Source organism: Thermobia domestica, chromosome 7 (assembly GCF_964235325.1).
Source record: "Thermobia domestica chromosome 7, izTheDome1.hap1.1, whole genome shotgun sequence".
NCBI classification, from domain to species: Eukaryota; Metazoa; Arthropoda; class Insecta; order Zygentoma; family Lepismatidae; genus Thermobia; species Thermobia domestica.
In genome coordinates this window covers 296,450,125-296,522,213 of record NC_137460.1, presented here as the reverse complement: position 1 = coordinate 296,522,213, position 72,089 = coordinate 296,450,125, and the positions used below count along the sequence as shown (strand labels likewise).

At 35.5% G+C, this 72,089-nt stretch overlaps 1 protein-coding gene across 1 annotated transcript; it reads right to left on the bottom strand.

Moving 5' to 3' along the window:
- Positions 1–63,283: 63,283 nt before the first annotated feature.
- On the bottom strand, positions 63,284–66,121 carry LOC145689804 (uncharacterized). The gene is made up of 2 exons (XM_081764010.1): positions 65,852–66,121; positions 63,284–64,915 (listed from the first exon to the last, which is right to left on the bottom strand). Exons 1-2 carry the CDS (start codon positions 66,119–66,121, stop codon positions 63,284–63,286), a joined length of 1,902 nt encoding a protein of 633 aa, XP_081620136.1.
- Between the last annotated feature and the right edge of the window lie 5,968 nt (positions 66,122–72,089).

Genomic DNA, 72,089 nt, shown 5'->3' with positions numbered 1-72,089 from the left:
GGATGGTTTACTGTTGTGTTGTGACACAAGAGAATATCGCATCTGGATTTGAAAAAACTGGAACCTAACCTTTCAACAGTGCTCATTTTACAGAGGACGAACACCTTATATCTTCAGCGAATTACCGTTGAAACCTCCCGCTGAACAGAAACGCACCGTTTCCCCAGCAAAGATTATAAATAAACTTACCACACAGAATATTGCTGGCATATCTCAGGATATGGACCATGGTTCATTAGAGCTTCTTCCTCAAGGCTGCGGTACGTCATCAGCTAAACAAGAAACTATATCTGTTATATTCTGCAGCAATATCTTCCACAACGTTACTAATCCCTGAGAATATCTGTCCTTATCCGAAAGCTGCCTGCCCCTCTTAATGAACTCAACCGTTGAAGAAAAAGAGTTGTGGTCGAACAAGAATACTAACAGCAACTCCACAAAAGATGAAACCAAAAAGAAAAAGTCTGTCGGTATAGAAATTCATTTCCAACAAGTAATAGAGAGGTTCATACAAACTGAGAGTCCTCAATCAAAGACATAGTACTTTCTCTCTAGGAGAGTGTATTGATGTATCCTTTAGTAGTATGCTAGTTATGTTGGTCTATCCATGAACGAAAAAACACTGTTGTTACTGTTGAAAACGATGATATTATACTTCTTAAATTTTACATCAAAAAGTGTGATGTGTATTATATAGGAATTGTCCAAAATGTGTAGAGCAATGGATGCAAAGTCAATTTTACGCGTAAGAGTGCGGGATGTTCTAAGTGTGTTTGTCCTGTACAAAAAGATACTAGCTTTGTTGGGTTGCAAGATATGGTACTGAAATTACCTCCTCCTGTCATGGGTGCGGTAACAGCACGTATGTAGTCTTCGTATTAGTGTATCGGATGACTGTTTGGGTACCATTTACTTGTAATCGCCTGGTCGTGGTCTGTCCTCCGTTGTTCTGCCAATGAGTACTTCCCTGATACCTGGACTTACCTGAGTAGGACGATGAGGGGCCTCTCCAAGAAGGGATTACAAAATTGTTCCCAAATTACTCGTGGGTCACAATGATAAGATGAGCATTAGGTGCCGAGAGGTTCGGACGTCTCGCCTCAAAAACCTCACGGACGATCAGATGGTCATCCAGACCAAAACGCATACAAACATTACTCAGAAACACAACGAAAACACACTGGGTTAAATGACATTATACTTATTTATTAGAATACAATTAGAAAGAAAATAACGAAAAGAATAAATCATTCACTTAACACTATGTATAATCATTTCCGCTATCAAAATCGCACTTTAGTTTCCATTATACTGTAGCCCTCTATCACTTTGATTTATATATAGAAGGTTATAATTGAGATTTCAGTATAAATGCATTTCTCACACCATTAACGCACTTGGGGGAAGCGTCGCCGTGATAATCCCTGGTAATAATCTAGTTGCTATTAGAAACTGTCCTGAATATTCGACACGAGTCTTCATTGAAATTACATAGTTTCCAAACTAGATTGCTAATAATGGAGGGCGCGTTTATAATTTTATCGCACTACGTCAATGAACCTTGAAATTATTGATTGAAGCTAGCCGTAAGAAAATGTCCTTCACCGGCTAATAGCTTATGCTCCTTAGCAGAATATGATACTTGATGCTTGACGCAACGTGCGCGGTCTCTGTCTCGAAACATGGAGTAACACTCCCCGAACCAAGAAGTTCGTGATACGAACTGCATTGTTCCATAATCAATGTTAGCAGTACATTCTTAAAAGCACTCAGATTAAATCGCCTGTATGTATATACAAATAGAACGTAAAAAAGATTTGACGTTAATATTAGTCCACTGGCTACGACGCACGAGACATTGCAATAACTCGGGTGTGTCAAAGTACAGATAACGAACTGGTAAACCGACGTGGCTTGCGTCATTCTGGTGTACGAACATCTGGTCTATTCTGATCTGCTCTAATGTACTGCAATATTTCCATAAACAATTAAAGAAAGCCCTTAATTTAGTTCCAAATAACTGTAGAATATATACGGTGCTTATTAATAAGTCGGGGGAAACACTGAGAAGGTTCGTCGCTTACTGAAATGTTCGCATCACAAAGTAATGATTCAAATAATATATATATATATATATATATATATATATATATATATATATATGAAAAACAATAGAAGACTTCTTCAATTGCGTGGGAAAGCAATTCACACCGAAGAAAGAACTTATTTGCGTCCCAGAATAAAGTATACATAAAAAACTCTTTACGAAATATACAGAGCGTCCGCAAAAATACTTCTAAAACCTGGTGGCGGTTATAGATTGGCGTTCGTAAGAGCAACTACCTGTCAAGTGTCTGCGTAGACAGGTTGAGAACTGGCAGTTTAATGAGATTTGAATAAAATTAGGTTTTTCACCAAAAATTTTAAATTAGTTAGTTGGAAACACTGTGATATGCCGTGAGATTTACTTGCATAAACGTTCAATGGTTTTTCACCTGAAACAGGACATTTAAAATAGTTAAACGACTTGTTCACTCATTACAACATGGTGAGGTTCCTACATGAGCAGTGTCCAGTCGAAATGATCCATGAAGTAGTAATATCCACTTATATATCTGCTGTAGTTGAGTTTTCTTATCAACCTGACTTTTCGTAAATTGAAGTCTATCCTATTTTCCTGTGGAGAACGTCCCACATTGTTTTCCAACATTGAGTTGGTAAGGAACGGAGGGAAGATTTTTTCTGTTTTCTTTTTTTTCTTTTTTTTAATACACTGGTCTGAGGAACGAGGTATGGTCAAAACACCTGTATGATAACTTCGTTGAAAACGAGCAGAAAGCGTTCAGAGGACTATTTAAATTCTTACCTTAAAAAACACTTATAAATACTTTTCGTAAAATGTTTTAAATGTTCCGTTTCGATCACCTTATATTATATATTATGAAGTAAATATACTCGCTCAATAACTATTCATGAAAATATTGACTTAAAGTTATCAAACATCTCAATAAAAATTAATAAATCTCTTCTTTTAAAATATACTGATATCTGCATTTAAAACATTAAAATGCAAATAGGCAAATAGGAAGAATCTAGAACATGTTGAAATATGAACATTATTATCAAAATTTCTACATGACTGAAATATATTCGAAAAAATATGAAGATAGTTAAAAGAAAGTAAAATAAATAAGAATGTAAACACATTGTAAACTGACTATATAAAAAATAGTGCGTTGTGTTGTTCAAAAAAAGAACGAAAAATCGTCTTTCCAAGAATAAAAAAAATAAACTTAAGTGTGAGAACTGACGTTCATAGTGATTCCAACAAACAAGCATGATCCTGTATATCAAGAAAAGGGTTCTGATTTGGTCGATATATATGAAGAAAATTCGGTACTTCATAAGATCGAAGTGATATCTGCTCGGCATGTGAAAATCGAGACTTTAATTCAATAATACTCAATATAACAAATGATTCATTCTGAAGCAGTTGTTATGAGCTTAGGCCTAGAATAATAATTGTTATTCACTTCCAAAAGACATAAATATTTTAGGGTTACCAGAACATGGTATTGTCTGCAAAAAAATATTAGGCCTAATAAAGCGTTGAAAACTATGCAGTGTTGATCCAAGTTTTTCGATGGTCTGAATCAAGGAAGTTGACACACTACTCCAAACATTCCTGAAAATAAACTGCCCTTACGCCATATATTGATCAAAACCATAGGTGGGAAAATGTGTAATACTAAACGTACTTACACACAAAATTTGCGCTCGTTTCCTACGATGCGAAACTAGAAACGTAAATGGCCTTCAACCATAAGCACTTACAACATAAGCAAAAAATATAAATGTGAGTTTGCAACCCTTGTGAGTATGTGACTGTAAATGTGCTCCAGTTTAAGTGATGTGATTCAGTGCTTTTGTGCATGTGAGAGGAAACCAGGGCCTAAAATTCAACGAAGTCACAGATCCAAGCTAAAAATTTTATATATTATAGGAAAACTAGTTTAGTCAGCATTTGTTTTGACATATAATCAGTGTTCTGTCCAGTATATTATGTTTACCTGAGGCCAATTTCGGTATCCACAAAAAACAAAATTAAAAACACATTAGGTGACATATTTAATTGAATTGTATTAAACCATAAAATACGGGAAACAAACCGGTAAGAAAAATAGTCACACTGAAAGAATCTTTTCCCATGAAACTTACGAACGGATAATATTTCCTGGGTTATGATTGGTTGCTGAGAGTCTACGGTGCTTCGGCTAAACTTTTGGCGGTTATTGGTGTGTTATCTCTGGTAGTACATATTTCTATAACGGATTCAAAGGATCGTGTAATTTGTATCTACAAAACAACACATTTCATTATATCGGAAAAGTGTAATGTCCTATTGAAACAACAGATAAACGTTCAGTTAGTTGCATATTTTAAAACTATATGAATGCAACCGAAAACTTTTGAAAACTATATAGTTAAAAAGTTCCTTCACCTGAAAATTGGCGATGGTTTTCTCTGCCATCTAGGAGACACCTATACGTATTAACTCTGGCTTAATATCATATACTGGCAGTTATATGAAATTGAGTAACCCATTCTATAATGAGTGTATTGAATCAGTAAGACTTAGTTTGACACACTAAACGCGATTAAATGCATAATCCAAGAAATGTAAGGTACTCACATTAATACCATTCCACACTTTAAGAATTATAGTTCCACACTCCTTTCCTACAGTTCCACAAAGTGTGGAGTACTCCACTCAATTTTAGGCCCTGGAGGAAACTGATGTATCTGCATTGGCAAGTAAGTATCAGTCTCATCGACAAATATGGTATACAGTAATTTTATTTCACTGGTCATTATAAAATCCACTTTTCAGTTTGCGTGATAATCTTGCATCGAATGTAAACAAACTGTTCAGCATTGCTAACTCACTCTTGGTAATTTTTACCAGTGCGTAGTACCAGGTCATATGCAAGCAAAATCTTTGAATTCAAGTAGTCACAATAGAAACTGGAGAAAAAAACGTATTACATAATTTGCATATTTACAAATATTTTTAAAAAAAACTAGTTTCTTACTCCCTGTCAGAAAACCAATTATTTAAATAAAAGAAGAATTTTAGAGCATATTGTTCGGGTTTACATAGGTTCTTTTCTTCTTTTTTCTCTTGAGTGGTACATCATGTGAATCTGCTGTAAATGTTCGAAATCAGTTTCTAGACTAGATGTAAATTCAAAACTTCAGTGTAAGGAGTGCAGCAATATTTATCACGATGCTTGTGTTGACTTGAAGAAAGATGATGTGAAATTTCTTAAATCCTCAGATAATGTATGGCGATATAAAGATTGTGAGAAGGCCCGACGGAAATCCGTGCCTGGTGACAGTTCTGTGGATAAGGCTGAAAAATTCCCCACTTTGTCTGAATTACATAATTTGTTGCTATCAATAAAAAGGGAAGTCGATGAAATTAAAGGCTCTAATAAAAGACTGGGGGATGAATTAGGCACTTCCTTAAACACCATCCATGAAAATCTTGATGATTGATTGTAACCTCTTCAAATATCAAACAGAGGAGTTGAATAAATGCAAGAATACAATTGACGAATTAAAGAAACAAAATCTATCGTTAAAAAACAAATTTACAAATGAAAAGTTCAAGTAGATGAATTGGACCGATATAGTAGAAGGAACACAATTGAAATACCAGGTATTTGTCTTACCAAATGAAAATGTTAATTTAATTAAGAGAGTAGGTACAGTATTGGAGATGTGTTACTAATGATATGATAGATGTATGTCATAGGTTCAAGAAATCTCCCAGCTAACCAGAACCATATATTATTGTTAGATTTGTTAGGAGATCAGATAAGGATAAATTTATTGTAAAAAGAAAGGTGAAAATAAATCTCAGTTGTAAAGATCTGGGTCTGTCAGTGTTTGGGACTATTTATGTCAACCAGAGTTTAACATTATACCGTAGAATAATCTTTGGTGAGGCCAGGAAGGTTAAGAGAGAGAAAAACTTCGCTTTACTCTGGGTTGACTAAGCGGGTAATTTCAAATTTTAAAAGAGGCTGATGACTCCTTTGTATATACTCTCACTACTATTGATGAAATCAGAAGTTTAATGTAAAATATGAACAGCAATGATCAGACGTTATTTTTAAATTATCAAAATGTTAGGGGTATTCGAACCAAATTACATAAACTGTACACATGTATTGCAGACACTAATTTAGACATAATACTTTTGACCGAAACTTGGCTGTGTGACGGTATATATAATAATGAATTTATTGATGAAATGTATAATGTATTTAGATATAATAGAATTCACAAAGATGGAGGAGGTGCACTTATAGCAATTTTAAAGAACTATAGTGTTACTGAAATTCCAATTCCTATAAATTATGTTGAAGCATTATGTATAAAAGTTAAAATAGCAACTAAATATATTTATGTCATTGTTGTATACTTTCCACCGAATACTAAAGTGAAAAGATATCTTAAATTCTTTGAAAAAATTGAAGAAATAGATGATATACGATTTCATAATATTGTTCTAGTTAGTGAATTTAGAATTCCTTCAGTTGTAGACTGCTCGTTTGATTTGTTAAATGGTGACGTTATCTGTAAGTCCGTGGGAAACTTTATCTCATTTCATAAATTATGATCAATGAACTCAGTAAAGAATACGTATGATAAAACTCTTAACTTAGTTCTCTCTAGTGTTGAGTTGGAAGTTAAAGTATCTAGAAATATGTATCCCTTATTAGAAGATAACCATCATCCTTCATTAGATTGTCAGCAGTACCTTAATAACGATATTTCGCGTATAAAGCATACCACTAGTATTGTATATAATTTTAGTAAAGAAAATTTCCTTAATTTATATAATTTTTAAGGCAACAAAACTGGTCAGTTATTTGCTATAAAATATGTTAATCTAGCAGTGAATTACTTTTATAATATTTTAAATCTTATTATCCATATTAATGTGCCCAAGAAGAAAATATTCAAAAGCACCGTCATCCCTGCTGCTTTACGCAGGAATTTGTTAGTGTAGAATAAATTTAAGGAGCTACGAAAACGAGATAATACTCTTATTAATAAGGCTTACGAACTTTATATAAGGAAATCAAAAAACAACTTAAGGAGAAACCCTAAATGCCAAATCATTTAGAAGTCAGTCATATGGTATATAACAATCAAATACTTACTTCTGATTCTGCCATTGCCAATATTTTGCTCAATATTTTAAAAGTGTTTACTCTTCACGTCGTCCAAATAATAATGGGTATTATTCTCCCGTCTTAAATCTTCCTGTCTTGTGATAAAATCCATTACTGAACGAGATTATGTAAATGCCATTAGAAAGTTAAAATCGTCTAAATCCTCTGGTCCTCACTTAACTCCTTCGTACATTGCTAAGGGATGTGGGGAAGTTCTGAAGATACCTCTATGTCGCATATATAATATACTAAAAACTTCTCTCTGTCATGGTATTTGCAAAAGTAGCAAAGTCCCTTCTGTATTAAAGAAGGGAAATCCTACAGCAATAAAACATTATAGACCAATCTCACTATTTTCTAAAATAGGTAAAATTTTTGAGCACGCCCATTATAATAAATCTTTTAATCATGTTAAACCATATATCAATTTATCAATATGATTTTTATCCAGGAGATCAACAGTTACAATTCTTGTCAGTTTCGTTCAGTATATATCAGATTCAATAATAATCATTCAGTTGATACAATTTATACAGATTTTTCAAAAGCTTTTGAGAAATTGGATCATTAATTGTGAATTTGTCTAGTTTTGGATTTTCAGAAAAGAATGGGTTAATCATGTTGTTTTTTCTAACCAAGCTTATGATAAAATTAGAAATTCTTGTAGTAATAAAAAGGAAATGAAAGTGCTAAATTTAGAAATTGCTAATGAAGATAAATTTTTGTTTGATTACTATTCACAACAGATTTCAGAGATAGATTGTGAGATCGAAAAATCGCATTGTAAGTCGTTAAATAGAGTTGCAGTTTGTAATATATTTGATAGTAAAACAGAAAGTGAATTTGTTTCAATTTCAGAAATACGGGAAAAGGTTAAGGAAGCACAATTGTCAGATTTTGAGAAAGAAAAGTTGTTCACATTGTTGTTGAAACATAGGAAAATCTTTAAAAATATTCCCGGACGTTGTACCAAATTTGAGTATGAAATTGAGGTAGACGCTGACCAACCTTTAGTTAAAAGGCAATATACGTTACCATATAAATTCAAAGAACATATTGATTCACAAATTGATGAGTGGTTACAATGTGGTGTAATGGAATCTTGCGTATCAATCCATTCACACCCAATTTCCTGCGTGCCAAAGAAAAATACTAGTAAAATGCGTGTAGTAGTGGATTTGACAGTTTTGAACAAGCATGTAAAAATAAAACAATTAAAAGTGAACAAAATTGATGGCTTGTTGTTAAAGTTTCAGGGTGCAAAGTACGTATCAAATATTGATTTAGTAGGAAGTTATACACAAGTTCCAATTTCTGAAAATTGTAGAGATTACACAACATTCTCGTGGAATGGTAAAATGTATAGATTTACTTCCATCCCTTTTGGATACGCAAATGGAGGCTTAGGATTAATGGCTTGTCTTTTAGTGGCTTAGGATTTAGGTCATGCATTATTCGATAAATTAGTTACGTATATTGATGATATTTCTGTACCAACTTTTTCTTTTGATGAACAGTTAGAAATTTTGAATTTGTTGTTTACGAAATTAGAAGAAGCCAACATGACTGTAAATTTAAAGAAATCCTCACTTTGCAATACGAGTTTTCAATTTCTTGGTTTCGTAGTCACACCTGAAGGCGTGAAAAAGGATCCATCATATGTAGAAACAATTCGAACATTGCCTCGTCCCAAAAACGTTAAGGAACTTAAGCGAGTGTTAGGTCTGTTCGAGTGGTGTTCTAAATTCGTATATCATTTCGCTCATCTAGCCAATCCATTGTTTGAACTTTTGAAAAAGAATAAAAAGTGGATTTGGACTGACGAATGCGAGCAAAGTTTTGTTAAGTTGAAAGAATCTTTAGCTGAAGTGTTGTTAAATCATCCGCTGTTAGATCATGATTTTTGTTTAGTGACAGGTAGTTCCTTGGTAGCAGTTGGAAGTATATTATTCCATGAAGTTAATGGTGAAAAACACATACTTGTTTTTTACAGTAAAACTCTGAATAGTGCAGAACGAAATTTCACTATCACGGAATTAGAGGCGTATGCAATTGTTACAGCTATACGTAAATGGGGACATTTATTATATGGCCATCACGTGAAAGTTTACACAGACCATAACTCTAGTATTTTTAAATAAAATCCGCCATTTGAACTTTCGTTTTGCTCGGTGGAGTCTCGAACGGCAGGGATTTAATCTAGAAATAAAGCACATTTCGGGGAGTGAGAACGTTGCCAGTGATGCATTGTCAAGAATAGTTTTGGCCCCTCCCAGTGAAATTTTGGACATAAATAATCTAGAAGTCCTCCCATCATTTTTCAGAAACCTCACACCAGGAGAGTTAACCGAAAAACAAAAAGAACATCCTGAGTACGGGAAAATTATTAATTTTTTTGAGAAACCGGACGATCCTTACAGTAAGATGCAAAATAAAAATGTAGAGAAATTCTACAAATTGGAAAACGGTATTTTGTTGTATAAGAACTTTCATTTCCCTAACAGTTGGAGAATTTGCATCCCACCATCTTTAGTAAATCTGGTAATTGAAGAAATGCATAACAACCGTGGACATTTCGGATGTGAAAAAACTGTAAGCTTCATCAGCGAGATCTGTTATTGGAAATCTATGCGGCGAGACGTGATGAACTATATTAACGATTTTCTCGAGTGTAAACGAACTAAAGTTGATACTCGACCCCCAGCTAAACCTCTAGAAACCATACAGGTGAAAGGCCCTAGGAAACTGATTTCATTTGATATCATCGGACCTCTTGTGCCATCTCCTTCAAAATGTAAATTTATACTCTCAGTTTTGGACGTTTATACTCGCTACCTTGTTCTTTATCCCATCCGGAACGCTACTACGAAGTGTGTAGTTAAATGTTTGGAATCATTGTACTTTGTGCACTTAGGAATACCTTCAGCTATATTAGCGAACAATGGTAGTTGTTTTATTTCTAAAAACTTCAAACAAAAAATGGAAGAATATTGTGTTAAAATATTTTACTCCACGCCGTACCATCCAGCCTCGAACGCGGTCGAGAGAATCCATTGGGAGACAAACAGATTGTTCAGACTATTTTGTAAAGATAATCATGGTTCCTGGGAAAAATTTATACCGCAAGTTGTTGTGTTATTGAATTATTCGATATCAAGTAGTCTTGGTGCGAGTCCAGCTAGTTTACATTTGAACATTCAGGCTGAAAAACCTATTTTCAAACATTTTGGTATCTTTACAAATGATACAAGTGAAAATGATAATGAAAGTTGGGGGGACAAATTGGTAATGGCAGATTTTAAAAGAAAAGAAGTGATCCAAAAGGGAAATGAGAGGTATAATCCACAACAGGAGAGTAAACACAAAATACAGGTGAATGATCTGGTTTTCTTGAAAAGAAAAACTTGAGTTCCGCAACAGACAAGAAAATCTCAAAATTCTTTAATGTGTTCAAGGGATCTTATCTTCGTGTTAATAAACCATCAAATTCAAAAGAAGGTGTTCGAATTGTTAGATCCTTTAACTGGTAAATCAATTGGATCGCATTCAGTAGACTGACTTAAGGTGTAAAAACCTACGAAACAAACTCGTAAGATTTGGTTAAATTTAGCTGTGAAACATAGTTCTGAGAAATACCATGACGTGATTTCAAGCAAATTTAAAAATTCAGATTTAGAAAGTAGTGTTAAAACAGTTCTTTGCAACGCATTAACCACAATACCAGTATGTTTATCTGAAAAGGTTCAATCAAAAAGTAATAACCAACGAATATACAAAATTTTGGAAAAATTGTTGGAAGTTGACAAATATTTAAATTTTCTGTATTGTAAAAATCTATGCTCATCTGATGTGTTGGAATTTGCGTTGGTAAACCTACAAAATCCTTACGTGTTATTAAATGAAAAAGTTCAAGGAATGTAAAAAAAGTTGTTTCATACGATATATGCAGGCATCTGTGATCAGCTATTCGAGTTCCAGATGGCCGTTGATGTTTTCTTTTCCAAAGTAATGGAAAAAACTAGCAAAGATATATGCCAAGTCATTAAAATGAGGTTCCCTATATATTTTGGGTAATGTAATATTTCTTTAACGCTCGGAGTAAGCAATTTTGGTAAGTCCCATTCTTTATTATTTTAAATTTTTAACCTTGTATTCTATATTCTGGCCTCATCTCGGGGTGGAAATCAAATAATTCATTGTTGGTAGGTATCTTCAAAACTTAGCCAGGCAGATCCTGTCGAGTGGACAGAAAGAATCATAACTGAATTATTACGTTGTGAAAATTTAGCTGTGAATCTTAAAGGCGCCGATAAATTTTATTAAATCTCAACAAAAACGTATATTATTCGATATTGTGTGAAAATGAAGTTTTTAATATATAATATGTTTTGAAAATTTATTTACTAATGAAAAAATTCATTTTATATATTGTGTTATTGTATTATTGCATTATGTTTGAAAATGAACTCGTAAGTTGATTACTGTTGTTTAAATGTCGTATTTTAAACGTTTGAATAATGAAAATAATACATTATTAAAAGTTATTATAAAAATTAGTTATAAGTAAGTATATACGTATCAAAAAAGTTATTGTTGCATTTTATGTGTCATCCTTTTCAAAATATTGAAAATTTGGTATATCCAGTGTAGTATAACAAGGATGTTTAGTGTAAGATGTAATAACACGCGTCAGATACTTACAAAGAAAAAAAAGGTTGAAATTTTACGATTTATGTAATGGTGTAAGAAATATATTAGTTATTTGATGTGAATAAATAGAATATGAAACTACATATATATGATATAAAATGAAAATATAATAGATAATCAACATGTTATTCCATTTGTTTTAAAACATTGTGCTATGAGCAAAAATATAATCTTATACTTACACAAAAAAGCCCATTTAAAATGAATAGCCCATAAAAATAAAATAGCCCATCCACGTTTGTGTAAAATATTAATAAACCATCGTAAATCAAATATTAATAGTGCAAAAAAAAACAAGTAACAACAGGGAAAATACATTTAAGAAGAGGAAAATTCCAGGATTCTGATAATCTTCAAAGAAGATCATTGTTCCTTCCGCGCGCCATATGTAAGCGTGTGGCCCCCCCTCACTCTCATTTCATTTTAATTTTCCCAGTTACTCTTGGCTGAAGTGGAATAAGGCTCCATGGATTATACGTCGACGCAAACTTTGTTAGTTTTATCTTTTTCAATGAGTTGCCAGTACTGCGAATGGTGACTTGTATCACTTGTTCATCGCACAAAGGAATGAGACGTGGTTGTGACTTTAAAAAAATAGTCCCTTGAAATCTAGTTTAATCGAAGAATATGTTTACTATTTTTAATACTTTAAATATATAATTCTAATGGTAAATACTTATAACACATTTTGATATATATATTCCATGTAAAGAACATTTCGTATAAATATTATTAAAATTTCTCTCTGTCATCGCAAGCGTAAGCATACAGACGGTAAAAAAGGCGCGAGAACTATTGCGCAAATGGACGCCATCGAAAAGAAGAAATGTAAACAACTTACCAAGGAAATCCATCGATAATTTGGTCATCATTTACATTATTGTGCTAAACTATGTATCAGTAAATTGTTGAACTTATGTTATTTCGTTACCTACGTAAGTTAAAGTAAATTTCAACGAAAATGCATTAAAACAACTCATCTAAAATTTAAAAAAACACGTTGTCTCAGTTCCTTGCAAATGTTGCTATTCAAGAACAAATACCAAGTCTATTATTGAATTTTACTTATATTCGTGATAAAGTAATGTAGGTAAGACAAGGGATAAATTTACTTCTTAGATTGTTAATCAGTGGCACTATAAGTAAGTTCACGGTCGACTACCCAGCCGGACAATAAAAATTGGAGCTAATCAAAAAAGTCTAAAATCCATTCAAAAATGGAAAAAAATCTGAAAGGATTGCCCTCTAAAAAATCCGCTGATCCCCCTTCTTCTAAAATCTCCAAAATCGAATTGTTGTGTAAATTAATGTTCAGTGAGCAATATGTACAAAGTAATCATGTCTTTTGTTACACAATGAGCCAGCTTCGTCGACATAGCATATAATTTTAAATTAATTTTACAAAATTCTTTTTTTTATTTTTTTTATTCTCCAATAAAAATTCATGGGCTTAAATTTAATATGTTAAAATAATAAAGGAAAAAATCTAAAATACAAAACTTCAAAAGGTATCAATAATATTCATATTAATCAAAATACAAAAGTAAGTATGTATACTACATATATTATGTTTGTGCTTAAGTAAATCAGTTTCATATGTGTATTTTGTTTCAGTTGTTTCAAACAGTTTCATACGCAAATCACTACTGAAACGGTAAAAATATTTTACTTGGTGTTGTAAAAATTGTATAAATGCAAAGTAGGCGTGTCACCAAGGGTCGATACGCGCATATATCAGCTTAAATCAAACCCATCTTCACTTGTAATCTGATGCAATTCGTCCCACAATTCCTAACCACTACTATACAAAAAAGAGTTTCTCATTCAGTTCCATCCGTCAAACCCACTATAAATAAAAATCTTTAGTGTCCAAATAAAAAAATCATACCCAGTTGGGTCACCAAATAGGCGTACCAGACAAAACACAAACCCTAACGGTCATAAGAATGGCTTTCCCAAATAGGAACAAGATCCAACCGTGTCATACTATGTTCCCTGCTTGTATATTTTGATCCTCTATGCCTCCACTAAAAACCATGAACTTGCTTTTTTTCTTCTCCTTTCCTAACTACTGTTTCTAACATTTCCTTAATATCTTCAGTATTAGTACTCATCAATGCTACATCGTCTGTAATAGAGTGCCAGGGATGTTTCTTAATTTTCCTTTCCTTGCAATCATAAATCTAACCCTCTTTCTTTTGATCAATGCTTCTTCCAGTTCATGTATGTATACCAGGAATAGAACTGGTGATAGAGGACATTCTTGTTTCAAACCTTTATTACTGTCTATCCATTTTGATTTTATGTTTCCCATTCCATATCTGTATTTGTTATCCTTATATAGTTCCTGAAGAAGCATAATAAATTTCTTTGATATTCCTGTTTTCCATTACTTTCCAGTAAACTGGTGAAGAAGTTCTACTACTACTACTCCTTTTGGATAGGTAAATTCTCGAGAATATATTTTTCGGGAGTACTCCCTGGGAATATTCTCGGGAAGATTCCCAAAATGGGAATTTTTCGGGGAGATTCCTCAAAATGGGAATTTTTGGGGAATTTATGCACAATCAAAAACAAAATTGCATTCTATTACTGTATTATGAATTCAAAGTTAAATTCGATTTTTTAACACGGTGTATCATTACTGTTGTCTCCAGAGGACTCTTAAAATGTGTAATTCTGAACGGTATTATATTATTTTATTATATTTAGAGAGTACAATATGTTCTTTGCAAGTAAATATGTGGAAAAGAGGTATAGTAAATCCACATACTTATATATGGATAAACAGTTTAAATTTATATGTAAGTGTATATTCTAAATTTGACTCTATTGCTGATATTATAAACATGTTAGACCTTATGCAGAGTCGTTCTGACGCGTCATTAGTGCTATACTAAAGAGTTCGACTAACATATATTTCCTGTAGTAGTCAACCTTTAAGTATGGCGCAAAACATACGTCAAAACGACTCTGCATGATACGGATTAAATTTTTAAATATTTTAAACAAATTAGGTTGGGTAACTGCCAGAAGAAACATATCTCAACATTTTGTCAACATTTGCACATACACATTCCTCTTCACAATATTTGAAAGATACTGACATCTTCAGAATATTGCACTAACATTGCCACACACGAACTTTCTCCCTACCCATTTCTCAAAATGTCATGGACTAATTCACATTTAAAAGAAATCCAAGTACCTCTTTAGAAATTCGAATCAGAGACAGAGGCAGACCGACGTCTATTACTAACTGTAGTTCGGAGTGCATTAATAATACATAATATCTATTTGTACGTAGTTTCAACATTACTTTATTAACTCGTTTCTTTTCATCATTTGCAACTTAATTCATTTTAAAAGTTATATAAAGTACAGTCAAGGAATTTTAACTTTTTCAACTTCCAAATTATTTAAAACTTGCAAGTAAATCATTATAAATGAAAATAAAGTAATTAGCGACATGGTTCTTATAATTTCGACGATAAATTAAAGAAATGGAAATAAATTCCTTCCCGGAAATTTATATACCAGGGTAAAACCCGGGAATATTGCCATTTTTTATTTTCCTTCTCACCAGGAATATTACCACTGCCCATCAGTAGATGCGTATAGAAAAACTGAATAGAGATTTGTAAAATACGGGATATTAGTATATATAAAACTTTATCTATAGCCGGATAAAATTTGTATTATCTATCTATCTACCTACAAACTTTGACAATGTCTATTGCAACAAATGTTAGGAAGTGACAATATATATATTTTGAATATTTTTTAATACTAAACGCTAACTATCTGTTTCCAACCCTGCTTTGTACCAATATTCTGGCTCGTAGAAGGAAACAACGAAGTGTTGAAACGTGTTCTGATCAGCGTTGCCAATGTGTGTGTAATTGCACAAAATGTGTGCAATTCTGGTCTGTTTTAGCATTTTGTGTGTAATTTGGCACAATTAAAAGTTTTGATCATTGATGATTTTTACGAAGTTTCTTTCATTCAATTATTCATTATTTCCACCATTTTTCTAAAATTGCCTTCCAAAACTACGAGCTCCAACGCCTGACTCCAGGCCAGCGCAATAAAACCACAGATAAAATAAGTTATTTGTTATTATTGTTAATCTCTTGTTATTTTCTCTACAGTATGATGAAACCTATCTTGCTTCCTTGGTTCCTCACTTCTTGTTTCTCAGAGTCATGACATCCCCATGCAAAGACACTTTGTTCAAGCAAGGAAGGTGAATGAAAATTGACCCTTGATGTTGGCCAAAACATGAGGCGGAGGTGGTAAGAAGTCTTGTCTTCTCACCACTTGTGAAGAAAATGCCATTTTGCAAACAGATGAACGACAGAATGGCCGATGTCCAATTAAAAACATTAAGTACGTTGAAAGCAATGGCGCATACTTTCCAAGATTTATGTGGGTGCATATCAATGGCTGGTCATATTAGCCTATATGTTTCCAGGGAAGTCTCGATGTTTGATTGATTTACTTTTACTTAAAATATTTTATGAACATTGTCATAAAGGCCTGTGCTGTGAGAAAGTAAAATACTCCGGTACTATAAGGATAAGTTGGGGATGCCATTATTTATGTGGGTGCCGGAGCCCTGGAGCACCCACGTAGTCGGCGCGCATGGTTGAAAGTAAAATTATAAATAATGCGTACATCAAAATGTTGCTAAATGGACAAGACAATTTTTTTCGTTATATTTTTCTTATTTACAGATCTTTTGACATGAAATTTACCACATACATGTCTGCCGATTACACACATAGTAAGAGTATTAAATGCACCCTGCGATATCATTATCCAAATATATTCGCTCAACAAGCTTGTTATAGATATGCGACAAACGTTTTGGACATGAGAGTACTTATAGGTATGTACGTCATTAGACATAATATACATATAGATAGGTACTACCTGTTTCAGATAGGATTGCCGTTCTTTATGGTGGCAAAACACAGAACTAAAAAGTAAACAGAACGCAGCTAAGACGTGACAGCCCACTCGTGATTCAGTAATCTGCAGTGTTGAAAACTCAGTACGTTTTTGCCGAAAACATGGTACGTTCTTTGTGGAAACAAGCATGGTTTAAGTTACTGTAGGAGTATATATGTAGGGGCATGTGAGTGACAACGATTGTTTGCTTCAACTGCTCTCCCTCCCTCTCTCTCGAAGCCTATCTCAATTTATATTTTTATCCATCTATCTATCTCCCGCTCTCTCTCTCTATTTCTCTGTGATAGTCACAGAACTCTCAAGACGGGCTGCCAGTGTTCGAATTAACGGCGGATGCCGAGGAAATCGTTCTCTCGTGAAAGCTTATTCCCGGCTCAAACAATGAAAATAACATAGCATTCCTGACAGGAATAATTAACCCGTCCTAAAGTACATAAGATTTTCTCTTCTCGTTTAAAAAATTAATTTGAGCATTACTTGCTAGGGCCTACTACATGCCAAAAACCAAACTGCAGACGAATACAATTATGTTTGCGTATCAGTTACACAAAATCAGAGCACAGTTTCTAGGGCTGCGTGCGAGAAAATAACGTCATAGTTATAACAATGCAATAACAATACTTCTCATGACGTGAATATTTAGTTTTATTGTACAATACCAAACTGCAACGTAAAATACGTGCAATTGTTCATAACAAATAATATGAATTTCATACCTAGCTTTGCTTTTGTCCCAATGTGTCATTGTTTTATTTTGGGGGGGAGGTAATAAGTGACAACGAATATTAGTGTTGTAATTCGATAGCAAATCATTTATCTCTATACCCTTTTTCAAGTTTATATATCTTCAAAAAAAATAGTATCCTATTAGTTATACAACCTTTCGTCAAAGTGTTAAAAACAATCAGGAAAACTGACATTGATATACAAATATTCAGATCATGCCTTGTCCCCCCACCTTTAACGTCCAATCGCCGCCACTGATCAAACCTGACGCTTTGGTTTAGGTTTTCATTTCTTTCTGGACTTTAGACGTCAGCACAGGTAGCGAGATGATGGGGGAGGGGATATTGGAATGGCTCGATCGGGTCAAGTTTCGAACCCGGTGTAAGCTTCGGATTCGCCGGGAATCGAACCCGTGACCCTTCAATCTGTAGTCAGTGACGCTAGCCCGGAAAATGCGACGCCAAACTTTACAGTTCATTGTATTTCCTAGATGGAGTCATTCGGGTCACGTTTCGGATTCTGTCGCTGCGTCACTTACGTGCGGATCAGACCGGGTTAACGTAAGTGACTCGTGTTTAGCTCTGATTTATCATTGTTTTTTCCTCCCCAGTTTTAAGACTACGTATCCTTCGAGTTTCTATTTTTAAATATACTACGCAATAGTAGAAAAATGAACTCTATCTGACATATTGCTTCTCATTAGATATGGTACAATGATCCATTCAGATGTTCACAAACATACTTAGGCCTACATCTAGGCCGAAGTGTCCCCCGTGGGTGAGTGGTAATGCTCGATGCTTTGTACTCAAGGGATCCTGGGTTCGGTTCCCGGTGGACTCTAGGGTAAGTCTGGTCCTTTGAAGGTTACCAGATCATTTAGGACGTTACTAAGAACTCAGTCACGCAATATAGGTAGTTCTACCTCCAAACAAGACAATTCCGAATAAATAAAAAAAAGAAAGTCCGATAAAGAGGAACATGTTTCTTTATGCATGATGTTGTAACGGTTGTTTAATTGCACACATTTGTCAACATGAAATATCAGTTACAGGGCTCTTTAGTTTACTTAATCTATTGCAACATCGGTACAAGTACATGCATATCCCACATAATTCAAATAACATTACAAGTTCTCCCGATTCTCCCCGGCATGTCTGGAAAAAACATATGGTCAACCTTAATCACAATTTTTAACTCCTTTGCAAAGCTTTTGTTCATATTGTTGTTGCAAGAGATTGTTGTTTCTTTTGATAATCTGCAAAAAATTAGCAACAGATCTGGTCGTTGGGACATACATTTCACATTAGGAAGTAGCCTATGCAATGCTTCTGTATGCGAGTTATTTTATTATTTCAGCTATGTTCACCTGTTCACTTTCTTTCTGTCTCTCTCTTGCTTTGTGAAGATCAGATGCGTAGCTAGCATTAAAGCCTAGAGGGGGCTGGGATCCCGCCGTGGTGTAGTGTATGAAACACCACCTATTAAAGGACGGAGAATATAGAGAAAATAGGGGCCTACTGGGATATAGACGGGGACGTGGGTCCCGGCCCGGGTAAGGTACGAACTCACGAGAGGATTGGAGGAATCTCACCCATTAAAAACTTCGTAAAATGTTATTTCTACTTTATTTCCACTTGAGAAGAAACATTCCCCCCACTTCCCCGTCACCTAGGTTGGGACAATTTCGCACCCTAATACCTGGTCCAGCATACTAACAATCAGTAGCGGTTCGTGGTCTGTACAAGCACCGGTTGCAATGTTGCAATATCAAAGGTATGTAGGTACGCGCAAGTGTTCCCCTCCCCCAGCATTCTTGAGTCTTATCTTAATATATATATTCAGGAAATATAAAGAGGAAAGTCTTTTAAGCTGTATTTGTGTATTATTTATTAAATTATTTCTCTAATATTGATTAATATATAAGCTATTTCCCTTTTTTCAAACAACCACTATCAATGTACGTTTATACTAGGGATGGCCAGAACCGGTTCCTGGTGGAACCGGTTTTCGGGTCTGAACGGATCCGGTTCTAGAAGATCCGGTTCCGGAACCGGTTTTTCGGATCCAGGTCTGGAACCGGTTTTTCGGATCCAGGTCTAGAACCGGTTCTTCGGATCCAGGTCTGGAACCGGTTCTTCAGATCCAGGTCTGGAACCGGTTCTTCAGATCCAGGTCTGGAACCGGTTCTTCAGATCCAGGTCTGGAACCGGTTCTGTTTTCAGAACCGGTTCCTCGCGGAACCGGTTCCGCTGGAACCGAAACTTTGTGACCATCCCTACGCTAAACCCGAGCTGCTGGCAAGCTGTGAACAGTATGCTAGATGAAATGGTGGAAGCGACAGGCAGGCGCCCAGGCGGCGGCAGCTTGTCTCATTTGGCTAAATAAACTGGGTAACTGGCAAACTCATTGGTTAAACAGGCAAACTGGCCAACTCATTTGGCTAAACACCCACTGGTGGACCAAAATTGTTTTTCTGGGGGCACAAACGGGTCTGGGCGGGGAAGGCACAAGCGCATGGTCCTCTTTGCATTATTTTTGAAGGTGAACTTTATGCCTCCTTTACGGGTCTTTGGGGGCTTTCGGATCCAGGTCTGGAACCGGTTCCTAAGATCCGGTTCTGGAACCGGGTTTTCGGATCCAGGTCTGGAACCGGTTCCTAAGATCCGGTTCTGGAACCGGGTTTTCAGATCCAGATCTGGAACCGGTTCTTAAGATCCGGTTCTGGAACCGGGTTTTCGGATCCAGGTCCGGAACCGGTTCCAGAACCGGTTTTGAAAACCGGATCTCCGAGAACCGGTTCCTCGGGGAACCGGTTCCACCGGAACCGGAACTTTGTGGCCATCCCTAGTTTATATACTATTTATATACAAAACCTCTACACTCATGTTATTGAACAAGAGATAAATCGAATATATAGCATGTGATGTAAGCCATGAATGATGGCGTTAATCCGAAAAGAAGAAAAAAAGCAAGAAAATTGGATGCACGCAGTTAAACAAAATTATTTAATTATATAAACTATTCATTATTTTAGAACGGAAGGTCTTCTTCGTTCTTTTGAGCTTCAAATTTTTCTATGACTTCATTGAAATCTGAAATGCTGCTCGCCAAGTTTTTCTGAATAGAAAGCATCGCTACCGAAAATGTTTTCCGCTTTATTTTCTTTAGGGTCCAGAAACACATCTCTCCTCCGACAATATGCATTTTGTTAGCATTTCTTTGTATAAATATACGATACAAAAAGTTCATTTTCAGAAACCACGTATTTTTGTCTGCTGTTCTAGTATAAAGAAGCATGAAATCTAAGATATTTTCCTTCGATAATGGGAAAAAAAAAGTTTAACAATCCAGCAACTTAGGCTAAAGAAGACAGATGAGTATTGGAAGTGAATGATTTGATATTCATTTTTTATGCTCTCCGCCAGAAATCGAACACTGGATCATGTGCACGAAAGACACAGAGCTAGGAATTAGACCAGTGGTAAGACATTTTCTTCTTCGAGACTCGATCGACCCTCTCCCCCCAGAATAGAACTTATCCCAATAATTTTCACCTTTCTATTATAAATGTTAAATAAAATCTATTGACTTCCAACGACCACCCCCCAAACTTTCAGCCTGGATCCGTCCCTGCTATCACCAGACTTTCTTTGCGAGTTTGTGTTCTGTGAATAACTTCTTACTTCTAAGCGTCTGTATCTCCCTCACCCTATCAATTGAGTCAAGCGCTGCCAAGCGGAGGAATTCGTAACTATTACAGAAGCTGACCAGTTGCGAAGAACGTGCAACTGCAAACCACCAATACGGGAAGATAGGAGCGATGCAAGAATAAATCCACTTCCCCATGTTAAGAGATAGGAGCTTGCTGCCATATGCTCAATGTTACTGCTTCCAGTGGCAACGTTCGCTGCCACCGGAAATGTAAATCTCTCTCTTTCTTTCAGTTTTTTAATTGATTTTTTAAAAAGAAATGCATCAATACTGTTTTGCAATCAAGAGCAAAGGTTTATTTTTTACTGATACACTACTTTAATACTTAGATAAGATAAGATCTTTATAAATACTTAAAAATATTTTTAGTATTAAAAAAATATCCGGTTGCACAACAATGCAACATATAGTACCAGCCGCCGCTGCTAACAATAACTACAAAACAGTAATAAAGACTGAAATATGAAATGTCATGCTTTACATTTCTGTTCTTAGTATAGATAAAAATATTTGTCGAACGGTACGCAGTTTGTATTGGGTAAAACTTCAATAATCTTTTTCAACTATTTTCATGAGATATTTTCTCTTAACTTTTGATTTTTCTACGTGGGATTAAACTTGGATCTATGTGGGGCATAGCCACCTCTAGAACCCCCTTAGCTACGCTACTAGTGAGGATAAATCCTTTACAATTCTACATTTTTTTATGCTGTTCTTACAACAGGATTAACAAATGGATGTATTAGGATGCCTAAGTGCTTACAGCAGGATTCCTAAAGACCATCAAGACAAATTCTTACAACATTTTTATTTTTCATGTTTTTATGAGTATGTTATAAAGTTTCAAAATGTAGCACGTTTCATAACATGTTCCGTACCTTGTGTTGGAACGTGACGCTTTGTTCAGTTTGTTTTCGATATTGTACATTAGCAACACTCGCCAATACAGAGAGGGGCAGCGTATGACTCACTGTTGACTACATTAACGCCCTAAAACAAACAACGGCACTCCTGGATGAAATGGGTAATAGTTATGTATTGCTTAATGCTGTGTGCACTGTCTTACAACTTGTGTGTAAAATTGTGCAATTTGGACGAAAGGTGTGTGTAATTTTGCTTGTCGTGCCTGCCAACACTGGGTTTGATTCGTGTCACGGTGTGGGAGGTGCTAACACAACTCATCCTATACTTATCTACTCTATACTTTAAATTCTTTTTTACTAATACGCTTTTGTTCATTTATTATACGCTTAATACACTCAATAAGTGTCCAGTGGGCTACCAGGTGCATTAAACTGGCGAAGGAGAAGAACCAATTGTTTTTAAATCAATTATTCTGAATTTTATTAACACCTGATCATATGTTTGATTGGAAGTATAAAGTTGCTTCTTCGAACGTTCTTGTAAATCATTTCATTAACACTGGCTGCATAAAATATAAGGGAAGTATAAGAATAGTGTCAAATTCTTATTAAATTTGAAGTCATAATGGCTGGTGAGGCGTCTGTTAAGTTGGAATTGGTGTGCAAAGAAGAAATTGATTATGACTTACCTAGGGAAGATCCACTCGAAGGGAAAGGGTGGACATACGAACTGATGACTGACAACAAAGAACTAATATTATCTACAACGCAACAAAAGCAAACAATGGACATGGATAGTGCTAAGTATTCTTTGGATGTGGAAATAAAAGTTGATAGGGTGAAATCAGACTTTGCAGAAGAAGAATCTGCATTTAAAAGTAATATAGATACGCTAAAAGAAATAGTGGATCAAGAGTCTTGCACGTCGTACTCTAATGAGTCCCAACAATTGAACAAGTTTAAATTCAGTTCGGCCAGAAAGGTAATGTTGAATTTTTCATATAGTAATTGGCTCAGGTTGGTAATACGGTTACATGAGTTCGGAAAGTTTATAGGTTGAAAACAATACTTCACGAGAAATATTTAAGTATGGGAGATACCTCGCACGTAAATTAATAACCTACAATTTGGAAACAGCATGGTACACATAGACTAGCTGTAGGCTATACCAATTAATAGTAATAATAATTAGATCGGTACCACGCATATAAATCTTATAGAGTTCGTAGCTTAATGAAATAATGTATACTTTATTACTGATTACAAATTTCTCATCAATTCTTGCATATGTTTATAATAAGGGGGCTGGACGATAGTGTTGAATTTATATAGAGGATTTTGTAAAATAAGAGATCCCGAGAATGAAATTTACCCCAAAATTTTCTAAATTTAAACGTGAAAGGTGTTATACTTGAACAGCAATGGCGGTCATTTGTGCTTTTACTCAGGATTTAGCTAGAACTAGGCAATAATGGTCAACCAATCAATTTTCACCAAATTTAATCACACAACATGCATTTACGTAACATTACATGTAACCACGTTTTTCCAAAGTCAAGATACACTGGTTCTACACGATACAGATCACATTTTCGAATGAAAACTTTACGGCTCATTTTCGCAAAACTTCTCCGCCAAAGTTACAGCGTTTTGTCACGACACGGCAGTACTATAAGGAGAAGAAATTTCCAAAACTAATATATGTGCATTAATATACAATCAAATAGACATTCTGGTGGAAAATATGATGATACCCCTACGGGTTAAGTGAGAACCCCACTATATTTTCTACAAATACATTACTTCGTTTATTAATTTCTTTCGGGTGTCTTAAAAAACGCACTCACCTGTGTCGAATACTGAAAGCTGCAAGTCAATATCTAACAAAGTAACCGAGATTTTAAGAATTGTATTTTTTGATGACGTCATAAATATAGAGATTCTTATGGATATGGACTTTTGGGTTTCTACTAGAAAGAGGAGAAATCGCACAAAACGAATATATGTGCATTAATATACAATCTAATGGACGTTCTGTAGTAAAATATGATATCACCCGTATGGGTTAAGTGAGAACCCCACTATATTTTCTACAAATACATTACTTCGTTTATTATTTTTTTCGGTTACCTTAAACAAAGCATTCAGCTGTGGCGAGTACTGAAAACTGGATATCAATACCTAAAACAGTAACCGAGATTTTAAGAATTGTATTTGTGATGACGTCATAAATATAGAGATTCTTGTGGATATGGAGTGATGGGTCTGTCCCATAAGAAGAAAAAATTTGCGAAAACTTATATATGCCTCTAGTGTTCAGTTTAGTATGTGGCTCTCCGATGGGTTAGTTGACAACCTATTTTACAAAAGAATTTAATTCTTCGAAAAGATTAATTTAAAATGCATCTCCAGTGACTCCGAATTTTTTTGACCGGTGAATATTCAAACAGGCAGACACCGCTGATGGCTCTAGCCTATTTCGTCCAGTGCTTCTGCGAAGTTTGGTTTGTGAGTGTGTCAGGGAACACATTGAACTGTGCCTCCCCTATAACACACTCCTAGATACGGGCCTCCTGGATATCATAACTAAGAACATGGATGGGTTTGAACTGGAATCAAACCGAGAATTGAGTTTTACCTCCCACGGTTATGCCGGTTAGGCTAAAGTAGACGGTGATGATGAGTGAAATGGTGGAATGAAGAAAGTGGGAGGAAACGGTAGAATCCCAAGAAAACCCACGCACACGGTTTTTGTCCACCACAAAGTTCATTTGGCGGGGTCTGGGATCGAACCAGGAACCCCAAGGACCAGAGGTAAACGCTCTACTACTGAGCCATCGCGGCCTCTGGAATCAAACCGAGCTCACCATGATTCGAAAAAGCAGACAACGGCCGCTTTGAGCTCTTTCACTGGAACAACTTTAAATGTGACACCGGGTTTGCATATTGGGAAACTAGCCTGTCGTCCCATAGTTCCTATACCCACAATGTCTGAGGGGCCCTTCTGTATCCAGATGTATGCGCCCCCTCAGGTAAACAATTCGTGCTTTTGGGCCGAATTTCGACTTTTCTTGTGAAGATCCTGCTGGATATCCGCGGATTCATGGGTAGTCTGCGCCATGGAATTATGCAGCGGAGTCAGATGAGGATAGATCCTAATATCTCCACTGGAAGCCTCTCCAATGGTGCACGGTGACCCCGAGAAGTGACTACAACACTTTTGGGACCGTCGATCGGATTTTCGACTCCTGTTCGAACACATGGCGGAAACTTCATACCGAGGAACTACATAGTTTATACGGTTTACCCATCATTGTTAGGGTCGTCAAGTCTAGGAGGCTTAGGTGGGCAGGTCATGTAGCTAGAATGGAAGAAAGTAGAAACGCTTTCAAAGTCTTGACTGGAAGACCCATAGGAAAACGACCATTAGGAAGACCTAGCGCAGATGGGAGGATAATATTAAGATGGATCTCGCAGAGATAGGAATACAAAGTAGAAACTGGATGGAATTAGCTAAGGATAGAAGTCAGTGGAGAGCTTTTGTGAACGCGGCACTGAACCTGCGGGTTCCATAGGCCATAGAGTTAGTTAGTTAGTTCGAACACACCTCACTTTGCGAACGTATTCGTGACCTACAGAGTCTACCGGTTCTGTACATATTCATATCAATCATGGTAGTCACAAGTATAGAAAGTAGGGTGTCAGCAATGCATTGGGTGGAAATGCTCTTTCTTTCAGGCATCTTAGAGGTTGCTCGGAGCTTCAATATCGAAAATAATTTTGCTTTTAGTAAATATTAGTGGTCATTTTGATAAGACTTAGTTGATCCAAAAATAAAGATAAATTTTATTCATGTATATTTAATTATAGTTATATCGAAGAGACCTGAGACGTGCTCTCGTGTAACTTATGTCTTTATAATACCCCCAGTAGGGATTAGGTTGTTAAAGTAATGGTTCTTTTACTTATGTTAGGTCTTGTTTATGTTTTGAAACGAACTGAACGGAATTTGAGTTTCATTACTCTGAAAGTCGATGTTAGTATTTCTTGGTCTTTCTGAAGTTTGTGTGATGTGGTCAGCGTACGACCTGTTGCTTATTTGTTGATTCCAATATTAGGGATTGGCATTTTGAAAAGAGTCAACAATTCTTGTCTCGTTATTGAGAGACTGGGAATAGAGAATGGTCTATGGTTCGGGCCAATTTCTTGTTTATCGAAGAGAGGCGATGTTTAACTCCACCTAAAATCTTTAGTACAATTCCAGGTAGGAATTCTTCTCACAAGAGCTCATATTCCCGAAAAGTCCTCTGTAACTAGGCCAGGGTTTTTCAACCGGAAGGTCGCGAAGCCTATATTGTCGCGATAGGATTTCATGGGTTCGCGAAGATAAGCGGAAGAGATAAACATAATTAAAATATAATACCTGAAAATATATTTAAATATTGTTTTGAATTTTATTCTGATATATGCATAACTTATTTTTATACATACTGTTAAGAACAACAAAAAATAGGTCTACTAAACAATTTCAACAGTACAGAGTTGTTTAAAAATCTTTTTAAAACAAAAGAAGTACGGTATCAAACTAATGAGAACTGCATATTGAAATACCAGAAAAATACAAATGCAACAAAACCTGCATATTGAAATACTGTTAATTGATAGCTGAGATACGTAGGCCTATATGTGTGAGCGAATAGTCTTTTTTCCAGCAAGTTGGCCAGAATGAAGATATATTTCTAGTGTGGAATTTTATTTGTTTCCTAAATTTTAAATGTAAACAAGTTGCTTTTAACAGTTTTTTGTGATACTGAACACATACAGAACAATGAACCAAATTCACAACAATATGAGGTAATAAAAGTGGTGGCATCTCGGAAACTAAAATGCTCAATAACGTTTTTAAAAACTGTCCAAGTTTTATAAACCAAAATTAAAAAAAATCACTTTATTTTTTTTTATCATATTACGCAAAATTAACAGAGTTATAAAGTTTTAAAATTTTCAGACGGCCTTCATTTTGAAACAACAGTATGATGGATCGGAATCCTTATTTGCAATATGAATGAACCGACCAAATTTGGTTTTAATCCGGTCGCTTTTAGGAAAGTTACTGTATGCACTATATACAAAAAAAATACATTCTACTATTATAGAGATAAATGGATATCGTGAAATCTCCTCAGTAGGTAAATGAAAAATTACACACAAGCTTATTACAAACCAGAAATTATAAGCGGTCTCTGGCAAGAGGATGTGATAAAATAAGGTTGTGATAGGAATTAGATTGAGAACCGTTAAACTAGTCAAAGCACTGATTTGGTGAAAGACTTTTCTTTTTTTAAAAGTAAGGCTAAGCTGAGGTGTTCTGAAGTGCGTATAACAAGATAGTTAGGCTACAGGTCTCATATAGCATTAATTAGCCATATAAGTAAACTTTAAGCAGGAGAGCACAGCTCTTTTTTTTTCGATATACGTCTAATTCTTAGTCAGAGTTTACTGTGAGGACACTTACGAGCTTGTTAGCATTTAAGAAATCTCCAAAAACATTTTTGCTCATTAAGCTATGCATAAATAGAGAGAACAGTGTATACCTGGTACTTGTTCTTTAAAATAAAAATCCCTTAACTCGGGAACATGATTCTTTTAAGGATTTAAGATAACGTACAACCCTAGAAGTTTTTAGAAAATTTATTATTATTAATAGTGTCAGATAATAATTATAGTTTTATTGTTGTGGAATTTCAGTAGCGTACGAAGGAATTTTTTTCGGGAGCGGTCAAAACTCAATATGAAGGCATTTTCTTTAAAATTCCTAAAATTGCGCCTAAAATTAGGCTAAATTTACACAAAAGTAGAAATTTCTAGGGGGTTCGAACTCCCAGGACCCATCCCCTGTGTACGTCCCTGGGTATTTTCTATGTATTATATTGCGGTTATGCTATGTGTTTTCTATAATTAACATAGAACGGGATGGTGCGAGAGATGTCATGGCCATAGCAATAACCAACTCTTCTTAGTAATCTAGACATCAATAATTTGTACACTAATGTTCATGAACATTCTGTTTATAGAGAAATGAAAGAATAGATATCTGGGGGAATGATTTTAATCCGTGTATTTTACGTTTATTCGTGTCTGTTGAAACTTCCCAATCACTGACTCTCGACTATATAAACATATTCTATTGCAATTATTTAGTCCTGGACCTATCGTTAAGTAGTAGGGTGGGCCGAAAAAATTTTCTTTTGGGAATTTCGTTTTGCCTGGTTGCGGAAAAGTTGCCTCGTGTTAGTGAAAGACAACACACTAAATTTGGATTTTTTCGGTCAACCCCTTCCTTTGCCTCATGGGACTTGAATATTTTTATAGCTGTGCAACCCGCACGATACTAGGAAGAAAATTCTGCCTCACAGCTTTAACCTTTTGTTCTTTTTCACGCTGAAGCATTCTGAGACTGAAAATAAAACGCAAGATAAAAATGAGATCCGATATTGTTCCTATATAGTTAAAAAATATAATCAATTAGACGAAAAATTGTACTTTTATGTTTCACTTCATGTTCATATATAGCGTGAAAAATATACCCTCAACCTTACATTGCAGCAATTTTGTTTTACACCTGTCGATATTATAAAGAAAAATTTAATCAAGTAATCTGATATCAAGTAATTTTGAAATCGGCTGTGCAATAATAGAAAATATATATTCACCTACAACATTGTACACGACTATAATAATAATAGGGCTAATAATAATAATAACAATACGTAAAGCATTTTTATAAGAAGTCGGAAACATTGTAATTTTATACACAGTCCAGCAGTCTGTGTCTTTCGGCAGCGGCCTGACATGACAAAATGGTGTTATAAGCTTTGAGTAACGATCAGCAATATCTTTTGGATATTTGCAGAGCCGTTTCAGAAGGTTTGTGTCCGTCAGACCTGAACGAAAAGCCTGGACCAATTGTCATGTCCCAATGGTTGACGACAGCTTCCATCGCATTCTTCGATTATATATTAGCACCAAAGATTCCGAAAAAGCACTTCGTTGTCTTGCACAGTATGTCAGCAAAGTATTTGCGCAGGTTTGGTTTGAAATAAAGCGAAATTCTTCTCCCTCTCACCAATAGGACGCGACACTTGAATCGCTCGATCTGTATCCTTTCTTCCAGAGGAATTACGAAGAATCCTATATACTGTGGTCAGCTCCAACCCTCACTCTGAACATCCGGAAAACTTGTTGCTGGCAATGATCACTGGCAGGCGCCAAGACATCCAAGTTTAGGATGGAGAAGAATAAAAAAGTATCGACAGAGAAAGAGATCAAGTCTACGTGAATTTGTTGTTCCGACAGTAAACATAGACGCAAGTAAATATCATGAGATGATTGACTTGTTCTTAACGGACATCACCGAGCCTGACAAGAGAACTTTCTTCGAGCAAGATAGAAGAAAATATTAGAACGGCGGCTACAGCTTCTGAGGAAATTAGATGTTTTCCGTGCCATTCGCAAGCGGTGGATAGGATGATGAAAGTAGTTACATAAGCGTCATCATTACTGTGTCAAGCGGATCGAAGAGATAGCATTATCATGGCAAAATTAGAGTCTCCAAGAAAACATGCAAAACTTGGACTCCCAACAGGACTATCAAATGTAAATGAGCCAAAGATCGGAAGCAAGTGCGTGGGCGTGTGGAATTCGATATGCAGCCACCTCCTCGTGGTGCGTTCTGGGCAGTTTCGGAGTATATGTGCCAAGAAGAGTTAAGAGCTACAAGGGAAAGTCTATCAACAATTTTTCATGACGTATATTAATAATGTGTTTTGGAAATATCAATACAATTTCTTCGTCTAATTGATTATCAATTTTAACCACATAGGAACAATATTACATCTCACTTTTGTCTTGCGTTCTATTTCAGCCTCAGAATGCTTCAGTTTGAAAAACAACCAAGGATTGTAACTGTGCAGCACATTTTCTTTTTGTAGTGTCCTGCGGGTTGTATAGCCGCAGCTATAAAAATATTCAAGTTCCTTGAGGCAAAGATAGGGAATGACTAAAAAATTCCAAAAGAGGGAACGAATAAGGGCCGATTTTGACCCCCCTTGGAATGAGCTGATTCTCAGCTATTTTTTAGTTGAACATGTGTAGTTTATGGAAACCAGCATAACTTGGCCCTTGCACTCTTGTATAGGTACGTAATTATGGCGCAAACTTGAGGGTAATGGCCGATTTTCGGGAAAATTGTATGTTTTTCGACATTTGAGGGTTTATTTCATACAGAGCGCATGTGAGTGGCGAGATTTCCACTGAATATGTTCTGAAGGGATATAAGAGGCTAATGTTGGGCAAGGTTTGATTGGGTTGCTGTCTTGCGCTCATAGTAAAAAAAAACAAAAAAAAAACGCTTTCTGTAATATCGGGAGTATTTCGCGTATATGGTAAAAGCCGAAGAAAGGTGGTACAAGGCGGGTAAGCTGTACCAAACGAGAACAGTCATTTCGTAGGGCAAGAGAAGAGGATTACGGAGCCTTTAATAGCTCATTCTGATAGATATTAAACACGGAGAAAACCCTCTTGAAATGCAGAATCATGAAAACAATGATTTTGTATTTGTTTATATGGATGAGTGTAGACCGAACTTGTGTTGGAAAGATAAGTGGCTACGAGTACGTTACTTCGTGAGATTTCAGATAAACACGCTTGTATTCACAGGAAACATAAGAAACAAAGCAAACAAACGGGCTTGTCGCTAAGACAAGACTGATTGTGAATCTAGTTATCAGCAGAGTTATAATAATATTTGTATGAATATCGGATGACTCAAATCGCTTGTGCGATACATTGCAGACTGTATTGAATCCTCACTTGTGATATTACGTCTTTCGAGCTCCTTTCTCTGTCTCTGAAAAGTGAATTCTTTGGATTGCTTGTAGATGTTGTTTGGTGTTCGTGTGTTTTGTTTGTACATCTCTTCCGTGTGCTGTCACTGCAGTGTTTTGTTTTTACTGCTACTAGTGCTCGAAAATAACAAGTTAATTTGCTTAGAATATAAACTCTACTGCGTTTGGTTTACATTTTTTGTGGTGGAATATGCCTAAGCAGGTATACTGTGACGCGTGCGGTGCTCGTGTATGTAAATCGAAATTAATTCGAATTGGTAGTGACACAATTCTGCGATGTTTGAAGTGATAAAACGCGAACTTAGTAATAAGTAGCCGGATATGCCCCAAATGTCACTTAGAACCACCAAAGAAAGGGCAAACTGGCAAGTGTTCTCGAGTGGTGAGCTCAGCGAGAACTACTCTCAGCGATAAAAACGCACATCCTCATTGTGTCGAAGCATCCTCTAGCAAAACTGCCCCTACATGTGACGATTTAGAAACTGTCAAGCCTGCGGAGAAACTCAAGCTGAACGTTGGACGAGCTTCCCTGTCTCACAAAAAATGTATTGTTTGTAACAAATCTCAGACGTGTCTGACATTAATACCTACAAGAGCTAGATGCAAGTTTTATGTTGGCAATTGCTTTATTATTCCCAAAGGTGCGCGTTGTTGTCACGATCATTTAGACTCACACTATTTGAAACCTGGGACTGTGATTGATGTAACATAAAACGAATGCCTCGTTAATGCTGGAGAAGTACAGGAGTTGCTGGATGGCTTGAGATCAGTGGATCTCGCAAAGGATTGGATTTTGATACGGCCGGTGTTTTCACTAGTGCAGACTACTGAAATTTAACAGAAGTGACAATTGAGCAGTTCGATATTATATTGAACAGCGTGGACTGCCATTTGAGAAATACTAATCGAAGTGAAAGAAGTACATATAATTAGAAACAAGTAAGTGGTTTGTCCTAGGCGCTGATCAGCAGGCCCGTATCCACGGGTGGCAAGGGGCCCGCCCCTCCTAAATTTTTCTTGCCTCCCCCCAAAATTTTAATGGAAGGCTTTCAAAAAATCTCGATTAATTCTATGTGTAAACATTAAGAATAAAATGCAATATAAAAGAGATTTTTCCAAGAACTTTTCCATTTTAACTATTTGACGAACACTTCTAAACATTTTTTAAAAAGTTAAAGTTTATTAGTCTTCTCGAATCTCGATATGAAATGACACAATACATATTGAAGCAAGTTTTTACGAAAAGATGGAATATGTTCCTAATACTTCACGCTACAGTTGTATTAGCGATCTGGGAGGTAGGAGACGAAGTGTGAAGTGTTAACTGCAAGCCAAATCATAAAAACAGGAGCAGGAACAAAGCGTTTATCCTTTGCCGATTGCAGTAACTGCGATAGGTTAGTTATTCTATTGTGTAGTTGTAGTACATACATGCATTGCAAAATCCTCGTCAACAGCAAAGCTTAGATTAACTGTGGAACAATTAGTTGTGAATTAAATTAAGAGCTCCGAGTTCCGTTAAAGGCTATTGATTCTAGTAGGGTCCAATTTATTGTGGTGTGATATGTAAAAGAAGAACTGTGGTGGAACATTCACCGAAAAAGTAATGGTTGCAAAGAGTTTCATGTGTTTATTCTCGTAGAAGTATAAAAATAAGCTAAATTACCTTAATTAGATCAGTAACTGAGCAAGTGAACGTATGTAACGTTTAAGTTTAAGGATTAAATTCCGGGTTGTGGGGCCAGGACTACTAAAAATTTGTAAGATTTAGAAAGGAAATTAAGTAGCAAAATAATTTGTATTGTACTTGGGTTGGGGGATCCCGTGGAAGTAGCTAGTTTTCATATAAAAAAACGTTGTAAATTGGAACTATTTCTTAGTCTCGTACGCGTAATAATGTTGTAATCCAACATGAAAGAAGAAGTGATGCTTTTACTCGATACTAGATGGATGTAACGTTTTACTTACACTAAGAAAAATCCGTTCTCTGGACAGTGGTATGTTGTACAAATATACGGAATCCTCTTGCTCACTACAAAAATCAGAACAGAGCATACATTATCCGTATGCTACATAAGCACTGCCCTTAGTTGTTACATCATGCCGTTGCAGGATGTCTGACGTCTAACGATCTTCCTTATATTACATACATATATGTATGTTACCTTCGTCAGCTATATTTATTTATTTATTGAACAAATTCCCAGATACAGCATAACTTTGCCATTTTACACAGGGAAATGTTAACAAAAGAAAGAAAAAAGAAAACGAGACAATAATAATAACAACAACATAGAACAGTATAAAAAAGGGTGTAAAAGTAATATTATTACGTCAAAACTCCTTTAATTGCTCTATCAAACACCGGGTAGCTCGAAAAAATGTCCACATTAGTTGTTACTTGATTATAACAGTTTGGTATTCTATAAAAAAAAAGAGAGAGAGACCTCTGTATAACTGCCAACCTAGAGCGGGCAAGATGGAATAGGTGGGTGTTTCTGGTGGTGCGGGAAGGGACACGTAAAGATAGTTCCTGAAGTAATATTTCCGATCTTAAGTCTCCATTCACTATTTTATGAAGATATTTCAGGTCAGAGATAATTCTGCGTACTTCTGGAGTTTGGATATTCAGATGTCACACGATTTCCTTCTTAGATAATATTCAAAGTACAGGAACACGAAAACGGGCTAGAGCGATAAAGAAATTAAGAATAGAATCAAGTCTGGAGAGATGTGTAGATATGTTATATATGTCCATTTGTATGTGAGATCCTAACCGCCTATATTGTTTCATACGGAAAGTATGTAGAGATGGAACACTTATACAGTAAGTATTATAAAACATGTCTTTTCAGTTATACGCTTGCTGTTCGTTGTCCAAAAACTACTGGATTTACAAATGTAACATACGATATTACGTATGCCGCATACATTTTTTTCTCAGTGTAGCTTTGAATAACATTATAGTATTTTTTAAGCTGTTTTGGTATGTGTCTTCTTCGTATAGTGTGCAGGTGGTTCATTTATATAAAACGAGTTTAATTTAAGATTTTAAATAAGAACTTAGTATAAATATTTTTAAAAAATACAACTGTAATTGTAAACAAGGGTATTAATTCAAAATTACCCGTCCACCTAATTTTCAACAAAAACCATAATAAAATCTACAATCATCAATTTCTACTTAAACTTTACTCATTTTATGTTCTGTTAAGTTACCTCGAGGGTGTGAATACGGGGAGAAACCACAATTACATATCGAAATCCATTATTAACCTAAAGGGGAGACTGGCTGACCGCGTGGAGCACGGTTGTGGGTAGTTAATGGTTAGTGTGGAGTTGAGAGGGAAAAACGAGCGAAGCGAGAAGCCAAAGTAAGGGGGGATAACGCACTACTAGGCTACTTAGGCTAGGTTATGTCTACTTCGCACTTACCTTAGTACGTACTTAGGTTTGTAGAGCTCTCCTATCTCAAGCAGAAACTCGTGAACGATTGTTCGTGGTCTTTGTTTCTTCATTCATTAAGCCACGAATATTCAAAAGATTAACCTCATTATCAACATTATGTTTCACAAATGTTAGTACTGTCAATTCACATCCAGCGCAAAGACCCTGTACACTTGCAGGCATGTTTACTCGAAAATTATCCACAATCCAACCGTCCTGAACCTAGAGACAAGTAGTTCCCTCTACTTGCAAATTAGTCCCGTCTATAACCGCTTATCAAAAGAAATTACACATAAAGTACGCTTCACTTACATGTTATCAAGCACACAAGCAATCAAATTATCAATTTCTTCTAGGTAAATTTTCAAAATTTTGATAAAAAACGGAAGGGCAACTTCGCAAGTTAACCCTAATCAGGAGCCTAAGTAAAGTTGAATTTCCTTATTTCACAGTAAATCATCTCTCGTTTTTGATCTTAATGTTAGTATTACATGTGGGACTATTAAAACATTTATATTTTAATTCTAATTATTGTAGTTAGTAATACCTTTTTAATAAAACTTACGTTTTTTTATGTAGATTACAGAATGTTAACTTAATGTGTGTGCGTAGAAATCCCTTCTCCGAGCAGCTGTATGTTGTACAAATATACGCTATCCTCTTGCTTACTATAGAAATCAGTACAGTGGCGTATTTACGATTTTGTTTTGGGAGGGGCTTTACTAACTTTCTGGGGGGCCTTTGCTTGAAAACGTGAAAATTCTGCATGATATTTCATATACTTTACTATAGTAAGTAAGATTTCGGGGGGCTTAAGCCCAGAAGCCCCCTAAATACGCCACTGAATCAGTAAGAAGCATACGTTATCAGTATGCAACATAGGCACTGCCCTTAGATGTTACATCATGCCGTTGCAGGATGTCTGACTATAACAGTTTTCAGTATATCACATTCATATACTTACGTTACCTTCGTCAGCTATATGTTATATACGTCGATTTGTATGTGAGATCCTGACCGCCTACATTGTTTTATACGGAAAGTACGTATAGATAGAATACTTATAAAGAACGTATTATAAAACATGGTTTTCAGTTATACGTCTGCTGTACGTTAAGTCCAAAAACAAGAGGAATTACGCATGTAACCTATCTTTTTAAGTACGCCACCTACATTTTTTTTCAGTGTTCAAGAGCATATATGATGAATTGCTGATGTTACTATCTGATGAACTATAATATGGTTGGCTCAGGCCCCCCTAACTTCTTCCGGGCCCCCTCTACAATTTTTGGGCTGGCTACGGGCCTGCTGATCAGTCAGTCAGTCAGGACTTCTTATTTTATATATAGATAAATCGATCCTACTTTCCTAACCACAAAATCGTCTTAGGAAAACGAAAACAAGAAAACTCTTACAAAACTCAGGGATAAGTGTTATCCACTAGCACCTATGGTCTGATACTAGAATTTGCTACTCTATCACTATTCCACTGTTTTCCCACTTTGGTGGAAGAACTGTAATTATGAGAGATGTATTTGTCGAGTATATTCCACACGTAATAAAAAACAATGTACAGAAAGTACTGATGCTCACAAATATGGAATTCGTAGAGTTTTCTTTGTCCTAAAAGGGAAATACGTTTTTCTAGGTAACGTATTCTCAACTGGTCCTCCAGGGCTCACAAATTGTTAATGGTTGCTGGTTAAGGTGGTTTCTAATAGTTTCATTATGGTTGTTATTATTTGTAAGGAAGAAGGGCTACCAAGAAAGAGGACCATGTTCAAAAGACTGAGAACTACAGCTCTAGATTAGTTGTAAGAAAATGCAAATTGCCTGAATAGCATAGAGAGAGACATCAAGCAGTCTTTGTTCATAAGTCTTACTCATTATTAGTCCTATCATGGTTACATAAATAATTCACACAGGTTTCTATTGCTGGATAAACTGGAAAATATTTTTCTAGGATACTGTAGTACAAAGAAACTCATAGCCAAATGGGAAAATCATTTTGTCAACGAATGGAAATACGCCAATAAATAGTGCAAATAACTTCAAATCATATAGGATAAGGTCAATGTTTAATAATTGAGGATATTTATTGGGCGTCCTTCATATAAGAGTATTCAATATTACAACGTACGTCATTTAATAGACATTTGAACATCGATTCTACAAGATCTACGTAGTCAACAATAGCAAAGCAATTTCTACAGACTGCCTCATCGCCTCAGAATAACAATTTCATAACCTGTAAATCATTCACAAGAAGCTTTTATTTCTTAATTTTGAGGAAATTGATACAATGAACTGACTGCGCAATCATTAATTTCTTGCGGATCTTGGGGAAGTAAGTGCAGTGGAGAGAAAATTGGGAGACAACAAATTTTTATATACATGAAAGGGTAGTTTTTGACCTACATTACAATACAACGTGTCCAGGGAGCAGCCGTCGTCATCAGTGAGGGAGCTCGTCCTCCTTGCTCCCTCTGACGGAGTCACTGATACTTCACTTTTACACAACTGAATGCATCGCAAACGTAAAAAAGTATAAAGACGTTGTGAAGGAAATACGACTATGAAACTTCAACTAAGAGTACTTCAAGAGTAAGAGTTAAATGGATTGTCAGATAACATGTAATAGGGAAGTTAAAAATATCGTATGGTCGGCAGCACGACAGTGCATCAACTCAAGAATATAAATACACCAAGGACAGATTCTACAAAAATGAACTAGAGGGAATTTCAAGCTCTGGATTGTTTGTGCAATACAACCTGCTAACTCCAACAAAATACAGGTCTAGGATGTTTCGGTGTAGGGCGTTTTGGTGTAGGATGTTTCGGTGTACGGACGTTACGGTGTAAGGACGTTTCGGTGTAAGGACGCTTGGTTGTAAAGGATGTTTCGGTATATAGCCTAATATTTGATTGCGTTAATTATATGCTTGTAATGAACAGTCATGAAGTGTCATAGTATAGCCACTCTGCAATAGTGTAAACTGATTAACATTGTTATTGAGTCTCATTGTTATTGCTCAATCTCTTCGTAACATTGGAGTATTTTTTTCGTTTTTCTGACTTCATGTCCGCCTATTAACTTATTTGTTCCATTTGAACAAGGGGACTTACGGAAGTGTACTTTACTGATTTGAATGAAACTTTGCATACTTGTAGAATATTAAAAAACAATCGTCACGTTTTTTTAAACTTTGGTAATGGTGCGGGTTTAAGGGTAGAAACCACCCTTTGAACGTTAGAGGTGGCCTCCAAGCATAAACAGAAAATAATTACTAAATAGAAGATTAAATGATACGGCCAACTTACTGCCAAGGGGCAGTAACTATAGCCCAAAAAGTTAGAAGCCAGTGCCAATGCATTTGTCGCGAATGTGAAGCAACACGTGTTATTGGAAAAGAAAATATTTATAACTCTGATCAATACGGTTCAATTTGAAAATGCAGACGGGACGTACTCTAGTGTTTACAGGGATACAAACAGTAGAAAGTCTGACACAGTCAATAAATTCTATGACTCGTAGCTACATCATACAGCCTTTAATTTCTGCAAATAGAATTTTGTTATCACCACTGTTAATTGTTTTGTAGGAAAACAATGGAACATTTGGTCTTATAGTCCAACACAACCTCTTTAAATTTGAAAATATCCTTGTGAAAGCGTCAAATCCGGGACAATTAACATCAAGTGTTGTGAGATCATGGTTCCAAGAGATTTTTCTTCAAGCGTCTAATGCAAAGTCCATTTTGTTATTAGCTTCGTGGAGTGGTCACAATTCATCAATTTTGACCCTACTTTAAGTACAAAAGAGTAACTCATAATAGAAACCATTTCTGCAGGAACAACTGGTAGGATTTAGCCTCTTCTTGTGTTCTTTAGGCCGTTAAAAATTTTCTTGAGGCTTTTTTCTGACACTGTCCTCTACAACTATAACATGAATTTATATCTCCGTAATAATATAATTAAGATCCCAACACTGATTCATAATGTTTTCTTCTCCTATATTTCTAATCTTATTGGGTATGCATGATGTAAAAGCGGTTATTTGGAAGAAAAACCATCTCTGTTTGAAAATTTTCTTTCAAAGATTGTGCAGTATTTTGCGATTTGTGCAAAGTTATTGCCGTAATAAGGTGTGTGTGGTATACACAATGTTTATGCATCACACACTTTTTTACTATATATCATTACCGTAAAACGTTTTCCCAATCAATTAATAATTATAACATTTGAGGATATAAGAAGTTCTGACATAGAGTGAAGCGAGGGGACTCACTATAGATAAGTAACCCCTGTCAATTACAGCAGCATTTAATTTTTATTTTATTTATTAATTTATATTTTCTACTTCATGAATTTATTTCTCCCTAACGAATAATTTTCATTTTGAAGAGTGGACGTTTCGGTGTAAACATTGGAGCTCTTACACCGAACCAGCCTCACACCTAAACGTCCTTACACCAAGCAATCCGTACACCGAAACGCCCTGCACCAAAACGTCCTACACCGAAACATCCTACACCGAAACAGCCGTATCCTCAAAATACATATCTTAATAGTTTTTAAAGTATAGAATACATTCAAAGGATATGTCCAATGAGAAGACAGATCTTCCGAGAGTTTGTCCTGCACTAAGACAAAGTAGAGCAATCAAACACGTGTATCTCTTCTTTTTCTTTCAAATTTGCCGTCTTCTAGCTTAATTTTTACTCGTTGTACTATGATTTTTATTCGTTGAGATATTGTATGTAGTCACTCAACTTCATTTTGTTTATTGCGTTTATTTTCGTCGTTCAACTTTTGATAAAATACTTCAGGAATTATCCAGTTTCTTTGGGGTCACCATTGTGTCGCCCCTGCACCACTTCCAATTGTGTATAAATGGAATCTACGACTAAACATAATGGACATTCCTTTTTACCCAACTTCGATCCGATATTTTGTTCTTGCGTTAACGCTGCTTTTGTATTTTTCCGACAAATGTTCGACAAGTTATAGTGCAGAATCGAGGCATTTCTATATCCAGATAAGTCTGTGCTTTTTGTCTTTTTTTCGTATCATGAATCAACTCTCAGACGTTGTTGATGTCCAGGAGCGCCCCCAGAATTTGTAGGGAGGAGTTCAATGTTACAAGCCATTACATTTAGGTAGTATTGAACGGATATTATTCTGCACCAGAAAAACTAAGTAATCGTAAAAATGATAGAACTAGATTGTTTTATATTTTCAGCAAAATATGTTAGAACTAGATTGTGTTATGAGATAGTACGGATAAGGAGTAAGATCAAATATTCATGCTACATCAATTATTTCAATGTTAGACCAGTTTAGTTTTATTAAGAAAATATAAAAGTGTATGTTGAGTTAGGAAGTTTTTTTTGGGGGGGGCGTCGGATCCTGTGGACCCCGTGTCCATGCGCCCTTGTTGGTGTAGTTTTGATACATCCTATATATACAGGGCATAATAAAATACACGTTACAACGCTTGGAGGGTGATTTACAAGTAAAACAAGGACAAAATATTATATGAAAAAAGGTGAAGTGGTATACTTTGCGAGTGAAAGGTGTCCGAAAATCGCCACATACCATGTTTAAAACACAATAACGCAAGAAGAAATTGAGATAGCAATGTCAGGTTAAGAGAAAATAAAGGAAATCGTACCTGACGAATACAGTGGTGCTGCAATCAAGGCCCAATTTGAAGTGCGCAATGGGACTTGCACAGAAACTAGGGAGTCCTCTTACGGAAAATACAGGAAACTGAAGACTATGTTCCACATTATAATGAAATCAGAATGTAGGCAGTTAAAGACTGATGATGAATGCTCACATACCCCACTACAGCTGGAATACCTTAGCCCACGGAAAATAAGACAATAGCACTGCAAAATCTGTTTTGGCATATCGTTCACATTGTGGTAAGAGAAGTAAAAGTAACACAATTGTATCCATGTTCCAATACTGCTGAGACACCGCGAGACACTCGAAAAATGTGCAAGTAACACTGCATGATCTACTATTTCACATGGGTTACATCACGGTACAAAAAGTAGAAGTTTCCATGCCCTACTACAGCTTGGATTCTGTCACAGTTAAAAAAATAGGAAACAAACACTGCTAAACTCCTACCGCACACTGTGCGCATTACGGTACAATGAATACAAAAACAATTGTGTTATGTGTCACTGAGACATCCTAAATGATATAAAACAACAGTAAAAAACGGGTTAAAGCTCCGGGTATTTTCTACACTACTTCTCGTACGAAAAACAAATGTAAAACAATGGCCATGTCACCAGGTTGTACAAGGGAGCTCCAAATGAAGTGGGTAATCTTGAGAGGAATAAAGATGGAGAATATCGAGAATCCTATTTCATCCTCATTATTTAAAAAAAAAACTACAGAATATTGAATCCCAACTAAGGTTTTAATCATATTTTTCTTTTTGCTGCTGTCCTACCTGATCAATGAAAAATCAAAAGCTAGACACAACACAGAATCGAACACGGGTCGTGAGTCGTGTGCGGATCCAATGAGGCAGGTAGTATTGCTAGTTTTATTTTCTTCTTTTCACTAAATTTCATGATATATCTATAGTATCTTGCAGGATTGTAAACTCTCACTTTTGAAACGAGCTTAGCTCACCTCAAACTCAGAGTGTAAAAAGTGAGTTAATTCACATTCACACTCAAGCTTTCTAGAAGCGAGCTCAACAAACGTTCATTTTTTTATTTTTTAAGTTAGGCTCAAGTTCATGCTCAACATAATGAAAACACACTCTGATGATTTAATAACTAAAAATATTTACAATGATACGCAGTGGCGTATTTACGATTTTCTTTCGGGGGTCTTTGCTAACTTTAGTCTTGGAAATGTGAAAATTTTACAAGATATTTCATTTACTTTAATATAGTAAATAAAATTTGCGAGGCTTAAGCCCGGAAACCTCAAAAGTAATCTAAAATGTCATAAATCTGGGACTACTACGTTTTGTTATTGCATTGAGAGATTTAAGAAGTAACTGATTTTTAAAAATACCTAGATGATCTTTTTGATAAGATGATTCTCTCCTCAAAATTTGTAGGTTACAACAATATCTATTTCCGTTGATTAGATTAAAAATAAAATAACTGAACAACTATAAACAAGGCAAGATATTTTTTCTGTCTTTGGTTCATACATAACTATCGAGTTATAATTTGGGACAAACATTAAAAAGAAATGTGATAAATTCCGCCAGCTAAACTAATACTGTCACTTGAAATAGATGCACTTCCAGACTACAGTCGCCTCGAGCTATTTCTAGTCCTAAAGTCCGTAAACTACATAATTTATAAAATTATAAATTAGTATTTAAAGTCTCTTCTCAGAGATCGGATAACAGCAAACCTACAAATGGGCAATTACATTATTTTGTGAAAATCAAACTATGTAGCGTTCAGCGGGATTTTACGATCAAACTCACCTACATTTCGAGTTAAACTGAACTCACGCTTACATCTTTCAAAACAAGTTAGCTCATGATGAAACTTACGATAAACGAGCACGCTCATATGAGCTAGCTCAGATGAGCGCGCTCATTTATATCCCTGGTATCTAGGGTAAATTTCAAAAGAGAAAAATATGCATTAATCGATTTTGTTAGGGTTTGGGCCTTTAAAATCCTGCATTACAAAGCCTTCGTAAATTTTACGACGCGCCATTTGCAAAAACGCTAGAACTACAAATACACATCACACAAAAATATTGTTTTATTTTCCCCGCTCTGAAGATAAACAAACAAATTATATATATTTGTAATATAGGCATATAACTGAATCCTACATAATTTTTAAATTTTAAAATATACAACAATTAAGTATATATATACAAATCGCGAAGTGATAAAAAGATACGCGTACTGATTTCATTCTCATAGTAAGTGGAAAGATACTACCCTTCGAAAACAAATTTTTAATTGCGAAAGATAACACATACAGGTCCAAACTTTCGAAATGGACGATATTTAACTCCTTTGAGCCTCTTATTTTCCATAGTTTCCAATCCAGTGTCGGAGCATTAGGCCAATCCGGCGGGCAGGTTCCTTACACAGAAACTTGTCCCTCAACAGTTGTTCACCTTTTACAGTAATGGCAATGATCCTGCTAACTGAAATATTTTTTAAAAAAGTACAGGTCGACAAGTACTTTGATATTCATATCCAAAAGTACTTTTAAGGCAATAACAAGCACAAATAACCAAAATATTACTAACGTGTGACACGGCCACTAAAAGATATATAAAATAAATGCCTACTGTAATGAGTATAAATTTTGATTTCCACTGCAAAACTGCAATGCAATTATACGTATATGAACAAGAATATTCACTTTCTTTAAACGAACTAAAGTTAAACAGAAGCTGTAAAGCTCTGAGCAAACTTTAATCAGAATTATGTACTAGCCTTGAACATAGGACTTCCTTAAACCTGAATTAGGCATTTAGTTCTTCTCTCGACTTTCTTTTCCCTACAAGAATATTTTCAAACTCATATGGGTTTATATTCTCAACATGTCATCAAAAAGTTAATTAATTTATATCTTGGTGGCTCTATTTGATCTTCATGTGGAGTTCTCGCCCCTTGTACACCAATCCATGTATTCTTAAAATTGCCTTAAAGTAAAACTTAAAACATAAGAACTTCGGAAAAACATTCGACTGTTTCACCTTTAACCCAAACAGCTCCCATTAACTCGTATATTCAGATAGGGTTCGTATGTTTCTTAGTTATCTGGAAATTTCATTCTTCTACAAAATAGCCAAAATTCAACATTTATCAGCGTCTCCAAAATGGTGAAGTCATCAAAAATATACAATTCATACAATTTAAGTTACTTTCTTAGATATTGATATGCAGTTTTCAGTACTCAACACACTGAGTGCACTGTTTAAGGTACCCGAAAGAAATTAATAAATGAAGTAACCTTTTTATAAAACTATAGCGAGGTTCTCACTTAACCCATAGGGGTACCATCATATTTTACTACAGAACGTCTATTAGATTGTATATTAATGCACATATATTCGTTTTGTGAAGTTTCTCCTCCTCATAGTGGAAACCCAAAATTCCATATTCATAAGAATCTCTGTATTTATGACGTCATCAAAATACAATTCTTAAAATCTGGTTTACTTTCTTTGATATTAACATGCAGTTTTCGGTATTCGACCTAGCTGATTATAGTGGTTAAGCTAGCTGAAAGAAATTGAAAACTGAAGTAGATGTGGGGTTTTCACAACCCCATTAGTATGTGTTTTTTTTTATTGATTATGAATATTCATAGTATTATTGTTACGCCTCAATAATTAGATTTTCAAAACTGTACCTTTAAGCACGTGAACCCGACTAACCTAAGGTGCCGTTTTTTTATTTCCCCATATTTCGGTAACAGTTAGGTGTACTTAGTTGGTATTTGCGGTAAACACATCTTTGTAATGTTCTTTAAAAGAATGTTAAGACGTGTTTTGTCAATGTTTAGAAATGGATGGTTTGCGACCCCATGGTCCCCCAAAACCCCACAGCTGTGTGTGTTCGATTTGGATTTAAACGTTTTTTGAGATTGTTATTATAATGAGTAATTAGTTCTTGGAAATTTTTCCATCTAGTACGCAAACTCCACACTTCTATGGTATCACTGTTTATTTCCCCCATATTTCGGTAACCAAGAGGTGTAGCGAGATCTGGTTTTCGATTATCTAGTATTTGTAACGTTCTTTGAAAGATTCCATAGACATATGTTTCAAAATATTTAAAAATTCATAAATTAGGTACCCCATGGTACCCCCAAAGCCCACTGGGGTACCTGCCAAATTTTGCATAATAATACGTTTTCAATTGTTGTTAAGCCTCAATAAGTACTTTTTCGAAATTCATCGTTGAAACGGTAGGCTATATATCTTTATTTGGTTTATCTGAAGTGGGGAAAGGAAGTGTTAAAGATGATGTTAAAAATTTACTCTCTCTCTCTCTCTCTCCCATCACGTTAAAAGGATGATGCTCGGTTCGTCAGCAAGTTAACATGCACGTAAGGTCAACAACATGGAGAAGAGTGCTATAGATGTTTAAGACCCAAAAATATTAGGAAGAGTAGAGATGGGAAAACAATCAAATAGTGCCGGTATCAGTATCGAATCCATAGTCGTCAGGCGCAGTTGCTGCTGCTCATTGGTATTTATATTGCTCAATTTTTATAATAATAGTTATTATTAGAATTATGATTAGGAATGCCAGGTGTACCGACATAGACGTGGAAATCGCATGAATGTTGCTTCTGGTATTTATTCTCATCAGTTCTTGTTTCAACATATTTTTTATAAGCATTCACTTTCTCTAAACCTAGTTTTAAAATACAGGGTAAAATATAAGTTTGTACAGTATTATAATAATATTTTTTACCTGAACTTGTATAAAATGAAGTTATTATAAATCACTTTGTGAACGTAGCGTACAGGGAATATAACTGCAAAATATATATTAATAATAATAAATTATTGAGTAATATAGGAAAATACATAATGGTCCCACTGATGTATAAAAATATATATTTAACAAATTTTAGAACATTCGCCACTTTGAGAATGGCATCAGTAATCACAACAGTTTGGAAACACGTCTCAAATAAATAAAAAGTAGGAGATAGTTTGTGACTCATATCTAGGTCCATTCACTTTTTAACACCCTAGAAAATTTTAATTCATTTTCACTTGTCTTATAAAACGGCATGATTTCAAATTGTTAAAACCAGAACTTTCGCCTTTAATAGATCAAAATTCAAAGCATGCTACAAATAAAACGATTAGGAATATTTTCATAGCTCATACCTTGAATATTCTTACCCTTTCTTAGATTGTAGAAAATAATAACTAATTATATCACTTATCGAGTACCGATAACATTTAAAGTGAAACACTTCTAACTTAGTTCCTCTGGGCGCGTAAATGAGATGTCAAAATTATAGCAACAAATAATTTGTTTCCCTCAGTTAAAACGGATAAGATAATTCCAAATTACATCCTTTGCGTTGAGAGGCAGAAAATCTAACATTACCAACCACAAGTTGGATAATATTCCAAGAATACGGATTGGAAACATTTTCTTAACATGTTTCGGATTTTCACATTTTAATTGCAAGTATTCTACAACCAACTTTGCGGAGTGGATAATTTATTTATTTAATTTTATTAGTTAAGTGTCCAAAACGATAATCATGCCTGTTGTTTTGTATGGTTGCGAAACATGGTCACTTACTCTAAGGGAAGAACATAGACTGAAAGTATTTGAGAACAAGATCCTGAGACGAATATACGGACCCAAGAGGAACGGGAATGGGGAATGGCGGCAACTTCATAACGAAGAACTACATAATTTATACGATTTACCCAACATTGTTAGGGTCGTCAAGTCTAGGAGACTTAGGTGGGTGCCAAATTACTTATATTTTATCAACATAATATCGCACGCTTGATATTTGTATGACTAGCATTTGTAGGTGTCTCAAACCATATAGGATACTGGTTTGGGTTTCGTTTTTAAACTTATGCATCAACCATTACAAGAATTTCAATTATCAATCATAAATTTTTTAAATGTATACTATCGTTCCCTTTTAAGATTATAGCCTGCATCCCCACCCGATCTTGGTCGATTTCTTACGGTCTTATCTACAGTACTTGTTTCATGCCTTTTCTCCATTGTAATTGTTTATTTCCTTTCCCTTCCTTTCTTGGTTAGTCATAACTCAGTAGGTCATGGTTATGCATTTTAAATGTTGCATGGTGTCTGAAATTTAAACTCAATCCCTTTCTCCCTTCTATTTTTTTATTTTTTACGTTATTTTTGGAATTTAAAAATTACTCTAAGAGCATATACCTTACAAACATAAAAATCCTAAAAGACCTGAGAGTGAATCAAGATAACTACTTTCTCTTCTTTGCCTTCAGTTAAAATATTGTTATTATTTGGATGAAATCTACGTGATTAATTCCCATTAGTATCGTCTTAATTTGGACAAGATGAGTGCGAGTTAGAATGGAATTAAAACAAGGAGATTCTGCTGATAATCAACAGGGATCATCTAATACTTTGTTCTTGGCTTTGTTTTCATTATTCCAAACATCATTTTGTTATGGTTTGATTTCTTTTCCATTTGATTTGTTGACACACAGAAAACAAACACGTCTGGAATCACACACATATTATAACGATCATTAAAAAAGTTATTTTTACCTCTTCCATTTTATTTTTAGAAAAGCTAATTTTGTTTATAACAGATTTTCACGTCTTCGTTTATAAAGATTTATAATTTGTGCTAAAGTAACGTATTACTTTTTTTGTTGTTTTCGTTGGTTTTCGTTTCGACAGATTCTTCAGCTAAGTTCTGAAATTAATTTAATTTTATATTTTACCATCTTATGTTATCCCATGCCTCTGCGTTAGGTTTTTTCTAATTTCAATAGTGTTCTCATTTCTGCCATTGTCACAATGAGAAGCCGTGGGACGAGGGACGTACCCCTGAATTCATTAGCAGAGCGCACTACCTCTAACATAGGGATATTATTACGTATGAGTAATTTATGTTTAAGTGGCGGGATCAACAGTAGTATATAAAGTCCTACTACAAAAATATCCTCGCAGACCGTTTAAACGCTCAAAATGTAAGTTCCAGAACCACATAAATATATTCCGTTACACTCCATAAAACATCTACATCAAACATAAAATGAGGACCTTGGAGTTCAAGAGGACTAACTGACTTGTGAACTAAATTTATTTATGCTAGGAAATGGATTTTCTATAGTGAAATATATAAACTGTTACTTGAACCATGACGTAATTCACTAATAATAAAATTGTATTTGCTTTATTTGAACACGGGCAAATTTTTACACTACATTTTAGAACGGGCATACCAGAACTCGTTTCGTCTGGCTCAATATCACAACTAATTTTTTTTAACCATATACATAGGTGTCAATTGTATGCTCTTTTTCATAACGTACATGAATGGAAACGCTGGATTTTGGACTAAAACTACGCCGTGTGTAAGTGACGGCAGTCTTCTAGAACGGATTTGCTCGTGCGTCCGTCTCCGAACAGGTATCAGAGCAAAATGGTTTTAAAAAATATTGAGAAACTTTTTCTTGCAATTGGTTCAACCTCCAAAGAATAGGTTCCATCATTTTATTTAACTCTCTTTTCAAACATGAATTGGATGAAATTAACTAATTCCAATTTCAGCGTTTATTGGTATAGAACGAATATTGTAATATAACGAGAAGTATATGTTTCCAAACGATTCAGCCTCTTAACACCATTTTCACGACTATCCAATGTACTTTACCGAAAACGAAGATAGTTCAAATTTACTATTGAGTCCAGTTTCGAAAGTGGTTTCCATATAGAATAAACAGTAAATGCTGTCATGATGCTGTTTCTTACAGATATTTCAACGTTCCTCGAATATATTCAATTTCGCCCGTTAACCCTCAATTCAAACAGAAATTTCTTCAGACCAGCCATTAGTTTGAAACTTAACGAACGAAACCATTAAACGAAACGGTAATCGGTAACAAGAAGTGACTGTTTGCAAATGATCCTGTGTCTATACACAACACATAATGACTGTCTACAACGCTATGCTAAAACCGGCAGTTTATCAAATTCTCCTTTACTAATACCGCTTTAACGTTTATTGCCGTAGAATGAAAACGGTAACAGGGAAGGAAAAACGTTTTGCTGGAAAGAATTCAGCGTCCCAAAACAACATACCGCTACTTTCTTGGATATTACTAGTATTTCCGGTTTTAAAATTTATTTCCATAGAAAGAACACTGTAAAAGCTATCTGGAAGCGACTTTTTGCATTGGACGAAGCATCTCAAGCATACGTTCCATCTTCTGCGTTGAAATATTAATCAAACCAAACCTGGTTAATACTAGCCACTTTCGGTTTGAAAGTCTTTGCCAGAGAACGGAAACATGGCAAGAAGACATCTTACAACAAACAATTGAGCGTCAAACATAACATGACCCTTGGCAACGCTCTACCAAAACTGGAAGTGGCTCAAATTTAATATTAATTAAGTTCTCGTTATTTATTTCAATATGGATTTCTCGGTAAGGATTATTGAGTTGGATTTCTACAATCAGCTGAGTGTTCTAAGATAAGGTTCCACATTTTCTACTAAACTCTATTCAAAGCTAAGCGATTGAAATTAACCATTCGTGGTAATATTTTCCATCATGGGACGGAAACGGAACAGACAGTTACAATTTGTTTGTACAACCGATTCAGGGTTTGGAGTGGAGATATCATAACCCACAGAATTTTACCAACTTCGGAAGTTGTTGAAAGTTTCTAAACAGGTAATTTCAATACTGGTATCTGTAGAGTAAGGGCTGTAACAGATCGAAATACGGTTCCGTACAATCGATTCAGCTCCTCAAGAATAGGTCCATCTCCTCCGTAAACCGTCTCTTCTAACCGTAAGCATTTCAATTTAGCCATTTCCGGTTTCAACATTTATCCCTACAGAACGGAAAAGGTAACAGATTGCGGATTTCGGCAAACAATTGAATGTTCATATTGAACATATCGTGATTACCCACAGAACTCTTTCACAACGAATATCGTTCAAGTTTACTCTTACATCCGGTTTCAATATATTTTGCGACTTTTAGTGCCACAGAGCAAAAAAGGTAGCATATAACCAGAATCAGCTATCCCTCCATTGAGACTCAATTCAAACTTGAAGTGGTTAGGATGAACCATTTCTTGTTTCGATGTTTATCGTCACAAAACGAACACCGTGAAATAGTGAGAAGCGTTTTGTGCAAACGTTTCAACATCTAACACGTTTTAACATATCTCTAGTATTCACAGCAATATATCAAAACCGCAAATGTTTGAAACTTACTATTACTTCCGATATCAGTGCTGATGTCCGTCAAGCGAAAATGGTAAGATGTATTGAGATATGGTTTTCTAGAATCGTGTCAGCTTGCCTGAAAACGATCTATATTCTCGTTCAAGCTCTATTCAAACCGGAAAAGGTTAAAAATTATCCGTCTCCGGTTTCAACATTTGTCGTTAAAACGAAAATTGTAACAGGTATCGAGGAGCTTTATTTTAAATATGATTGGTACTCTTGTTATCTGATTATCATAGAGAAAAACTGAATAAGATGCAGAGAAGCTCTTCTGCGATGGGATACGCGTCCCAAAAATACGTGCTACCTCGGTCTTTAACTTTCTGTTAAAATTGGAAGTGCTTCAAATTAACGATTTTGTCAATGTTTTCTCTATAGAAGTAAAAAGAGTAACGGGTGGCAATTAATAGCTTTTTGAGATGGATCCTTCGGACAGATTATATCTTCGATTTTTAACTCTATGGAACCCGGTTGTTGCAGATGTACTACTTCAAGTTTGAGTATTGAATTCGCATATTTTGGAAGTCTTAGTTTCACACTGTGAAACCTTATTTACTTGTTTAACTTGGGTATGTGTATCATCTTTACTACACCCCACCAGATTGATACTGTTAGTCATACTTAAAAATGTGTAGTTATGGAACACATAATTAGCAGAAGTTATGTGAGTGGTTAAACAAAAATATGTCGCCCTCACAGTTTGGCCTTCATTGCCATTGATTTAAACCTTTATCCTGATTTGAAATATTATCCTCGTCCAAATTAATACTGTTACTTTGTTTGCCTTTCATCATGCTTTATCCCCGACAAATTTTTACCATTCTGACATTTACGTTTGTTATTTCATACATTCCGCTAACACCGTATCACTTGTTCATAAACTCAAATATTAATTTTTTTAACGTTTTGTACTTGATCATAATAGTTTTCTTAGTGTAAACAAAATATTTCTGTGAAATTTCTAAGCCCTTCTTTATTTCCTTATTTCCATTTGTATGGAATATTTTCCCCGCTTTGGTATATAATGATATATACCTTAGTGCACGAATAATTATGTCAATATAGTTTCGCCCATTCTTTACTTGATATCTGTGTCCTCAAAGTTTACAAGTTTGTAAAATTCTAAGGGTTACTACCAGTAATATTACGGTGTAAGAGAAATTTGTTTTAAATGTATAATAATTTATGTTGTTGTTGGTTGGTACTGTAATGAAATGAATTAATTTAGTTGTTAGAATAGGCCTAACACGAAGCTATAGTTTTACTTGCAATCGATCACCAAGGAGAAAATATCTGTTGATCTGATTTACAAAATGTTATCTAAACTGTAAACAATTCTGAAGAAACTAAATTGAGACAATTATGATTTTCTCTTCTATATCGTCTTCAATTAAACTTAATTGTCACAAGTCCAGGGTATCCATTTATATCCCTTTCCACCCGGTCAATTTTTTTTTAATTTCAAGAAAGAGAAATTAAGAAAAAGAAAACTTTTTCCTAATTTAGTACGATTTACTTATCCTCACAAATATGATTTTTTTTTCTTTAAACTAGTAGCTTTCGGGGAAATTAACTTCCACAATTGTGCATGTTCGGCCAATGCTACATATATTGGTGATTCCATCTACCTGTAGAATTGTGTAGATCAGGTCTGAAAGGGTTAAATATGGTAATTAGCACTCAGATAAAATATTGCCAATTTTGAATAAATTACGTAGCGTGAGATGTACGAAAAAAGCTTACGTCGCTATTTGTATAATCAACATTTACAATATTAAAACATCTCATATATTTACACAAATAATGAGATCGATATATCTACGATAAACGGATCACTTCACTTCCGTCAGTAATACGCACGAGAACTGTAAAATTCTTGTGAAAGATTTGTATATCAAAAACGATAAGATAATATTATACAATACGAGAGTCTAAGAATGAGTGATAATAATCCAAGTTGGCATGGTTTAGTGTAGAATGATGTCCAGTTGAGAAGTTAAATTTGTGAGCTGTGGGATATCTGGTTTGGTTAATCACTGGGTGAATGAGTTTCGTATATTCCTGAATGTGTACTACAGTTTAAGGTGAAGTATATATTTTATTTTCTTGAGTTTTAATATTTGCTGCTCAAAGTACACAGTTAAAATTACTATAAAATCTTCAAATCTAGGTCACGTCTGTTGCCAGTAATTAATCATTCGGCCTTCATTAATAAATTCGCGAACGTGTGCTCAGTACGTTTTACAGCCTTCTAACCAGCGAAACACAAACCTTATCACCAGGGTGCAACGTCTGCAATAAAATGTACAGAAAACCAATGCTTAACTCAACTTTGAAATTTCACAGATTATTCAGTAATTACAACCGGGGGCAAGTTTATGCTTATTGTTTCTGGTTCATGATTTGTGTAAGATCTCGATCTTAATTCTTACTTTAGTAAGATGTGGACTAGTTTCAGGACGCATCTTTGAAAGAAAATTGACTTTGACTGAGATAATATAAAAGAAATGTATACTTCCTTTTTAATGCGTGAGTAAACTCGGCAAAAGATTTTCTTAACACTATTTTATATGCAATTTTTTTGTAGTTTTTATGTTGTAAGAGTTTATAAATTTCCAGTGTTGATGACAACATTAGTCACATAGTATTATGTAATTTTTTTTCGTCAAGTTTAAAGAAGTTATATTATTATAACGCAATTAAAACAACGTTGAAATTCTTAATGTTTTAACGCGGGAATGAAACAGGTAATATTAATCTGAATCACTAAGGAAGAGACCCTGATTCTTCGATTCTTTTCGCAAAAATTAGAATGCTCCATATTGGTGAAGGAGCACGTCCCGAAAGGCTAAAGGCGTTATTTGAAACAGAAATGATGAAAATACTTTGTTTCCCGGCAAATAATTTTCAAATCGTGTACTACAAGCTTTTTTTCTGTTTTTGATGGGGCACGTGCGACATCTAAAGAAGTCTATAAATTGATTTAAACTTATATGGGTTTACAGCTTAATTTAATAACATCCATTCAAAAAGTAGTTTTCTTAAAATTTCTTCTATTCTTGCAAAATTGTGATCACTTAACTTCATCAGACAATGTGTAAGAGAGTTCTATTCACTAAATATCTATTTTATATCATATGGTAAATTTATATGTTAAGAAATATACGGAAATTGCCCGTCTCCAACTCTATATGGCTTAGATTACTTGCTAAATTTTACTGAGTAAAGATTTTGTATGAAAAATTTCTGTTCTCTACCCTAATCGACTCGTTAGATGGTCTCCTTTTAGCGTAAATTTTAAATCGCTTACTTGTAGGCTCTTCACTCTAATGACAGTAACATATAAAAAGGAAGAAAGAAGTTTTATAGCTCAGATATAAGTCTGGCTAAATGCAGTGTAAAATTTAGTTTCAATCGATTCCCCTATTTCCTTAGTTAATGCCTGATTAGCTGGTTTTCAAGTTCGTGCACTGAGATATAATATGCAGATTGTTCATCAACTCCCTCTGGAATGTTGTTTTTCCCAAAAGATTGGTGCACGCGACATTTTTTTTCAAAGTAAAAAAAGCTAGTGTGCAACTCTCCACTCTCTAACGAGAGAGACCCTTCAGAATATAATTTTTGACGTACCCATTTCCTTATGAAACCAATTTTTATGAACGTAACATGATAAAATGCCACCTAAATGTAGACAATCGACTTATATTAGATAATTCATTTCAAGCAGTTCAGCTTCCTGACTTTTATAATCTTACACATAAGATATTTCTTCCATTTTTCGGTACTCAAATTGTAGAATTTATCTTCACACGTCCTTTTTACAAACGTAAAAAACAATTTTTAAAATGTTTCAGGATATTAATAACACTCGACAGCATAGTATGTAAAATATCCTGTAATAGGAGAATTTGAAACCCAGTGTAGCATTTTGATTTCTCCGAATAACATTACACTATGTTATTAGAAATGTAAATTGTATGTTCTGAGCAAAACATATAACACTAATAATAATGTAGGTGTGACGGAATGGCTAATGCTTGTCCATATTACATTACCGTTGATTTCTGGAATCATAATATCATATAAATAAATAAATAAATATTACAAGCAATTAACAGCTCAACACATCTCAAATAGATTTATTTTATTAAGCGGGCCTAAATATGTATCAGATATAACCATGTAGCTATATGTCAACAACCGGAAACATTGTAGTACCTATAATAATTTACTATATCGAAATATCAGATTATATTAAAAACACACCTAGAGATTGATATACTGATTCAAATCACGTATTTTGTGCATTATTTTGAAAATTGTTATGCCCTCCCTTTGTTTCGTTGTCATAATAATAACAGTATTTTTCTAGCTGCAATTGAAACAAGTTCTTGAGATTTTTAAATTTTGTGACACAACAATTAAAGATATATAAATATTTTAGTGACAACGAATTTTTGATTTCGCTTATAATAAAGAAATGTTTATTCGACATACCACAAAATATGTATTTTAGTATGTACTTGACTTAATTAACTCTGATATCGTATATTTAAAGGAATGCAAAATTTGATATAGCAAAGCATATTTTGAGAATGGAGAGATATGGAAAATCCTCGATAGTTCTCGGTTCCATATTTCTACATGATTCCATGTAACAGAACAAATATAAACGTAATTCTATCATGAAATATAATGAATAATTTTATATCTTCGTTGTTACTTAGTAAGTACCTTATTCACATTTCATTGTTTATTGACTTTTTTACAGACGAGATAACGTACTTGCTCTTCACGAGGAAGCGAATACGTTTATGACATTAAAGAAAACAATTTCTTATTCAGAGCAGACAAATTCTTTGTCAAGTCATGAATTAACACATAGAGGTACAAAATCCCACAGCTGCGAAGAGTGTGGAAAGGGATTCAGTAAACGTTCAAGTTTGTCTACACACATGTTAAGCCACACAGGAGAGAAACCTCACACATGTCAAGAGTGTGGAAAAGGATTTTGTGAACGTTCATCATTGGGTAGACCCATGTTAACCCACTCGGGGCAAAAACCTCACACTTGCCAAGAATGTGAAAAAGGGTTTAGTTTACGTTCAAATTTGGCAAGACATATGTTAACCCACACGGGGCAAAAACCTCACACTTGCCAAGAATGTAAAAAAGGGTTTAGTTTACGTTCAAATTTGGCTAGACATATGTTAATACATACAGGAGAAAGGTCACACACATGCCAAGGGTGTGGAAAGGGATTTAGAGAACGATCAAAATTGCGTGCACACACGTTAACCCACACAGGGGAGAGTCTTCACACTTGCACAGAATGTGGAATGGGATTTACAAAACACAAAATTGCGTTCACACATGCTGAGCCACAAAGGGAACAAACCTCTCACTTGCCAAAAGAGTGATAAGAGATTTAGTGTACATTCAAGTATGACTAAACACATGTTTAAACACACAGGAGAAAAACCTCACATCTGTCAAGTATGTGTAGTGCAGTTCAGAGAACGTTCAACTTTAAACAGACAAATGTTAAGCCACACAAGAGAGAAACTTCACACATGTCAAGAGTGTGGAAAACGATTTGGTGAACGTTCAACATTGGGTAGACACATGTTAACCCACTCGGGCCAAAAACCTCACACTTGCCAAGAATGTAAAAAAGGGTTTTGGTTACGTTCAAGTTTGGGAAGACATGTGTTAACCCACACGGGGCAAAAACTTCACACGTGCCAAGAATGTATAAAAGGGTTTAGTTTACGTTCAAATTTGGCAAGACGTATGTTAATACATACTGGAGAAAGATCTCACACATGCCAAGGGTGTGGAAAGGGATTTAGAGAACGATCAAAATTGCGTGCACACACGTTAACCCACACAGGGGAGAGGCTTCACACTTGCACAGAATGTGGAATGGGATTTACAAAACGTTCAAAATTGCGTTCACACATGCTAAGCCACATAGGGAACAAACCTCTCACTTGCCAAAAGTGTGGTTTCAGATTTAGTGTACATTCAAGTATGACTAAACACATGTTTATACACACAGGAGGAAACCCTCACATATGTCAAGTATGTGTAATGCAGTTCAGAGAACGTTCAACTTTGAACAGACACATGTTAAGCCACACAGGGGAGAAACTTCACACATGTCAAGAGTGTGGAAAAGGATTTGGTGAACGTTCAACATTGGGTAGACACATGTTAATCCACACGGGGCAAAAACCTCACACCTGCCAAGAATGTAAAAAAGGGTTTAGTTTACGTTCGTATTTGGCAAGACATATGTTAATACATACAGGAGAAAGTTCTCACAAATGCCAAGAATGTGGAAAGGGATTTAGAGAACGATCAAAATTGCGTGCTCACACGTTAACTCACACAGGGGAGAGTCTTCACACTTGCACAGAATGTGGTAAGGGATTTGGAGAATTATCTAAATTCCATGCACACATGTTAAGCCACACAGGGGAAAAACCTCTCACTTGCCCAAGAATGAGGAAAAGTGAAGCATTCAAGTTACATTCAAGTTAAGCAGAACATATGCTCATGCATACCAAGGAAAAGGCTCAAACCTGCAAAGAGAGTGGAGAGGAATTTCGTGCCCGCCCTAGTTTTGTGAGAAACATGTTAATCCATACAGGGGAGAAACCTCTTACGAGAAAAGAGTGTGTTTGTGGTTTAGAGAACGTTCGCACTTGAGTAGGCACATTTTAATCCACACAGGGGAAAACCTCACATCTCCAGATTTGTTATATAGAGAACTTTTAAATTTGTGTACACACATGTTAATCCACACAGGGGACAAATCTCTCATCTGCCAAGATTGGTAAGGGTTTCACTGTTCGTTTAAATTTAGCTACAAATATCAATACATACAGGAGAGAATTTCAAATATGCCGGGAGTGTGGAAAAGGTTTTAATGAGCGTCCACTTTTGATTACTTACATTTTAGATTACACAACCGAAAAACCTCATATAAACAAGTGTTGCTAAGAGATTTAGCGAACTTTCACATTTGTGTAAACACGTAAATCTACAAAGGAGAATAGCTTACACTTTTAAATAGTGTGAGAAGGGGTTTCGAGAGACTTTCATCCGCAACCTTAAGAAACTTTACAATGTGGAAAATATTTAATGCACATTAAAATTTGTTTAAAAAAATGTAAACCCACACACGCGAAAACCATGACGCATGACAAGTATCTTTAAAGGGATTCAGTGTACGTTCAAGTTTTCCTGCCAACATGTTAATCCGAAGACGAGATAAACTTCACACAGGCCGGGATTGCGTGAATGGATTTAATTGTCCAAGTATGGTACCGCACTTAGAAAAACCTCCTATATACCAGGCGTGTGGATAGGAATTTAGAGATCGTTCACATTTGCTGAAAACACGTCTTTCCACTCAGTCGTAAGATTTCACACATGCGAAGAGTGTGGAAATATGTATAACAAGTAGTTCAATTCCGGGGAGACATTTTATTCCATACCGGGAAAGAATGGGTGTAAAAAATGTGAAAAGCGCTCACATAAAGTCCATATTTTCTTAGTGGAAAGAAGTTGTAATACACGTGAAACGATTTACTGAAAAATCATATTTGCACATGAAAGGATATAGTCAGGTTACACAAATGATAACAAAAATCAGTTGCGTAATCTAAATATATATTTCAAAAATCATAGCTGTCACGTCTCTAACTTGACTATATCCTGACTAAGTTCAAAACAACATATTTGTCAAAAGTGTGCTTAAAATTCGTTCAATATCACGCTGCTTAAAGACAAATATTAAAGGTTACAAAGTTTTTACATGCCAACAGAGTGGAAGGATATTGTTTCGAAGTTCACAAGTCTACGAAAGGGTAACAATACAGTAATAATAATAATAATAACGATGACAATAGTATTAAAATATCGTAAGTGATAACAAGAAATTTTGACAGCAGCTGACAAAAGTTTATCAACTAAAATTACATCGTAGTAGAGAATTATATGCTGCTGGAAAATGAAGTTTTTCTAAGAGTGTATACATCATTTCGTTCTATAGTTTAGAAGATCTGTAGAACAGAGAACAAACTGATGAATGCCTAGGTCGTACTATATGAAAAAAAATATTACGTGTTTGCCTGGAGAGAATTCGGAAACAAAATTCTGAGAGTAGCGTTTGGGACCAGAGTTAGCCATGTTTGAATTTATACAGATATTTGAGATAACTGATTTTATGACGAGTGTTACAGAGCTGTGTATTTATTGTTCGAAATAATTCGCGTTTTGTCATGCATGTGTACGAGACTTTCTAAAGCGTACTATACAGTGACGACGCCAAAGGGGGGCGAGCGCCCCACTAGTAGCTATTTCTACCCCTTTGACTGCTACTTAGACTGCCCCCCCCCAGACTTCTACAATCTTTAAACATTCTACATGTAGTATTTTATATCAGTATCACATAACCAATCTCATTGTCAAATTGTAGTCTACTTTCCATGCATTTACTAGGTGGTACATTAGTCCTCAAGCTTTCTTCTTTGAGCGTCTGGGTATGCACGCATATTTCTGTTTTCTAATTTAGCGCATTTTGAAGTAAATTTTAGTTATACTTCTTTCTTATGATTTTTAATTATCATGCCTAGCGACGAATAGTAGATTTGGTCGACTTGTTTTCTTCTCATTGGATCGAATTCAACTTCGATTGGAAACAAAAGAAAGATAAAACAGTTACGTAACTTGTTTCTATTTATCCAGGTTTGAAGTTTTCAGTTTCATATTTTGTTTTATTTAAAGGTTCTATACTTCTTTTTTCTGAAACATTATTCTCGGTTTTCAATATTCAACTACCAGGGCTTAATTTTTTGAAGCGGATAAAAAGAGTTGTGTTTTCCCTTCCTGCAAATGATAGTAATAAATTTATGAAATTAAATTGATTCCCAATAAAACGTATTGTCAGAGTGCTATCTTTCGTTAGTAATTGGTATATACTAGTGCTCGCTTACTTATTTTGTTTCGAAGTACTGACGTGACGTCTACCATATTCACAAGGAACTGCTGAAAAATTCATAGCCCAAACCAGAAGGAGTGCACATGGAATAGTGAAGTTTTACTTCTTCTATACTTCCCCCGAGAGTCAATGTACTACCTTGTACAGTGCTCCAGTTTTTGCAGAAAAGTTAAAAAATCTGAAGATTTCCTCGCACCACTGTTCGTAGCAGTACCCCTATCAGATCAGAAATGGCGTCCTTTCAAGTGTTATTTAAGTTTGGGAAACAAGTACACGTAATAGTTAGACGGAGCTAAATCTGCGGAATAAGAATGATGATCTAGAAATTGAAATCCTAGATTATGCAATGTCAATTGTGTTCGCAGGGGCTTGATAGACAGGTATATTCTCCTGAAGGAACCGAATTCCTTTCTTTTCATTTTCCGCGGCGTTGAACTTTGAAGTTTTCTTTCAGTTTTGTAAGTAATGTAGAGATGTTGGATTAACTATCTGATCGTTGCGTAGGTAGTCTATGGGTAATATTCCATACTTATCCCAGAAGAATGTTGCAAACAGTTTCTCAAAATACTTCTGTGTTTTGAACTTCTTAAGGCGAGGGAGAAATGAGTGCTGCTACTCCATTGACTGTTGTTTTGTTTCAGGATCATAGTGGTACAAAGATATTTCATCTATTATTGCTATTCGTGATCGAAATTGATCATCATTACAGTCAAATTGGAAGAAGACTTCTCTTAATGCCGCCACTGTTTCATTCTCCTGACAGATGTTTTGAGAACCCATTATGCCGAGAAGTTGCGCATAGCCAAGCCATTCTGAATTATGCTACCGACGAGTTCCAAAGAAATGCCCAGAACTGAGAAAGCGGGCTGCAGCCAGACCTCTGACTATAATAAGTATATCGTGAGTATACTATACACTTTAAAACTATATAAATAATAGCCTAAATTAGTTTTGTCACTCAAAAACTGAGGCGGCTTAGGCCCTCTGGCCCCGGGCTACATCCACCACTGGCTGAAATGCTGCAATTTTCAAGAATAATGTCACAAATTGCATCCATGATTTCGGGAAAAATCATTGCTTTTAATCATCCTGGATGTAAAGCATAATATGTTGAGAAATCCCCACGTTTATACTAAGCCACTTCTTCACCACTGTCTATAACGAAGTATCGTCCCGTGGTGTTTCACTGATTTCCTTCGGTGACTTTCCTTAGTGGCACAAAAATGTAATAACAGTTAGGAACTGGACGTTCGTGAAATTCGCTGTTTGGGCATACATAATCACTTTAGAGGCCTGAGAAACAATAAGAGTTTCATTATTAATATGAAAATTTGTATTGTACATACAGAGATATGTTTTTTCTAAACTACGGTTTCATTTTTCTACCTAGTACCTACACTCCGTCTGGATTGGACTACATTTCCAGCAGCTCCTCGTAAATTCTCTCTCTCTCTCTCTCTAGATATATATATATATATATATATATATATATATATATATATATATAGAGAGAGAGAGAGAGAGAGAGAGAGATACGTAGCATATAGTACTAGAGGAATGGGTTGCTTGTAGCATACGCGAAAGAATTTCAATTTATGTTTAGGCTTCAAAAGTTTCATTGAAAAATATTTCATGTGCTGACGTTACTTGTTTGTTAGTTACACATTTTACTTGAAATAAGTTTAATTTATAATTATATAGGTCTTATATAAAAACAGCAACGAAATACACAATGTAATGTAAAATAAGTCAAACGTAATAAATATGTCATTTTTGGTGTGGTAAATAGCCGCCGCCCCCCCCCCCCGAAAATGTATCTTCCCCTCCTTTGTCCCCCTAAGAACGTAAAGCTGGCGTCATTACTGGTACTATAGCAAGAAATAAACAAGGAATTGAGTTAATCCGTGATAGGTTTGTAGGAACTACTATTGTCCAGATAAACGAGCAATATTTCAGTATCTTATTTGAAATTATTGCCTTGTAGGAAGTTGCTAAGGTTTAAATTTTCCTTATTTTTCTTAATCTGTACAGAAGTCCTGTAAGACGCATGAATGCTTGGTGAAAGTGTATATTCTGTGAAAGTTAGTTTTGTGTCCAACGAAACTCCGAAATCTTCAATATTATTGATACTCGTAATAGGCAAACTATTTATAAGGTATGAAGTATGTACAAAATATTTTTCTCTACGGAAACTGTTATGATTTACTCTTATTACAGTGAACTCTTAGGGCCCATGTGTTACAACAGGAGGAATTATAATCAATTTCGCTCTGAAGGATTTCGATACACTCCTCTGAAGATTTCGCAGTCTCCTGTTAACAAAAGATTTTCCTAATATTTGAGTTGACCCAACTAGTCGAATCGTTCAGGTACAATATGAATAAGAATGCTCCAAATACGCTTCCATGTAATACTGCAGATGTTACAAGTAGAGGCTTACAAATCGAAAACGAGTATAAGTGCGACCTTGTAAGTAGCTATTCAACAAAGACAAGTGTGCCCCATCTTATAATCTTTTAATATGTATCTACAATATATATATATTCAATTGAAAATGCACTCAAGAATTCCCAAGTCTTTTCCTTATTTCGGAATATGTGGCGAGTCTCTTCGCTGTGCCATGGTGAAAATTCCATTGATTTTGCTCTTCTGTACAGTAAAAAAATCTTTTACTGTTGCATAAAGAACTTCGGCGAAGGAATCCAGTGCCTCGTCTATTCTTCCTTCTAGTGACAGTGTCCACGGTAACGCGAATATTACGTTCAAAATGTCACCCCAAGGGGCATTCCTCCAGTCAGGTAGCTTTTTTTTTTTTTTTTAATTTGGGTTGCTGGCTGTTGGTGATGATAATATGACAGGGAGCGCGGAAGGACATTCTAGAAGCTCGTGGTCTGAGAGAAGCAACTTTTTATATGAGATGACACATTCTGTAAAAAAGTAGTGATGGCAAAATCTAAGCTGTTTGTTTACGAACGTTATGAATATTGTGCTATCCAAAATCGAGTCCTTCAACAGTGCATTCGACAAAGGTGTTCCATTTGTGTGTGATGGTATCACATGTTTACCGTCGAACTATTGTAAGCCCAAGTTATACTCATCAAATTAACATTTTCACCTTGTGACGGCTTTTGGAAGTGGGTCGTAGCATGTTTCATGTAATCTTCGAGAACTGGTTCTATGTGGTCTGCACAAACACGTGTCCAAGTTTCTGTTTTTGGGGAGACCTACCCTGGTCCAGATAATTTCATAATCACGTATGAGATCGTTCTGTGCTCTGCTGCCCCAATTATTTTAATACATACCCCCTGGTTTTGCGGTCGTTTCTCTATAAAGGTAATTGTTTTTAGGAACGGCATTCCACTTTTCCTTAATGATTCTTTCAGCCACGATTCACTCACCGCTAAACAGCCACATTCAAGCAACTAACTAATATTAATAGCACAGTCCGTAAGTTTGTTTTTACTGCTTTGTATATTTTAGCAGTTTACTTTTCCACTGTTTTCTTGCCATCTGCATTGAGCATTCTAAATTATTTTAAGTAAGCAGCAAAAATAAGGGTATTTCGCTGCATTTCTAGGTAGAGATATTGTGCGTTGCGTTGTCGAACACAAACTCTTGCCGTAAACTTACTACTGGGTTCATAATGGAAATGATAAAACACAGAGATAGCACAAATATTCTTCCTGAAACAGGAGCAGGAATTACGCCTTTTCTACGTTTTGATGTCCTCTTTCTATAGCTTAATGCACAGACAATCCGAAATACGTACAAAATTTTCTTACGGTCAAACTTAATGTAAGTATTTATGGTGTGGATACCCGCATCAACCAAATTCCATCCAAAGCTTTTGATCCTCGAACGACGTTTTCCACATAGCTGTCCTTCTTCGTTTACCTAGTCCCACCTAGTGATGGGTAAATTCCCGGGAAGATATTTTTTGGGAATATTCCCGGGAAGATTCCCAAAATGGGAATTTTCCCGGGAATTTATGTACAATTACAAAGAAAATTGCATTCTATTACTATATTATGATTTCAAAGGTAATTCGTTGTATAACCACAGTATATTTATTACTGTTGTCTCCAGAGGGTTCTCTAAAATGTATATTTTGAACGGTATTTGTTATTTGATTATATTTAGAGAGTACGCATAAATGTAAATATATTTACAATATGCTTCATGCAAGTAAACACATTGGAAAAACATTTGGTATGGACAACATTTGATATAAAATCATACTTTTACACAGCTAAACAGTTTAAATTTATTTGTAAGTGGATTCTGTAAAAACTTGACTCTGCTACTGATACTATAAAGGTATTAAATTTTTAAATGTCATAAACAAATTAGCTGGGTAACTGCCAGAATGCAAACGTAGTGTGTAGAAAAATTCGTAAGGTTGTCAGTGTATGTTTGACATACATACAAAATGTTGAATTGAGGTACACTATACTTTCTTAGTGTGTTCTTACTGTGTTATTAAATCTCTAATTTAAGAAGATGAGCCATTTCGAATAATATACACGCTGTTACAAATATTCGCCAACAACGCTTGGTACATGAATATACACGCAAAAAGAAGCACACAAATTCTAATGAACACAGGTCCGGAAACATCGGTACTAATGAAAGATCCTGAAAAGGAATCATTATTTTGATATGTAAACATTACAGTTTAAAAGTATAAATATTTGCAACTACATAGATTGCTTTATTCAATATCTGATTCTTCCTCAGAGAGCGATAAGTGCAGGTCAAAATCTGATTCTTCGTATGGGATATCTGAGTCTAGATCACTTTCACTGGTGCCCAATTCGATAGATTCTTCATTATTTTTCGTAGATGTACTTTGAATCATTTCAACCTCTTTACGTGATTTCTCTACATGTTCCTGTTTGGACGTGTCTGATTTATTAAGCAGTTTCCAGTTATATCCCAGGTAAGTAATTTTGCCTGCTCTTTCAGTGGTTAAACGGTTTGTTTTCTTAGAGTGAATCCAGGCAAACGTGCTGAAAGTTCTTTCTGTTGCTGCAGACGTGCAAGGAGCGGAAAGAATGCGCACAGCCACTTTTGATAATTCTGAAGTACCGTATAACCCTTCCCACCATAACAGCGGACTTATTGTTTCAGCTGTTGTCCACAAAAACATTTTATTAAACAATCCTTGTTTTGATCTGAAACGTGCGACATCCTCCATGACTGAAATTGTATCTAATTGCATGTTTGAAGCAACATAATGAATAAATTCCATGCCATCGATCGTTTCTCCTGGAGATAAATTGTGTCCTTGTGATGACGGATCCAGGAGTGAAGCTGCGAGATGTATTGGCTTCAAAGCATGTTCCTTTCTCAGTCTCGTTTTCTTAAGCACTTCAGACTGCTCGCTGGTCGACAACGCTGACGAAAGTGCCTCGGAGATCTTGCTTTCAATCTCGTAGAATCCAGTGTAGACAGAATGTATACATGAATCATTCGATTCTAATTTAAAGATCCAGGTCACAATAGGTTTCAAAATTGTAATTAAACTTTCGATCTTACTCCAAAATGATGTATCATCGAGTAACATTGCTCTCATTTCCTTAGGTAAGACTTTGGTTGCTTGTTCTTCAACAGCCAACGTTTGTAGGCTGCATTTGCAAGTAATCATGCTTTCAAGACATGAAAGACAACTGCCCCAACGACTTTTACTTGGTAGTTTCAGAGAAACATTACACTTTTTGTCTTTGTTTATCTTAACTAATGTTGCGTTAAGAAGATGCACAGAACGTATTTTCTTTACAATTTTTGTTACATTTTCCATTAGTTGCGCTGCTGTGTGAGATTTCAGAACATCACTACAGAGTAAATGCAAGGTGTGAGCAAAGCACCCTAGCGGAACAATATGTGGGTAACTTGTTTGTACAAATTTCAGTGCTTTCTGCATATTTGAAGCATTATCAGCAATTATTACAAAAAATTTTGAGGGTTCATACTTTTGAAGAACCGATATTATTTTTTCTTTTAAGAACTCAGATGTCTGCGTATGGTCTTCAGTGTTCACAAAGTCCACAAAAACAGGTTCGGGTTTCGTGACAATAAAATTAACAATACCTTCGTTTCGCACATTGCTCCATCCATCCAACTGCAGATTTAAGTTTCTTGCTTCTTGAAGTTGCAGATGTAATTGTGACTGCATGTCTTCATATTCACCATCAAGGTAAGTGTTAGCCAATGCTCTCCTTGTTGGTAGTTTATACGATGGTCTCATTTTCTTGAAGAAATCGATCCATAATGGATGTTCAACTATGGAGAGCGGTGCTCCACTAATATATATCGCTTTAGCCAGCATCTTGTTCAGATTTTCCTACAAAGGAAGAAATGCGGTTAAGTCATTTTGTAAGAGAACGAGCGGAATATATCGTGAATATACTTTTCATACTACTTTTTTTTTTTTTTTTTTACAATATCGTTTATCTTACCACGAATCAACAAAACAGCTAAATTTAACCTAAAAAAAAACATGGCAAATAATTTATGAAGTATTCCTTGTCAAAATACTTCTGAGAAACTGTTTACTACAAACTACGATGGAATATGACTTATTTATGAAATCCTGAAAACTGAGATAATTAACTCACGTTTTATTGGTTCGACTATTCATGAAACGGTTAATTGATTGCAGAAAATAGTTTTCTTTTATATTTTTCCTTTTCGTTCTATGTCCACGAATGCCAGGAAAATGTAAATTTCTACTATTTTGGGTTTTATTAAAAAGTTGAGGATAGGAATGAAATACGTTATTGGGATGCTTAATCGATTGTAGAAAAGTGATTCTCACTTCCTGCTGTATGACGATCACAGCTAAAACCGGAAATGGATGCAGATTAGGAATACGGGGTCACTTTTTATTTATATTTACAGGTACAAGCGTTAATTCAGATAGAACGAATAATGTTTAGCAAAACTTATTTATAGACGCAGAGTCATCTGTGAACATAGATACAGCCTTAAGAATTAGCTTCACTGCTATGGAAATCAACAAAAGGGACGCCATTCTAGTGTTGAAAACTCATCTACAAGGTAAGTAAATTATGCCGTAGCTGGAGGGGCGACTCTGAACTTAACCCGTTATCTAAATCATTGCGTGGATGATTTATCTATTCCCCTGTCTTGAATATTTTCAACTCATAACACACAATCATCTCAGAACTCAGGAATCCTGACCGAGAGTGAGGATATGATATAAGCCCATGCGCCTATCGCCTACAGAAGATAACGTTGCTTGAGAGAAGATACTTACGTTTTCGTTTGAATCCATAGCGTCGATAAAGGATTCTAGAGAACGTATTTTGGAAGCCTTTTCTCTCTTCTCCTCTACTGGCAATGATAAGGAAGATGAAGGTCTAATGGAAAGTGAATGACGTTCACCTGTTATAGGACTTTCAGGGAAAATATCACTTTCCTCTATTCCTATAATTTCCGTACTCAGGCAAGTACTACTCGTTCCTGCTCCTTTAATAGTACCAGTATTTATTTCTCCAGAATCTCCACACGAAATAGCTTTCCTCATTTTCGATGGGCATCTTAAACATTTTGAGATATGTCTCACCATTTTATCAGCATTTGCGCATACATATTTATGTCCATAATATTTGCAAGATACTGACTTATCTTTAGAATTTTGCATGTAATATTGCCACACACGACCTTTCTTCCTACCCATTTCTCGGAATTTCGTGCGTTAATACACATGTAAGAAAAGCCTGAGTACCTATTCAGAAATTGCAAGTCAGAGATAGCAGACAGACAAAGTTTAACCTAACGGTGGTCCGGGGTGTATTGATAGTACTTCACCACTATCTCTACAGAATTTCTAGATTGTTTTACAAACTGGTTCCTCTTCAATTGTAAATTACTATTTTGCTACTTTCTAGTGCTAATGGAAATGAAAATTAAAAAAAAAAAAAACTAGTTATATAAGGTAGTCAACTAATTACATTTTTAAACCTCCAAATTACTTAAAACGTAAAAGTAAATGATAATAAATGAAAATAAAGTAATTGGTCATATCGTTCTTATAATTTGGAGAGTAAAGTAAAGAAATGGAAATAAATTCCTTCCCGGGAATTTATATGCCAGGGAAAAAACCCGGGAATATTCCCATTTTTAAATTCCTTCCCACCGGGAATATTCCCACTGCCCATCACTAGTCCCACCCAAAAGCTATACCAATGCATAACATTCCCCACATTACAAACTATATAGAAATAATTTTTCTCAACTATATTAACAAACGATTCCAAACCCAGCAGTTATTACTTCATGCAGTATGCAATGCCTCGCTTTACATCCCACACCACATCGCTATTACCATACCCCTGTCTCTACTGTTTACGCTCTATCACTACACTTTACCCCCGTGAGATTTGTTGTTTTTAATTTTATTTGATTATGTTATTCATTAGCAACTTCCACTCTTACATACGTCATATCCTGTACAGTAATCCACTTCTACTCAATTTGGCTTCCCCTGTTCTCATCTTCACATAGAGCTGACCCTACGCAGAACACAGGTTCATTTGTCTGAATGCAAAACCCATGTGTTATCCTGTGCTCCACACCTGGCCTGATTCTCTGTCGTCGCTATCACTATTCCATTTTCCCTTATTTTATTGTATTTATTTATTGAATCATTCCGTCTATATTAAGTTGTGTGTTATATGTGTTTCCTACTTTCATGATCCTAATTATTAAGGGTCCTTACCTCCATTTTTTGTTTTTTCTTTCTGATTCTTTTGTTATTTGTTATAACATAAAAATTAAATAGAGCACAGACCTTACAATTGTATACTATACAAAATTGTCATACCAGAATTGTAAAAGTGTAATAGACCACAGACCACTACTTATTTTTTGCACGATAAATTCCTTTTCATCTCTCACCTTACTGTGGGCGTAAGCTTCTCATAGGTTGCTTACTATTTTGGCAGGCCGGAAAAACTAGTACATGGCGTATTATAGCCCTTGTAGTGAGGCATAGTTGCCAAGTCTACTCTGGTTTATTGCACTCGCCTGGACGCACGGTGATCCGAACACATTAACAGGCGACAAGTTGCAAGAGATTGAGAGTTTTTACGACTGGAAGCTGACAGAAGTGCACAAGGAGTACAATCTGTGATCATCATTTGGATCATTTTTATCCTCACCTTCTCATCCCATAGTTCCGGGTACTGCTTTAGTTTGTTTACCTTATCGTATATAATCATTGACCATGGATTATCTTTTACACATCCCTTGAAAATAATCGAGAAGTAGAGAAATCTGCGAGACAGAGCATAAACTGAACCAAGTTTTCAGCGTTCTCGTTCTCCAATTAGTGGCAAACACCAAGCACCATCAGCGAGTTCACCACCATTTAAGAAGCATACAGACGCACGTGTCTCGAGCTCCAGCTCTCACTCCAACCAGCGTACATGAATTATAAGCTTTTACTTCTCCAGGATCACATACGCTAATTTATTTCGCAAGTGGTAGAAACAAGAAATAGACACATATTCTAATAACAGTTTTGAATCCGTCACACACACAGTTTTGAAATCTTCGGGAAAACTTCAACTTCTCTCAACAACATCCGACACAAGCAACCTTAGCGAGCACCTTCCTGGCTAAGCGGTTAGCGTACGCGACTATGGCACGGTAGACCCGCCCGATTCTCAGCGGGAGCTCATTTTCGGATTCCACGCTAATCAGTAAGTCACGTTTCATATAGCCTCGCTGCTGAAAGAGACATCAAACTCAAAACTCAATTCAACAAATAACTTCAGCCACCTACTATGTCCGTAGTAGTGCGAGGGGTCCCTCCATCTATAACAGATGACGAAATATAAGCTGACATAACTAAAGTAGTCTAAACCTTTAAAAATGCATCCGGATTTGGAACAATCAAGGACCTAGCTAAATAGTTCCAATTCTGAGAAAATCACAGAATACTATTAATGACCTTTTGCATAAACAAATTTTCATTTTGAAGAAGAGTGTCAGAGTTGAACATCCCACTCACTCCGATCACTTCCTTTCCGAGGTGAACGCTGTCAAGAATAAAACTAATCCTACTTACAGGTGTATTAGTCAAAGCAAATGTGGATATAGCATTTGTTTTCATCCTATTAAAAGTTGTCCGAATCTGCAACAAGCTCCTATCTTCAACCCTTGGCATCAACGCCCGCATTCTACGTACAGCAACAAGTACAAATCTCGGCTGGATCCAGAAGAATTCAAGCCGAAACTTTCTATCACAGAAATCACTAATGTTATTAATCATAAACGTTACAACTACCCTGGAATCTTAACGTCTATCGACATGTAAGAGAAAGTCCACCAATACTGCTCAATCTTCTCGGTCACATTTGCACATTTATTCGCCATACCGACTATGTACCAGCTCATTAGAAAAAAATCAAATCTCTTGTTCCTTAAACCCAACAAACCTACTGACTAGTTTCCATCCTACCATCTGATACAGCTCAACATAATCTTCACCAAGATCCTAGGTAAAATATCTTCAAGTTCATCTTTCTGAGTACCATCCTTTACCACTATATAAAGCAGGCTTCCGCCCAGAATTTAGCATCAACGATCAGCTTCTGCGTCTCCTCAACTACTTCCATAAGCTGTATAATACCAAGCCATCCTGTCTGGTACTTTTTGATTTAGGGAAGGCATTTTAAAACGTGTGGCATTAGGATTTCCTTTCGGAACTGCTAAATTTTCGCCTTTCTATCATACATCCATTTTATTTACAATTTCTTGTTTCGCCACCTTACTTACAAATACAGTAGTATAGTCATTTCGTTCCATATTTATGTAGTCAGGCATATCTAAGGCTATTTACTATCACCCTTATTATATCTACTTTATGCTGTGGACATGCTTCTTTTCCCGCAAAATGTTCACTTGTTTCAATACGCTGATGATACAGCTTATCTGGCTATTTTGCTGTGCTACACACTGTCGAAACGCATTACAACCAACAAAACCCACTTTTGTTCTGTGGTACTATAAACGGCGACTAAAGTCCAATGCGGCTAAAACACAAACTACAGTATTTCTGCCTCCTAAGAGACGCTCCATATTTCACCGTAATTCACACTTACTTCTATCACTCTAATCGACAAAATTTACTAAAACGACTCACTCATAATTTGGAGTATTTCTGCAGACCTACATTTAACCACTTACATAGTCTTTATTGGGTCTGTGCTTATGCCTATACGGACATATTGTTAGGTCTCGGTGGCCCTCTCCTTTCATCAAAATCTTAAGGTTCTCCAACGTCATGCACTCAGAATTCTGTACCGCATCAAACTCCCGAGCTCTACTCCAGAACTCTATACTCGCATGAGTTTTCCCCACATTTGGTTCCATATAGAAAAACTTCGCCTCAAATACTTCCGGAACCCTCCATCCTCATCTCCTCCTCGCCGATTCCTTCAACACCCACTTCAATTTTCATATCGTTCAATCCATCAGTCATTCTACCTCTTCCTTCTCTTTACAATGTATCATTATTCCTTACCTCCGAATCATCCAGATCTTTCGCTCATCAGAAAGTTTCTTCTCTATCATCCTCCGCCCAATATCATACCCACATATTGTATACAATAATTCCTCTGTCACTTAAAGACCTTCCCATTTTCTTTGATTAATGCTTGGAACATCCTGAAGAGAGATTAACCAACATCCGTCATTTTACAATACCTTGTTGTTTGCCTCGTCCAAATGGACCTCATCTCACCGATATTTCACTCATTCACGCAATATAATGAAATATAAATCCAAATGCTTTCACTACGATGTCTATAATTAATTACACAATTTCCTTTCTCGTTCCTAATTGTGATTACCATCGTAAAGATCGTAACGTAATATTTACTTACGTTATTTTATGACATAAAGTTATAAAAAATGTTGAAAATCCCTTAGACAAACTCACTTCTTTTTCACACTACCCTTTACTAATCTTTCCCCCATGGAGGGCGTAACCCTCGAGTAGGTGGCTAGCCCCGGTTAACTAAAACAAACTTGCGCCATTCTTTTACGTTATAATTTCACTTATAATGTTATTTTCAAAGGGAGTGTTTGATAGGCAATTTATCTGTTGAAGACCCGTAGAGATCGTTGTTCTGTAACTTTATCACAAGGCTGAAGTCGCTGTGCGACACAAAGTAAATTTTAGCCGAAATATTTACCCTGTTGTCGTTTTCAGATAATGAAATATTTATAAAATTTCGTATCAGGGAGCTACACAAATATAGCGGAAAAGTGTGAGTTGTGAGAGAGTTAGAGAAGTAGCACAGTGGTAATATCTCTCTGGTGATTTTTGTTGTGCCATAAGTGGCTGCTAGCAGATGTGCTGGCAACACTTGAAACACAGGGAAATGGCTGCCAGGCTCTGAACGTGCACAAGGTTTTAGAAGCAAAAACGCATTTCTCTTCATCGCACGTAACTATTATGTGAGATTTGTATTATAAAAAATTGAGAGTATGAAGAGGTAGTAAGTAGAGGATTTATTATAAGAGTAATGAGTTAGGTATTGTATGTAGTTAGGTATGAGTTTAGAGTATTTTTGTATCACGCTAATTCCAGAATTCGTGGCTTTATACAATGTCAGTAGTGAAACATGTGTATACAGATAGCATTAGGACATGATGAAATGGAGAGGAACAGGACACTGCCCTACTCCTTCCTACTTACAAGTGTGAAAATAATAGGTAGCTTTATTATAATTTCTGTGTACCTCCTTGGCTAACACTGTGTTTATTCAGTACTTTCTTACAACTGTGTTTCACAAAAATGTCACGCAAATCGAAGAAGATAAATTTAGATCACATACAAACAGCAAAAAGTGATATTCGGCAAGCCGTAATGATAGTAACTCAGAAAAAGAAGAGTACACGTGAGGTAACATAAGAACACAACATGTCAAAATCAGTATTTGTTGGACATATAAGAAAGTGCAAAGAAGCCTCAAATAAAGATGCTGTAATATTACAAGGAAATATTTTTGTGGTAAGCTCTTCTTAGCGCAAGTAAGATGAACTAGGGGCTTAGAACGAGGCGGGTACGAACTTTGGTTTACGCATATGCAAATACTTTGAAGAAGAATGTGCCGGAATATTAGACTGTGCACAAAGTGGGGGATATGACTGGATTAATGCTTTTATAGATCATCACCCACAATAATCACTACGATTGCTGGAATCAAAAGTTTACCAAGAAGTACCAGTTTTAATAAACACAACGTGTACGATTTTAGCACAATTTGAAATTAGCATATCAGAATTATAACTCTAGTCTAAATTGTACGTTTAACTATGATGAAACTGGATTTAGTAGCGTGCACACTCAAACACGAGTGAAAGATTCACGAAGCCAGAAACAAGTCAGACACGTAACTTCAGCGAAACATTCTGAACAAGTGACAGTGCTATGTACCGTCATTGTAATTAGGAATAGCATTCCTCCAAATTTTCTATAT

Coding starts and splice junctions, on each gene's coding strand:
- LOC145689804 (XM_081764010.1), bottom strand. CDS start 66,121: ATGAGGAAAGCTATTTCGTGTGGAGATTCTGGAGAAATAAATACTGGT. Junction 64,916..65,851: donor CTATGGATTCAAACGAAAAC/GTAAGTATCTTC, acceptor CTTCCTTTGTAG/GAAAATCTGAACAAGATGCT.